General features: G+C 38.7%; 3 protein-coding genes and 1 long non-coding RNA gene across 4 annotated transcripts; all 4 read left to right on the plus strand.

Moving 5' to 3' along the window:
* Positions 1–12,124: 12,124 nt before the first annotated feature.
* Positions 12,125–14,258, plus strand: LOC149402699 (UDP-glycosyltransferase 89A2-like). Its single transcript, XM_089610007.1, has 2 exons — positions 12,125–13,633; positions 14,129–14,258. Exon 1 carries the CDS (start codon positions 12,283–12,285, stop codon positions 13,630–13,632), a length of 1,350 nt encoding a protein of 449 aa, XP_089466133.1. The 5' UTR covers positions 12,125–12,282; the 3' UTR covers position 13,633; positions 14,129–14,258.
* Positions 14,259–46,231: 31,973 nt separating this feature from the next.
* LOC149402700 (uncharacterized) lies at positions 46,232–47,332 on the plus strand. The gene is made up of 2 exons (XM_089608492.1): positions 46,232–46,801; positions 46,928–47,332. Exons 1-2 carry the CDS (start codon positions 46,232–46,234, stop codon positions 47,330–47,332), a joined length of 975 nt encoding a protein of 324 aa, XP_089464618.1.
* An 8,069-nt stretch (positions 47,333–55,401) lies between these two features.
* On the plus strand, positions 55,402–59,313 carry LOC149402701 (DNA glycosylase superfamily protein). Its single transcript, XM_089610154.1, has 5 exons — positions 55,402–55,916; positions 57,539–57,596; positions 57,723–57,806; positions 58,504–58,645; positions 58,723–59,313. The coding sequence occupies exons 1-5, from the start codon at positions 55,499–55,501 to the stop codon at positions 58,999–59,001; spliced, it is 981 nt and encodes a 326-aa protein (XP_089466280.1). The 5' UTR covers positions 55,402–55,498; the 3' UTR covers positions 59,002–59,313.
* Positions 59,314–68,424: 9,111 nt separating this feature from the next.
* Positions 68,425–68,894, plus strand: LOC149402702 (uncharacterized). Its single transcript, XR_016295985.1, has 3 exons — positions 68,425–68,476; positions 68,624–68,740; positions 68,818–68,894. It is a non-coding gene; the product is annotated as an uncharacterized LOC149402702 (long non-coding RNA).
* The last annotated feature ends 3,195 nt before the right edge of the window (positions 68,895–72,089 follow it).

A 72,089-nucleotide genomic window follows, 5' to 3' on the forward strand; every position in this document is an offset into this window, starting at 1 on the left:
GCTATTTCAGATTATGAATCTTATCTTTCTTTATGATTTATTTCATTATTTATGAACACGTGGTTGTGTTAATAAATATTTTCTTCTTTGTTATTGACTGCTTCATGATATTGTGATATGCATGAATGTTTGCCCTAGAAACAAATGATACAAAATATGAAGGAATTGCATGTTCGTTCATAAGTTATCAAAAGCACAATTTATATTTTCTAAGTAACAAGTCTCTGTTAGAAATTTAGTGGGTATTTATTGTTTTCTTTATTTCTTATGTTGAATGTTACTTTATAATTAAAGTTAAGAACTATTTAGAGCAATGATTGCTTCTAAACAAGTTTTATCTTAAACATCGATGATGATTTGTACGAGTGAGAGGTAATAATGAGACACAAATCAAGTTAGTATTGATAGAGCATTGATTGAGTGTGATCATCCTTAACTGGAACCTCGCCACTATTATTCAATAAGTGAGTGGGAGCATCTTTAACTGGAGCCTTGCCACTATTATCAATAACCAAGTGGAAGCATCCTTAACTAGAATCTTGCCATTATTATCAGCAAGATCTTTCTCCGAATGGAAAGACTTGATCGTGAAGCATAAAAAAAGATCAAACTAACTAGTAAAAGTCATAAACCCGATTTTAGTAGATCTATCATTCAAGGCATTGACTTAATGGAAAGATCTATAAAGAGACATACAAATATGTTGGAGCTATAAAAGCTATTTGATAAAGAAGGGATTTAACGTTTGATCAAAGACATCGGCAACGATCTTGTTATTCTATTTTATATCACGAACTAGTTCATTGGGTTCTTCAATTAAGAAGATGAATAGTCCACATTGGATAATATTCCGAAAAACTTATAACATGGATCAACGTTTTTCTACTAAACTTTTTGAAATATGAAATGTAGATCCAAGTGCCGAATAAACCAAGTATAATTATACATGAGGTTTATCAAGAATTGAAATTTGGGAATGTTCAATTTATGTAACTCCCAAATGTGTGTCATGAATAAGGTCGTTACCATTTAATTGTTGACTTAATAATTGACACTAGTAAATTGACTGAGCTAACTGTTTCTACAACCTAAAGTTTAGAAATGACAAGCTCGTTCTATTTTGTTTAAACTATACTTATTGTTATAAGATATAAGCTCGATTGACAAGGTTAGATCTGTCACTAAAAGGATTGATAATCAAACCTTAGACAAGAGTAAATTTCCAAGAAATGATAAGTGTTGAACACTAAGATTTATTGAAATAGTGAGACAATAGGTTATTAAAATATAGTAAATCCTTGTTGCTATGTATATTGAATATGAGCACGACTAATAAGGACAAACTATAAATAACCAAGTAATGGAAATAGGTCCATGCATAGTTGTTACAAATACGTTCAATATATCACATTATGGATAATGGTGAGAGATTAAACATACTATGGTGCAAATGGTTTTGGCGCCAAAAGGGATATACACCAAAAATAGGTAGACTTATTATCTTATAGATATAAAGTCTAGTGTACGATCTAAATGATATATTAAGTGTTAGTATGTTCAATAGTAAATCATTTACTAGGAATAATTTGACTTAAACTTAGGTGGTAAGTCAAAGATCAATTAAAAAGAAGCATGTACTAGAAGACTAGTAAATGATATATATACATTAATTGACATAATTAATAGAAATACAAGTTAAGGTGATAATCCAAAAGTTGGGAATCTCAGTCCTAGTCAGAAATTTGGGCTATATGTTGTACGATAGCTGAGCATTGATGATCTAAGAAAACTGCCTTATCTTCTTTGATCCAAATGGGAGATTGTTAGGAAAATTAATAGAGATACAAGTTAAGGTGATAATCCAAATGTTGGGAATCTTAGTCCTAGTCAGAAATTTGAGCTATATGTTGTACGATAGCTGAGCATTGATGATCTAAGGAAACTGGCTTATCTTCTTTTTTTATTTTTATTTTTTTTTATTTTTTATCAAAGTGGAAGATTGTTAGGAATATTGCCCACTAAAGATAGTTACTAAATATAACAGGAAGTTAACTTTATCAGTATTATTGATTATTTGGTTGTTTTCTAGTTAGAATCAATAACAACTATCATCCATAGCCTCTGTATTAAACTGAATTACATGGTGGGCATCTAAATTCGGGCGGTGACCTAAAACATGGTCGTTGATTGATCCATGCTTGGGGGAGAATTCTACACATTTGGTATGTGTACGACGCGGACATACTTTGGTTGTTGATGTGTCATTTAAGCACCGTTACGACACACTATCCTGAAGTGTTCATGGACTTCTAGGTTGTATTACCGGTTTTCTTTTTACTCATTCATTAATGGCTACTTGAAGATGCCTAAATACTTATGTCTTGGGAATTCGGAATATGATCTGAGCGGAAAGTGATTCACATATATGGAATCCATCCTTCCTGAAAGAAGGTCAATGTTCACTCACCTAAAGGTTGATTCCAGAACTGATTGATTGCGTGCACGTTCATAGCAAGTACGTACGAAAGAATCTTTCGTTGGAAAAACAATGACTTAGAGCTCATATGTATAAAGGAGAGTATAACAAAATGATTGACCTTCCTCGCTACAAGTTGAACTTGGAGGATTGAGTTCATGAATTGACTATATCAATAGATGCTCATAACATAAAGTAAAATATAATTCTAGTAACAAGAAGAGTGCAGTCTCGGCTCATGTTGCGGTGTGACGCCAAGATTGACAAATTGAATAAACAATAGAAAATAGATGTTTGGTCTAATTATTCAGATTTGTGGGAGCTTCAGTTACTAGTTCCATAGTCTCTAAGGTGGCTCTGATAAAGATGAATAGAGATACTTGTAATGATTCAATAATTGATTACACACTCAGTACTGCAACTTGGTTTTAATATCTTCGCATTCGTAATAAAGTATTTACGAATAAGTAATTAATGATTTAAGTAACTTTGGAATATCGCTTAGATTTAAATGGGCTTGTAAAAGAGCAATTTAAATCAGCCTACTAGTCCCAATAGAGCTTGTGTTAGGCGTGTACATCGTGGTACACGAGTTTTGGATTTCTTTGATCAAAGCCCAATAGGATTGGGGCTTTTCTCAAATACTAAAATAAATATTATATATTAAATATGGTCCTATTTAATGAGTATTTATTGTAGTAATTATTTATGAGAGTATTATGGAGGTATTCTCTGCTATTCTTTTTATGGAGTAGTGCATACTATTGTGAGAAACAAATAATATTTTAATTATTTTATTTATTGAGAGTATCATGGAGATATTCTATACTATCTTATTTATAGAATAATATATCTTATTGTGAGAAATAAATAATACATTAATGATGTTATTTATTATGAGTATCACGAAGATATTCTATATTAATCGGTTACATGATTAATATATTTTAAAGTGAGAAGTAAATAAATATTAGATATTGACTCGATGTCAGGAAAGTGCATATTCTATTTTGGGTAAACTAGAGACCTAATAAATAAAGGGCTTGGGGTAGAGGAAAATCGCATAAAAGCCTTATTCAACACTGGAAATTCGGCAACCTGTCTCCCACTTGTCTTGGACATTTTATCACTCTCTCGGAGTTGGAAAATTCGTTCATACCACTTCCGAAAGAAATAAAGAATGATTCCGACACCTTGTCGGAGTAATAACTAAGAAAAGAGTTGGCCCACACCTTGGTCTCTATCACTTCCGGGGATTACATCTTGGAAGGCTCTGTTATTGATCAATCTACGAGCGACCGAGGAGTCTGAGAGCTTGGAGATCCAAAGATCCAAAGAGCTAAGAGCTGCTTAGAAATATGAGAGCTTGGATATCCGAAGATCCGAGGAGCGAGAAGTTGTTGAGGAATCCGAGAAGCAAAGAGATCCAAAGCTAGGAGCGTGGAGGATCAGTGGTTGAACCGAAATGTATGTATAACGAAATCGTTTTATGCTTTGTTTTGATTGTACTTGTCTTTAATATTAGATCTGTTGTCGTTGAATTACTTTGAGTATCTTGGTAATTATTGTTTACATTAAAGATTGGTGATTGTTCGAGTTTTCTTATATTCGCATTTGTAAACATATTGTAAGGTAAAGAGATTGGTAACCCAATAAGAATTATTGGAACGATTGTTCGTGTTCAATACATGAGAACCGTAATTAACCATAGGGAAGTAATTTACCCATCGAATTGGGTATTGGAGTGATCGTTCGTGTTCGATATCCACCATTTTATTTTCCAGCGATTAGTATCAGAGCGATTGTTCGTGTTTGATACCAACTTGTAATTTACCAAAAATTGGTATTAGTGTGATAGTTCGTGTCTGATATCACATTATTTCCCAACATCAACAACATATTTGGCTTCCATTGTGAGTCATCTAAGAATAAAACCAAGTTCGTGAGAGTATGAAGAATTCTATACCTCAAAACTTGTTCCAGCAGCTGTAGAGACATTCTACCCCTACTATGAGCATAAAGAAGAAGAAGTGGATCTGCCATTACTGCAATAAAGCTGATCATATATATATAGGCGTCTTGCTTCAAGTACTTAGAAAATTTGAGACTAAAGAAAGTTAAGAAACAGGTCTCTATCCAACAAAAGTGGAGAGTCAAGTAAAAGATGTGTCTTATGGCATACAACTCAACGAAAAGTATAAATGAAAGAAGCTAGTATATTGAAAGCGGATGATCATGGCATATGATAGGTGACAAGAGCTGCCTCACTAATCTGAAATCATGCGCGACACAGACTGTGACTTTTGGTGATGGTGAAAGGGGTAGAGTCATTAGCAAAAGAACTCTCCAGGCGAAAGGCTTATTAAAACTTGAGAATGTACTTCTCATTGATTATACAATCTATAAAAAGTGAGATTGATAATTTTAATATTAGTTTTTCGTGTCAAACAATGGAATATACAAAAAAAAAAAAATAGAGTCAACTAATGAAAGAAATAATATATATTGTTCACAAACAAAAATGGTACAACAACTGTCTCGCGAAGAGCACTTGGTTATGAGCACGTAGCCCCGAGAACTTCAAGTTTCTAGGCATGATTATATCTAAATATAGACGAATCTAATACAAGAGAGAAAGAAAAAACAACCTTCCAGTTTTTAGTATTTTAGTTAAAAAAAGTAATAAACTATATGGTATAATCCTTGATTCAGTTATACCTCGAACGCTTCTACTAATTTCAATCTTTAGATGTTCCGAGAACACCTTTCTCGATCTTTCTTTTTCCGTTAAGTCCTAATGCGGTGTCGTTTTGTTGTTTTTCTTTTTGAATCAACGCGACCTTTTGTCTCTTTCGGTCGATCTAGAAGCTTCTTGGATGCACTTAATCTTGTTCGTCGATTTTTTAGTATAAATAGATTCCGCTAGATTTTGAGTTCATTTTCCTCTTTTTACAGACTTTCATCGTTTTCTCTGTCTCTTCGACTTCTCGGACGGGTTTTCGACGATTTCTGCATTTCTTGAGCTTTTTCAAACAATTTTTTTTGGTATGATTTCAAAGTTCTCTAATTGTTCATGCTTTTAAATGCACGTTTATTTTGGCTCTGTCTGTTTTAGCTCTGTCTGTTGTCAATTTTGCGTTATTTTTTATCCGCTTGCGTTCCTATGGTTCTCGGAACCCATATTATCCACTTTTCTTAGGATTCTAGTTCTCGAATTTTCCTTTTATCTTTTTGGAGAATGGGTTGTCGCAAATTACCAGATTTAGATTTTGATTACAACATGGTTGAGAGGTGGGATAGGATCAAGAACAACTATCATCCTTAGTCTCCGTATTAAACTGAGTTACATGTTGGGCATCTAAATTCGGGCGATGACATAAAACTTGTTCGATAATTGATACATGACTGGATACCTGTATCTAAAATCATATATGTGGAACGCAACTGAATGTTGATCACTTGGTGGGAGCATTCTACATTTTTGGTTAGTGTACGACCTTGAATGACTTTGGTTGTTGATGTGTCGTTTAAGTACCGTTACGAAACACTAACCAGGGTCACTATGATGGTCACAGTGAGACTTAGTCTAAATCCTGAAGTGTTCATGAACTTATGGGTAGTATTACCGGATTCTTTGACTCATTCGTTAATGGCTACTTGAAGATGCCAGAACATTTATGCCTTGAGAATTCGGGATATGATATGAGTAGAAAGTGATTCACAGATACGGAATCCAACATTCCTGAAAGAAAGTCAATGTTCACTAACCTAAGGGTTGATTCCAGAACCGATTGGTTGTGCACACTTTCGTAGTAAGTACGTACAAAAGAATCTTTCGTTCGGGAAGCAACGATGAAGGCTCATATGTACCTAGAAAGTTATAACATAATAAATGACCTTTTCTCCGTACGAGTTGAACCTGAAGGATTAAACTTATGAACTGACTATATCAATGGACACTCTTACGATGAGTAAAATATAACTCTAGTAATAAAAAGTGTGCAGACTTGGCTCATTTTGCGGAGTGTCACCAAAATCAACAAATCGATTAAATAAGAGAAAGAACTTTTTCGTCTATATTTAATCAGATATGTAGGAGCTTCTATTACTAGGTCCATAGTCCTTGAGTCGGCTCTGATAAAAATGAATAAGAATTCTCAAGTAATAACAAAATTTATTGTTTACAATCTCACATATGTAAATTTTCATAGCAGCATTCATTCGGAAATTTGTCTATTTGCCTAATTAAATATTTATTGTGAAATTAATTATTTATTGTTGGAACAAGTATTTAATTAATTGATTTTTTAAGTTAGACCTCATGGACACTGTAAAATTCAAAAATTCCTAGGCCCAATACACCTATGTTGGCCGCTGTTTTCAATGGTGCCCACAAGAAGAGTTGTAGTCTTTATTTTGTACATTTGATGTAATAAAGTCACACGAAGACTCTTGCTTGTAATTGCTTATTCATTAATAAAAAGTTGAAACGTTCATTCGTTCTTCCTTGTCTGTTTGAAGCTTTATGATAAAACATTAGTCTTTAGTCCATAAACAAACTTAACAACTTACGAAGAGACAAAATGTAGATTTGCATGAACAAACTCTTCATAGTGTGCTTAAAACGATATATTCGCAATCTAAGGGTCAAATGACTATTGACCTCAGTACGATTGTTAGGAGAATCAATGATATCTAGTTATGGGGCATTGAGAGTTGAAGACTCTATAGTTCTTCTAGGTACCTTCCGAAGGTACTGAATTGACCTGTGCACTTCTAGAGACAAAATAAGAACAAACCATTTAACCTCTTATGTCTCGAAGTCACTACGTATGAATTGCATCATGCTTACCTTAATCCTGAAATGAGACATGCCTTTTCACAGCTTACGTATTCTCATTTGAGAAAGTCAGAGTTCGGACTCACTATGTGATTCTTAACATGGCCTATTGGTGAAGTACTAAGTTGTGAAGATGTCATGTGTAACTTTGTGAAGTTCTCATAGATATGGAATTCATGTACAAGATTGCTGAAATGCAATGTATATCACCTTATGCTTTGTTCCATGGAATGTGAATAAATGAACTGGTCAGTGTCCAAATTGAGTCTTGACTCTTTTGGATGAAACAATGTGACTTGTTAGCTCCTCGTCAATACATTGTTTCTAACTTATTCACAAGCGACAAAGGAGTTGAGAAAATAACAGCTAGGAGGGTAAAATGGTAATTTTGTAAATCCCGACTAGCTGATGATATTCATGAAGGGTAAACATAGATAATATTTAATGGATCCACTCATTACAATTAGGTTGAATTCTTGAGTAGAAAAGAAATTCATTTGAACCGAGAGATTTTCAGTGTCAACTGTTTATTGGAGTCAGTTGGCATTAAGCTAAACTTGGAAAAGGTTTGTGAACTTTTGAGTCCAAGTATTTAGCTCAAGTTTTGTTCATTTGGATCCATGAGGTCACTGTCACAAATCACATCGATTAGGAATAGTTAAACTAGAAGCTAAGTCAAAACAAGAACGAGACAAGTTTTACGAAAATTGTCAAAAATGTAATTTTGTCTTTTTGGACATAGGATGAAATGAATGTCAATAAATTTTTTGACAAGGTCATTTGATGGCTTAAAACCACTCGGCCAAGATTTAATTAATTGGGCATTGTGGATTAATTTCATTTCATAAGAATTTTATTGAAAATTCTCGATGGACCTTTCTCATGTTGTCAAGAACAAATGAAGAAGCTTCTAGAAGCTCCTTCTAGAGAGACTTGGCCACCCACTCTATAGAGAAATAGGAGAGATTATTTTGTGCATAAATGTATCAAGATACTTGCCAAAAGAAAAAGTGGAAACAAATTTCCTATGCATGGCAAGGGAATTTTCGGCCAAGGCATAAGGGAAGCAAAAGAGGAAACAAATCCAATGCTCTTCTAGAAGCCTTGTTTGGCCGCCCAAATGAAAGAGGAAAAAAGGAATATTTTGCTCATGAATATGTGATATTCTATGGAAGAGGAAATTACCTTATTGAAGGTAATCCCTCCCCTATAAATAGAGGCATCATTCTTCACATTTCATTCATCCAAAGTTTAAGAGATTGATAGCCTCTCTCTCTAGAACTTGGCCGATCCTCTCTCTCTCTCTCTCTAGTTATTTTTCGATTTTTGTTTTGGCACCTAGGTCCACATTTGACCTAGGGTTTTTAGCTCTTCGACTTTGAGACTTGTTCTCGAGTCGTCGTGTTTAAAAGTGCCCACTCACTAATTCTTTTTCTCTCGAGTGATTCTTGTGATAGAAACTGTCGTGGTTGCTCGTGTTGCCGAGGAAAGAAGAGAGACGTGCTGCGAGGGGAGACGAACGTTGCAAACTTCCAAAATCTTCTCAATGTTCAAGCTTCTAAAAAGGTTAGTAAATTTATTATGCTCATAATAGTTTTTATTTACATGTACTTGCTCTTTGTCTAGGTTAGTAAAATTGTTTTACTTGTCAAAAGAAATTTTTTTAAAATTCGCCGCTTACCGAAGCGTTAAACTTTTTCTTAAACCCTAGATCAATTCCAACAGCCGCCTACTATACGGTTTAAATACCTAATATTCTCTCTTTGATAAGTTGCTAGATTTATGGAAAAGAAATCAGGTAAGTAAATAAATAAGAGAGAGAATAATAATGGTTGATATATTCTCTCTCCATTAACTAAGAAAATAAGATATTGTCTTTTATTCTCTCTCATAATTAATTTACTAATATCTAGGAGAGAATAATGGTTGAGATGTTCTCTCTCCATTAAATAAGAAAATAAGATATTGTCCTTTATAATCTCTCATGGATAATTTTCTAATATTTAGGAGAATAATAATGGTTGAGATATTCTCTCAATTAAATAAGGAAATAAGATATTGTCCTTATTATTCTCAAATATCTAGATTCCTTAAATATATGAGAAAAATAAGAAAAAATAATATCCTAGATTCTGGTACGATGGATGAGAGAAAAAGTAGGATTTGTAGTCAAGATCCAATGGTTCATGCTTAACTACAAATTATGAAAGAATATAGGAGAATAAGGAAACCCTAATGAATTCCTAAAATATCTCCATCCTACAACTATAAATAGGAGTCATGGAGAACACAAAGACATGTGTGATACACGAAAAACAAGAGAAAATTTCGACCACTCGTTCTCTGTGGTGGCCGATTTTTTTTTTCTCTCTCTCTCTCTCGCCCTTGGAATTCATGATTCCAATCCCAAAAATACGACACGACCCTAACTCCTAAATCGGAGTCGTTGTGAGGCAATGAGAGAGTTCGGTTGTCATTCCCAAATATTCAAGACTGGAGACCAAAGCTTGAAGATCGAGTAATGGAGCTCAGAATTTGATCTTGAAGAACTCGATCGGAAGTTTCTGTAGCTGAACCGAAACCCGCAAGTGTTATGATATTCCCTTAATCTCCTATAAATTGGTTTCTTGAATGGCTCCCTATTGTTTACTACACATTTAAACAAATCTAGATCATATAATCAATTAGCTAGATAGCGTAATTATTTATATTTCGCACGGTTATAGAGATATGTATTCCCAATAAGGGTATTTCACTAACAATTTGGTGTTGAAGCGATTGTTCACGACCGATACCAACATGTTTAATCCCTAACACACCTACCATGCATCTTCAGACGTGAAGGTGATGGGCTCCAAGCTAGATCTAACTATCTCGCTCGGCCTCTGTTCCACTGCGAATTGGATCTGACGGTGTCTAGCCTAGGCTTCCCTGACATAGCTCATTTGAGCGCTTCTTGTATTCCCTAGGTTGTGTGGTCCGTCCATGATTAGTGTGATGTCTCCATAGACCATTGTTCTGCTCGACCTGTTCTCCAACATCTCTTCGAACTTCTTCAACGATCCTTTTCGGATCAAAGCTTCTATGGCCTCTTTCAAATTGAAGCAATCAGTGGTCTTGAGGCCAACGTCGTGGCAGAATGTGCAGTATTTTGTTTTGTCTCGTTTTTACATGTCTTTCTTGATCCTATTTGGCTTTGGAATATTTTGTCTTGGGTCAGACTAGAAATTTCATTTATATGAGCATTTAGATGGTGATACTTATCGAAGTTACTCGAAATTGGCTTGACGGGGCATGCCTATGAACGACTCTTCTTTGGTCAAACCTTTGTCCCATTTTCTCCCCATCGCGGTTTAGGTGGTTCGATCTTCCGACTTGCCAATCTTGCTTCTTCAACATTAATATACTTATGAGCTCTTTTTAGAAAGTCATTGTAGACAGGCAGACTTGTCTTCTAGATGAGAATGGACTACCAGAATTCTGATTCAATTTGGACCCCTGAGGTGATTCCGAAGATCTTGAAGTCTCTGTTGAGGTCATCCACTTGGAGCGCTTCTTCTGAGTAGCGATTGATGTAGTCTTTAAGTGACTCCCCATAAGCTTGTTTTATTATTAAGAGCCTTTTCTGGGGAGTTTTCTCAAAACTGGATCTGACAAACTGGTCCATGAATTTTTGAGTCAGTTGCTTCCACGAGCCCACCGAATTCGGTACCACCTTTTAGCGAAGCCTGAAAGGGTAATTGAGAATGCTTTGCACATTACCTCGAGACTAGCTCCCTGTAGAAGTATCCAAGATGTGAATGTATCGAGTTGATTTCTAAGATCTGTCTTTCCATAATAGGTCAGAATGTTGGGCATCCTAAACTGATATGGCGAAGGGTGTTCTAACACCAGAGCAATGAATGGTGAAGAAGTGTCTCTGACTCTTGGAATCAAATCTTTTTGACCCAGAACCACCTCTTCGATCCGACACTCCAGTCATTTAAATCGTTGGTGCTAGCACTATCTCTAGGTTCCGAATCTTCTTCGGGACCTTTACTTTCTTTTCTCGGTCGAAAGTTGAGACCGTTCATAAATATGTTCTTGATTAGCTTGGTAACCTTCAATATCCGAGTCTTCTTCATCCCTCTCATATCGATCTTTGTCATGCCTTTGAGATTTCTTAATCATTGGCTCCTTCTTGGCAGGCTCCTTACCTAGTCGATGAAAAGATTCTTCATCGAGGATTACCACTGGACTTCGCAGCGTTACCCTCTTAGTCTTGAGTTTCTCCTCTAGTTCATTGTTGCTTGCTTCCAGAGCTTAGAGACACTCGGACATCTCTTTGAACTGCTCTGCCAGACTATGATGTGGTAGGTACCCAACAAGTTCAGCTAAAGTGAGTGACAAAGTGCGGTTGTGGTGCTCGATCTGGGGATCGACACTGGTGGAGTTGTTGATGTCTCCGGTCAGAAATTGACGAAATAACTATCGATCTTCAATGCTACTTTTTTTTCCTAGCGCCTAATTGTTGATCAACAAAAATAGTACAACATATATTATTGTTGAAATTCGATGCCGAATCTCGACAACAATGAACAACACTACCACACAACACACGATCTTCATGTCAACTTTTACAATTATGTTTGAACTTGTGAGTAACTTTTAAATTACAAACAAACACTATGCTTTGTAATAACTTTTTGTTTCAAAACGATGTTCTTTATTCAATTACAATGAGCTATGTGATTTCCTTACCAATGAGGTATGTGATATATTTTGTTAAAATGTGGTATGAATAGTACGTCCGTATGATTCTTAGATAAGGTACATTATTGACGTTTATTCCTTGGTGTAGTTGCGGAAGCTTTTTGCTGCACGTTGACCCACACTCGTCAAAAAGTCTTCTCACACTTCATCTAATCGCGTCGTCGTTGTCTCTCTTCTTTCTCACTCTTAATTCAGAGTTACAACTGAGTTAATCATGTACATCGGCGGACCCCACATCCTGGTGTTCCCATACCCAGCCCAAGGTCACATGCCCACACTCCTGGATCTCACTCACCAACTCGCCATCCGAGGCCTCACCGTAACTATCGTGGTCACCCCGAAGAACCTGCCATCTCTGACCCCAATCCTCTCCGCCCACCCCACAGCCGTAACCCCATTAGTCCTCCCATTCCCGGCCCACCCCGCCATCCCCGCCGGAGTCGAGAATCTCCGCCACCTCGGCAACCGCGGCAACATCCCAACCATCAACGCCCTCAAAGCCCTCTCCCAACCCATCGCCCTCTGGTTCCGATCCCACCCCAACCCTCCCTCCGCAATCGTCTTCGACTTCTTCCTCGGCTGGGTCTCCGATCTCTGCGCCGAATTCGGCGTCCGAGCCGTGTCCTTCTCAACCACCAGCGCCTTCCTCGTCGCCGTCTTCTCCGACGGCTGGCTCCGCCTCCGACTCACCTCCCCGGACCCACCACCGCCGCTCCTCCGTTTCCCGAGCCTCCCCGGCTCGCCGGAGCTTCGGCACGACGAACTCCCCAGCCTGATGAGGCTGTGCCGAGAGTCGAACGCCGAGACGGACTTGGTCACGGAGAGCGTCCTGGCGGGGGTGGATTTCTCCGGGGAGACCATCGGCGTTTTCAACACGTACGAGTCTTTGGAACGGAAGTACTTGGCACGCCTCGGGGGCCGGGTGTACGCTGTCGGCCCACTGGGGATGCCCGCGGAGAATCCCGACTCTAAGCTCGAGCCGGGGTTGGCGAGGTGGCTTGACGGGTGCGATGAGGGCTCGGTTCTCTACGTGTGCTTCGGGAGCCAGAAGGTTTTGGAGGAGCGACAGGCTGGCGCGCTGGCGCTGGGCCTGGAGCGCAGCGGGGCCCGGTTCATATGGGCTGCGAGCCCGGGGCTTGTGGTCCCGGACGGGGTCGAGGGTCGGGGCGTGATCCTGAAGGGGTGGGCCCCGCAGAGGGAGATTCTGGCGCATCGAGCGGTTGGGGCGTTCTTGAGCCACTGCGGGTGGAACTCGGCGCTGGAGGCGGTGGTGGCGGGAGTGGCGGTGCTGGCGTGGCCGATGGAGGCGGACCAGCATGTGAATGCTCGGCTTTTGGCCGATGACTTGGGAGTCGCCACGAGGCTGTGTTCGGGCTCTGATGCTGTGCCTGACCCCGATGCCCTCGCGGGAGCCGTGGCTCGGGTGATGAAATTGGGCCGGACCGACCCGAGGGTTGTGGAGATGAGGGACCGGGCTCGGGCAGCGGTTCGGGAGGCCGGGAGAGAGTTGGATGAGCTCGCCAGAGTTTTGAGGGAACTTCCTAAGCCCGTGGTTTCAAAATGATGTGAGTGAGTTGCATAGCATTATGTGTGTTAATATCTTAATTGTATTGGTGTGATGTCAAGATTTAAATAAATCTATCTATGTACCACGCTCAGAAAGTCCCTTCCATGTATCCGCATTTTGAGTTGATCATACAAACGTTTCCAGTTTCAACTCATTTTGGATTCTCAAGCTGCTCCACTATGGTCATTCTAGCTTGTATCGGCCATTATGTGATCCGATGACCTGAGACGAATAGAAATGGCTCTCTTTTATTCTTTTGTGAAACCAATGATTCGTTATTGTAGCAGATAGCAACAGGAATAGTGTATACTCGCTGATGATAATATGTAGAAATGTATAATCCATTAAGTTCCCTTTTCATTAGAGCATCATACTATTTCTTTTCCCAAGTGCCTTGTTAACGAATAAGTAGAAGATGAAGGAGATGGAAAAGAAAGAGGACACGGAAGGAGAAGAAATGAAATTAACTCTCGAATGCCATGTTCACTAATAGGTCCTTCAAAAGGGCGCTACGATCACGCGGCAAAAATTAACTCTCCAAGCTTCCTCATGAATATGGATCTATCAAATTTCCTCTGCGTTGTAAGTCTGAGAAAGTGAAAACTAAAATATTGGAATCAAACAGAGTTATTCAATAAGGGTTTATCAAAATTCGAATAAAAGATACATTGCAATCTTATTGTGTTGCACTACCGTGGACACGTAACTCTCAACTGCCATCACCCTGAGGCACATTTATTTCTTATTCTGATTTTACTTTTCTTTTCTTTTTTCATTGAAATTTGAAACCATTGGTAGATATGTACATTCTTTCAATTTTTTATTTTTATTTTTATTTTTTATTTTTAGAAAAAATGTTACTTTTGCCCCCTGAAGTTTGGTGGTGCTGTAATTTTCCCCCCCAAACTTTTAAAACTTGATGTTTTCCCCTTAATGTGTGAAATAATTTCATTTATGTCCTTCCATCTAATAATCTGTAACGTTGGTAGTTAAAATAGGACATGGGATCTGACGTGCTATTTGAGAGAAGGGTGTTATGGGTAATTCCATTAATAAAAAAATTGAAATAAAGGAATTAAATTAAGAAGTAAAAGAAAAGGAAAAACCTGGGTTAGAAATCAAACAATCGATCTAAAAACCTAAATTCGAATTTGTAAATGGCGACATCGCCTGGGAATGCTGCTCCGACGCGTTCTTCTCCGCGGTTGAAGAACAAAACTTCTGGTTCATCGAAATATCCGGCGAATGGTGTCTCGAAATCTCCGGCGAAGAAAAAATCGCCATGGAAGAAAAAATCGCCACCGAAAAGGAAATCGCCAATGAAGAGAAAATCGCCGACGAAGGCTTCTGCACAGAGACCTCATGACGAAGGTGTGTTTTCCGTATGTGAACTTTTAAACATTGATATTTATATACGATGTTTATTTTGGGGACCACACAAAGACATATGTTTTTTATCATTTTTATTTGTCGCTTCCTTTTTGGTGTTGTTTATTTGTCGGTAAACTTGAAGGGTCGTGGGTCCTGTTGGTTGGTTGTTGGGCAATAAAAGGTAGTCATATTTATTTTGTTTTAACTTTAATTTTGCAGAAGCTTTGCTAAACAACTTTGTACTCAATATGCACTATGGGGGTGCAATGGAGTTTGAGTCCGCTGGCTGGAAGTACCTCGGTGGGCAAGTACTTCGTTTGGAATGTGTGGATATCGATAGAATGTGCATGGTCGTACTGAATAACACACTGAATCGGAGTCTAGGATATCCTGGTGTAGAATTTTATTACTTGAGGGATCCACGGAGTAAGAAGGTGATGGTTGTTGATAACGACGAGGATTTGTTGGAAGCTATTGGAGACACATTGAAGACCAAGTGGGAGGTTGATATTTTTTGTGAGCACCCCGTGGATGTGCGTGTGCATGTAAATGACAGTCAGGTTGTCCTGGCTCCACCGACTATGCAGGATGAAGTTGACGTTGACGATCACCCTCCAAATATGGAAGAGCAAACACAAGACGCTCCTGATCCAGAAGAGCAAACACAAGACGCTCCCGATCCAGAAGAGCTTATTCAACAGGAACAACATGAGTTCATGGCAGAGACGGTGACACAAACACAAGATGAAGTGCAGCAAGATGCGGGAGATAATATGCAGGAGGATCAAATTGAACTTGATCAAGAGGCGGTAGAAGATGTCCAACAAGAATCTGGGTTTGAGTTAAGCGACGATGACATTCATGTCGATGGAGACGCCGTTGATATTGGTCTCTCAGTGTTGCGTGGTAAAGGGAAGGCTGTTTTGAGCGACACAGACACAAGCTTGGACATGGATGCAGAAATTGGCGTGGAATCCGATTCCTCAGAAGAAGAAGTACCGGAGATTCCTAAAAGCTCAGGAGCCAATAAGTTCAGAGACTATAGAAATTTAAAGAAGAAACTCCCATCGTTCACGGAGTTTAAAGAGGCAGATATGCAGAATCCAAGCTTCAAGTTGGGACTGGTGTTCAAAAGCTCAAAACTGTTCAAACAGGCCATCAGAGAGTACTCGATCAAAGCCGGTAAAAATATATACTTCAAGAAAAACGATTCAGACCGTGTAAAAGCAGAATGCAAGGACCCTAACTGCAAGTGGACGTGTTACGCGTCTGTTTTGGGTGACACCGGTACGTTCATAATCAAAACATTGAGGCCTGAACATACTTGTGCTAGGGTTAACATTAACTCGTTCGCCACTGCAACCTGGCTTTCAAAGAAGTATATGCAGCAGATCAAAGACAGTGACTCATTGACGGCCGCAGATATCATGAATCGAGTCCAACAAGACTTCGTGCTTGAATGTTCGAAGGAGAAGGCTTATAGGGTTAAAAAAATTGCTAAGAAGGCTATCGAGGGGTCGTATACAGAACAATATGCTGCTCTTTGGAGCTATGGTGCTGAACTGAGACGCTCAAATCCAGGTTCAACCATTCAATTTGAAACTGAAACTGTTTCAGAAGGTCAGACAGTTTTCAAGAGGATGTATGTCTGTTTTCAGGGCTGCAAATCTGGGTTTAAACATTGTAGACCTGTGATTGGTGTTGATGGTTGCCATATCAAAGACCATCACACCGGTCAACTACTAACTGCAATTGGTATCGATGGAAATAACGGTATTTTTCCGATAGCCTACGTAGTCGTTGAGTCTGAGTGCAAGTCTTCATGGACGTGGTTTCTAAAGTTCTTGAGGGAAGATCTAAGTATTGTCAACGGCCATCACTGGACGTTCATATCTGATAAACAAAAAGGTCTACAAGAGGCATTGACGAATATGTGGGAGGAAGGGTCCGTTCAAGCTGAACATAGGCACTGTGCTAGACATTTTCAAGCCAATTTCATCAAGGTAATTTAGATTATAGTTTAAGTAGTTTAGACACTGATAGATTATAGTGCTGTGATTGATCTCAAAGCTGAAAATTCTTTCTCTTGAACTATGTGTTTGTTTATTATCCCAAAGTTTTTCTCGAGTAAGAAATATGATTATTATACTCTACTAATGTTGCAGGTACAAAATGAGACATTTACTGAATTCAGGATTAAATTAACAGAGTTTTAAGTTCCCATCATTATATCTAAAATTAACATGCTTTCTTCATCAGGTTTTCAGGGGACAATTTATGAAGACCAAGATGATGGCGGCGGCAATGGCTTATTCTACTGGTAGGTTTGAATCAGAGATGGATGACATTAAAAGAGAAGACCAGGCAGCCTACGAGTGGCTTATTAGCAAAGGCCCTCAACAATGGGCGAGATGTAATTTTAGGACTGCTCCTAAATGGGAGATTGTGTTGAACAACCTCTGCGAGAGCTTCAACGGCACACGAGCGATCGTAATGGCAAGACAGAAGCCAATTTTATCAATGCTCGAGTGCATACGACTGTACCTGTTGCAACGCTTCTCAAAACAGCGCAAGGCCTGTGAAAAATGGACCGGTGCACTGGGACCACGCATTCACAACATTCTTGAGCAAAACAAAGTCCACAGTGCTCAAAATATAGCTTACTGGGCAGGTGGTCAACTGTTTCAAGTTACTAACATGTACGGTGCCATGTACAGTGTCGATTTGGCACACCGAACATGTTCATCTCGCCGTTGGGACTTATCAGGTAATGAGTTAGTGCAATTGGTTATGTCTAACTTAATTATGTGTCTTCAATATCTAACGTAGTAACCATGCCAGGAATTCCTTGTTCACATGCCATTAGTTGCATATGGCAGAAGCATGACGAGCCAGTGAATTACGTGTCAGACTGGTATAAAAAGGATTTCCAAATTAAGATTTATGAAAACATGATCCAACCAATCAACCCAATCAAACAATGGCCAAGGACAGGTTTGAATCCTATGTCGATGCCACCGGAAAGAACTAAGCCCGGCAGACCCAAAAAGCTAAGACGAGTTACACACGACGAGGTCGTTCCTCGTACAGGCACAAGGTTGACTCGGCAGTATGTAACCACAAAATGCTCAAGATGTGGTAAACATGGTCACAACAAAACAACATGCGTTAGAAGAGAGCAGGAACAAGAGGTATTTGTGTTGAATAATTTTAATTTTTTAGGGTTATTGTACTAATTTTTATAACATTATTCTTACAGAGAAATGAACGAGCAAGACGTACAACTAGAGGAGCTACACAATCGACGCAGTCAACTCACACAAGTGAAGGACCTCAAACTTCGCAGCCAACACAGGGTGAAACTCAAGAGGACAGGCTTAGGGTAAAGAAATTTCAAAAATTTGAAGTACTTGATATTAGATTGAAATTAACCTAAAATCATGGAATACATGAATCTGATTTATTCATATATGGTATTTACAGCGTAGCCCTCGGTTCCATACTCAAACCGGCTTGCGAGGAGGGCAAATGGAGCCGCGCAGTTTATTCCGAGATTAGAAGCCCGGGTTTATTGCTATGACTATGTTGTTAGTCTTTTTTGGATTATGAATGATGTATATGCGACTTGAATGTGTAAACCAAGTCATTTTGGGAGTCTTTAACTTAAGAAAGTTAATAGTAAAATATGACTTGAATATGTAACCAAAGTCCTTTTGAAACTGATTTACTTTTTTGAATATGTTAACAGATTCCTGAGCATTTGAATGTTTAATGTATTTTGAATGTGTTATGTATTTTGAATCTGTTATGTATTTTGAATATGTTAACAGATTCTTGAGCATTTTAACAGTTACCTATCTCATTCTGTTTCCCTATCTTCATTCAGTGTCAAACGCAAGATGCACAAAAAAAACACCAATTTTCTTCTAATAACAACACACCATATATTATCTTGTATCAGCGTCAACCACTACTGCATTAATTACTTAAACAAAAGCAGACAAAGAAAAAATACAACAACACAGAGCAACAACTTAATTTTCTTGGATTCACTATGCATCACGGCTATAACATCTTCAGTTGAGAGATTCAATCTTGATTCATCACTTGATACATTCAGTCCAGAATATTGTCCATTATCCATCGAATCTTCAAATTCCCATTCTTCACCAACGTTTTCATATTTGTTGATTTTCTTCAGTAAACCTGGAATGATTTTCTTTGCCCTCGGACACATTATTGGCGGGTCCATCCATTGAAAAAAATTGCACCCTCTATCGTCCTTACTCTGATACAATTCATAGACAGAAAGAGATGGAAAAATACTGAAAATCCACAAATTACATAATTAAAATACTGAAAATCCAGATTCAAGTCCAAAAATTCCCGAACAACCACAAATTCACTTACCTTATATTTTGAACATCCAAAGAAGCGTCGTCCTGGATTATCCCCTGTCCATGCGGTCCGGATTTCGCTCATACCACAATTACAATATGGGTGTCGCTGTTCATCAATGGTGCTGCGCTGTTTCTTGCGACTTGAGGAGATGCTTGCACTGCTGTCCATCGCGAACAAGGAATGAAGGCGAAACGATGTTCGATTTACTCGATGAAGAAACAAACACGATTTGGGTTTTTTTTTTGAACCCTAGCTCCTCATTTTGTCTGTCGAACAAGATTTGGGGCTTTCCATTTTGATATCATTTATACCTGATATCATAAAATATCTCATTTATATTTTGAAATGGTTTAAACTAAGGGTATATTCGTAACTTCTGGAATAATGGTAAACTTAACTGACGTTTGCTCGAAATAATACACGGAAGGCCTAATTCTATTCTAACATCTGATATTAAGGACTAAAAACTGAGTTTTTATAGTACAAGAACTGTATTCTCAGCACCACCAAAATTCAGGGAGCAAAAGTAACATTTATTCTTATTTTTATTATCAGACTCTACATTCTTTTAATTGTCAGGCTAATACAATTTTTACAACTTTTGATTCAAATAGACAAATATACTGTAATTATTTTTATTTTTTTAGTAGGGGCACTATCGACCAGGATTACATGATATATTAGCAGTGCAAAGGGCAGGTGACACTATCGGCCAAGATTACATAGTAGGTGACACTATTGGCCAAGATTACATAATTTTTAGAATAAATCTTTGGGGACATGGATTTCTGCATTCCATGGGGGCTTGAACCCATGGCCTCTCCGTCGAGGTGTGTGTGAGATTACCGCTAGACCAAGTTAACTACCACGACAAATATACTGTTATTGGTATTTGGCATTCTTAGTATTTGGCTGCAAACAAACGTGTGTATATATACTCGAACAAAACAAAAAATTGTTCAGTCAATCGTTTTTCTTTTTATTAGTCTAGACTCTAGATTATGTGATTTGATTTTCATTCAAATATCTGGAAAATTCAATTTTTTATTTTTATTTTTATTGTGAAAAATAATATCAACTTTTTATTTTTTATTTTTACCTTCCTATTCTATTGATTACGTTATTTTCAAAAGAATTTGATTCAAATTCCTCTCTTCTAGCATTGTTTGCTAAGTCAAGTAAGTTTTGATTTTGATTGCAATTTTTAGATTTTTAGTTTTTCCGGTGTTTAGTTTTCATGTTCGTATTTTTCGTGTCAACTGTTGTCGGTCGCTTTCGAAAATTATTAAATTCCATGTGACTTACAAAGAATTCCATGTCAAAGCCAAAATGAGGCCTACAAAGAAGTCCGCTCCGGGCCTACGAAGGCTAAAAAGTCCATTCGAGACAAGCCCACGAAGAAAGACAGAAAAAAATTAGAAGACGAGCAAAAAGCTCCATGGCGCGTCGCGCTTGGCATCCGGTGCACCTTGCCATGGCCAGGTACGTCGAGCCTAATATATGGCGCGCCGCGCCTTGTAAAACATCATGCGCACATTTGATTTCACTTGCGCGCGCGCCTTGCCTTCTCCTCAAAGGGAAAAAGGTATACTATTCTCTCTCAACACAATCACTCGATTCCAGAGTCGTGAAACATTCTCGAGGACCCTCCGCACTTGCTTTGACTCTGATCGAGCTCGATTCTCTCAAATATTATCTACGAATAACGGTGCCCCTACCTCATTCACTCAGGTATCCGCGATGAATGAAGAACTTTCTTGAGGTAGGGGAGGGAACTCGTGACTTTCGAGTTTCTAGAAACCCGGCTCGGGCGCAGCCACTTTGTGTCGACCCGACCGAAGTCTTTGACATTGTTCGATTTTTAGCGACAACATTTTGGCGCTAGAAGAAGAAGACTTCCCAACTTTAAAGGCCCGAAATCCCTTCCACCATATTCTTTTCTACTACTGAAATATCCAATTTTTCTCAAACTTGAGAAAACATGAACAATCAAATTCCCAACACGTTTAAGAGAGGCGAAAGCTCTTTCGCAGAAAGTGCCCGATATAATCTGTGCCGACTAATGCAGAGGAACCATGGCTTGCCTCCAAACGAGAAAAGAAAGCGACATAGCCATTCTCGAGAACCTTCTCGGCCCGACTGGGCAGGCTAGATGGTTCACTCACTCGGGGGGCTCCGACGATGAACGTAACCACATCGATGTGAACGAGGACGATGGTGATTGCACCCACTCTTACATGGACGAGAGCAACGATACTCCCGACCCGAACGCTCGAGATATCGATCATGACATCCTCGACACTGGAGAAGGCGACAACATACGCGTCGTTCGGCTTGAATCCCAAAGCCTCACAACTTTATCACAAACACCTCGCTCCCACTTAGGGGCGCAGATGAACTGGCCGCGTACAGCAGCCCGTGGACGCACTGGCACTACAACAACAAAACGACAATCGAGAACAATTCTCTCCCCACACAGGCGACTTGAACTAGCACTTCAACGGCCGTCGGAGAAGCTCGGAAACCAGCTTCTCCTAAAAACGGGGCTGCGCAGACGAGACTCAGATTCGGACAAAATAACGATGCTCCGCCCCGGTAAAAACTCTGTGAACCAAGCCTCCAATGAAAGACGGCAAGGTGCCCTACTTGCCCATGTTGGTGCCCCCACAACACATGTGTACGTGGCTAGCATGCTCTACAATTTTAGAAACGAAGTCCGCAACCTCGTGGCCTTTCAAAACATGGCCCAAGAGGTCTATGGAATAATGGAGCTTACAACTTCCCCATTTACGGCTGATATCCTCATAGAGGAATTCCCAGCTGATTTTTGTATTTCGGATTTCTCGCGCTACGAAGGAAAAACTGACCCATTCACCACATCCAACAATATCACATGTCGATGCTTGTGATGAGGCATTTGCATGCAATCTTGTGCCAGAAATTCAGCCTCACGCTAGGCGGACCTGCCTTCAAATGGTTTGAAAACCTGAGCCTTGGTTCAATTAACTCGTTTGAGGAGCTACAACAATCCTTCATCACTCGCTTCAGCTTCAGCGACTCCCGCAATAAAATGCTAGGAAAAGCTCATTTGCAATCCCTAAAGAAAAGAAAAGAAAAGGAGAATCCCTCCGCGGATACTTGATTAGATTCACAAAAGAGTCTAACAAGGTAGACCAATTCGAGGACGGAGACGCCATTGCGGCTATCCTCGAGTGGCTTCAAATGGGGGACTTCCACATCTCCATCGTCAAGCGAGAGCCGCGAACAATGGCTGAGCTCTTGACTCGCGCAGATAAATACATGTACCTAGAGGACTTCATTCAAAGCCAAAAATTCTATGATGACTGTCGTATGGAGGATAAAGACTCTTAAAATGGTGACTTGCGGAGAAAAAGAGCAAAACCTGAAGACAACTCTTGTCCACTGGCGGGACAAAAGCCTCAGCTACTAGATAAGTCCGGTAACTATGTAAACTTCACACCACTGAACACGTCTTGAAACGTTCATCGCCTTGAGAAGCGAAAAGTGTTGGAATAGATCTAGGATTAAGAATAATTTATCGCTTCTAGCAAGCAGCGAAATATAAAAAATTCTTTAAAACATGTAAAATGATTTTACTACCTAGACAAAGTGCATGAACATATAATTTAAAATTTAAAAACTATTAAGAGTTTTCACTCAGTACCAACCTCGTTTGAAGCTTGAGCGTTGAGAAGCCTTTGAAAAGGTTGTCTCGCTCGTCTCCCCACTTAGCTTGTATCCTGGCATCTTCTTGAATCCGAGTAACCACGATAGTTTCTACCACTAGAGTCTTCGAGTTTAAAAAGGATTTAGTGTGTGGGCACTATTAAACACAATGACTCAAGAGCTAGTCTTAGAGCCAAAGAGCTAATACAAAACGCTAGGTCTAATGAGGACCTAGGTGCCAAAACAAAAGAGCAATAAAGAGAGAGAGAGAGAGAGAGAGAGAGAGAGAGAGAGAGAGAGAGAGAGAGAAAGAGAGAGAGAGAGAGGATCGGCCAAGCTAGGGAGAGAAGCTCTCAATCTCAAAAACTTGTTTCAACATTGTGAATGAGGTGTGGTATTCATAGGAGGATGGATTGCCTTGAAGAGGTAGTTTCCTCTTTTCTATTGAATATCACGTATTCATGAGCACAATCTTTATTTCCCATTCCTATCATAATAATACCAAGGCTAGAAATTTGTTTCCCTTTTCCTTAGCTTGGCCGTCCAACTCAAATAACACATGAGCTATAAATTTGTTTCCTCTTTTTCTTTTGGCAAGTATCTTCATACATCAATGCACAAAATAAATTCCTCTTTTCCTTGATGATGGCCATGGTTTTGAGCCTCTAGAACAAGCTTCTAGATGTTTCTTTATTTTTTCATGACAATACAAGAAAAGCCCATGTAGAATTTTCACATAAAATGAAATTCAATCCTCAAGGCCTAATTCTCATTGTTGGCCGTGTGGATCCATTTACATTTTCATCATATGAAAATGTCCAAAATCGTATTTTGACATTTGTACCATCTTATGTCCTTATGGACAAAATTACCATTTAGACACTTTTCGTAAAATCCGTCTAGTTCAACACTTGAACTTGTTTTGACTTAGCTACTAGTTTAATAAATCATACTCTAATGACTTGTGGTAGTGACCTCATGGATCCAAATGAACAAGTTTGAGCTAGCATGCTTGGACACAAAAGTTCACAAACCTTTTCCAAGTTCTAGCTTAATGTCAACTGACTCCACTAAAGAGTTGACATTGAAAATCTCTAGGTTAAAATGAATATATTTTCTACTCAAAATTCTACTTAATTGTGATGAGTGGATCTATTGAATATTATCTATGTTTACCCTTCATGAATATCATCAACTAGATGGGATTTATAAAATTACCATTTTACCCTTCTAGTTGTTATTTCCTCAACTCCTTTGTCACTTGTGAATAAGTTAGAAATAATGTATTGACGAGGAGCATTGATTCATCCAAAAGAGTCATGACTCAATTTGGACACTGGCCAGTTCATTTATTCACATTCCAAGGAACAAAGCATGATGTGATACACATTACATTTCAGCAATCTGCTTGTACATGAATTCCATATCTATGAGATCTTCACAAAGTTGTTCATGACATCTTCATAACTTAGTACTTCATCAATAGGTCTTGTCTATATCACATAGTTAGTCTAGAACTCTGACTTTCTCAAATGAGAGTATGTAAGCTATGATATGACATGTCTCATTTCATGATTGAGATAAGCATGATGCAATTCATACATAGTGATTTTGAGACAGAAGTGGTTAAATGGTTTGTTCTTACATTGTCTCTAGAAGTGCACTGGTCAATTTAGTATCTTCAGATGGTATCTAGGAAGAACTATAGAGTCTCCAATTCTCTATGTCTCATAACCAGACATCATAGGTTCTCCTAACAATCATACTGAGATCAATAGCCATTTGATCCTTAGATTGTGAATATGCAGTTTTAAGCAAACCATGAAGTGTTTGTTCATGCAAATATATATATATATATATATATATATATATATATATATATATATATTTGACTCTTCATTTGTTGTTAGGTTTGTTAAGGACTAAAGACTAAGGATTATAATAAAGTTTCAAACAAACAAGGAAGAATGAATGAATGTTTCAACTCTTTATTAATTATTCAGCAGTTACAAGCAAGAGTCTTCGTAAGAATTTATTACATCAAATGTATATAAGTTATGACTACTACTCTTTTTGTGGGCACCAATGCCAACAAAAAGTTCCACAATCTCGCTCCATTGAAAGTCGGCGTCTCAAGATATCACAAAGTACTGCACATTTTATAAGGACCACGATTACTCAACATCCAACTACAAACACCTAAGGAGACAAATTGAAGACCTTATTCAAACAGGAGAAGTGAAAGAGTTTGTCCTCGAGATGATCGGCAACACCAACGCACCCGTAGGCCAACAGACCACCACGACTCTCTAAGAAAATAACGGAAACCATGCGCCACCCCTAATATCGTCACCTAAATCTCCATGGCTTTATCATGATCCCCTCATGGAAGTTATCTTGAGATCCGCACGGATAAATCATTCACAACAATCAGACTAATGTTGAGCGTCGGAGGGCGCACCAAAGGCACCTTCCATGCGCCCTTCTACGCTTATTTTATTCTTCTTCTTACTCTCAGGTCTCCGTGAGAAACGAAGAACGTTCTTGAGCTAGAGAAGGGAAGTCATGACTTTCAAGTTTCTACAAACCCGGCACGGGCGCGGCCACATTGTCTAGTAAATTGTACAGTTTTGTATAATATCATTATATCGCGATTTTTAGTCGATATTTTAAAATATCACGATAAATTGAATGATTATATAACGGAAAATATCTCACCTCTTACCAATCTAAACAACGCCCCAAATACTAGAGTTTATATGATATCAGCGATTTTAATAAAAAAAAATCTTCTTCTCCGTGTGAAATCATCAGCCATGGAAGAATTTCTATACACAATTGATGATAACCATTGATATATCGACGTTCAATGTATGGTAAATTCGAAAATTAGGGTTTTGATGGTTTTTAATTTATTTTACTAGTTTTACATTGATTTACCTCGATTTTAGTTGATTTGTTTTTACATATTTGAGATTAGTACTTGGTTATCTTTCATATCCCCAACTTTTTGTCAAATTCCGGCAAGGTTTTAATATTCCGGCGACCCACCAACAGTGGACCCTCGTTTTTCCGGTAGAGTAAAGTTTCAGAATCATCAATTAGTCAGGTTAGTGTAGAAAATTGTGATATGAGGTATAGATTTTGAAATTGTGAATTAGAATATATGATTGTGGATTTGAAATTATGATATTGAAATCGGGATTATTAAATTGTGAATTAGAATATATGATTGTGGATTTGAAATTGTGATTTTGAAATTGGGATTGTTAAATTTTGATTTAGAAATTGCGAATTATAAATTGTGATTGTGATGTTGCGAATTGGAAATTATGATATTATCTACATAAATGACAGACGAATGGGCTAAGAAGTATCGTACCGCTTCGACACTCAACCTACGACTAATTCAGAGTTTGAAAGCGTTTTGCCTTCCTTAATTTGTAAAATTTGAGAACTATTTTATGTTTTGTAGTTCTACTTTAAGTTTATTTCTTGTCATAAACATTGTAGCATTTGATTTTGTATTTTCATAATTTGGATTTGATGACTTATATATATATATATATATATATATATATATATATATATATATATATATATATATATATATATATATATATATATATATATATTGGATTGTTTAAAAATATCTATTTGTTATAGGCTTTTTGTTGATATACCCGTCGATAGTTACTTATTACTTTTGGTTAGTTATCCGATTTCCTTGGAAGAATAATGTCGGATTTGGAGAATCCGATTGATTTGATCACCTAGGGTTTATGTATAGTTCTATGGCTCCTTAATTGTTTGGAAAATTCACGAAGCCATAGTTCTTGTGCCTGTCCCTTTATTTCACAGATCATCATCTACAACAGACTTAGAACAACTCAGAGCTTTTGTATCGTCGTACTGTGTATGAGATAGTGTTTTTCATATTGACGTGATATTTATCTTCGGGAGAATATCAGATAAAACATAGAGAAGTAGTCTCTAGATTTGAGGAGAGCTCGGATTCATATCCATTGGAGATAATCAAAGAGAGAGGTGTTTGCGAAAGAGAGCTTTGTCAAACTTGTTTATACGTTTGTGTTGGCATTATTTTATATGAAAGTTGTTTCGGAAAGATGTCGGTCAACATGCTCCAGGATATGTTGAGACATCTTTCACATTGAGCACCGCCTTTATTTTTGGAAAGTTTTTTGATTTACTAGAAAATTTTGCGGGAGTCTTTACTCGTTGATCTCCATGGGTGTATGGGTAAGAAAACCGTAGATTGTTTTCCTGCCTTGTTTGACTACTATAAATTTTTGCGCTTCTCCCTAGTTGCTCTTGACGCACACATCAAACTTTTAGAGTTCTTCGACGTGCAAGACTGGCTGACTGATAAGCTGATTGTTTGATTCATGTGGTGTAAATCTCTAAACACTTTTCCAGAGATCTGAGTGTTTGAGTTTGTGATTACATGATTGAAGTCCTCACGAGCCTTGACATTGAAGGCGATCAAATATTGTGAGTGTGTTTGGAGAGTGGAATTGAGAGGGATCTCATATTCAAGGGGAGCCTTGTTAGGTATTCACAGGTAGTAATAGTAAATTGGCTTTGAGTTCGGTGTTGTTCATGTAAGTCCTTGGTTGTACTATTGGCTACTTATTGTTTTAGTGAATTCCTTTCCACTGGGCTAAAAGCCCCCTAGAGTAGGTGACGTTGTATCGAACTGGGTTACCACTTGGGTCATTTAGATTAAGTTGTCGAACACATTGGTTCTACATCGTGTGCGACTTCTTTCTTCTGCCTATAAAGAATTTCAATTGGTATCAGAGCAGGCACCCTGATCTTAGGATGATTTTTCCTAGTTTTAATCAATTCTGTTTGAGATGGATACTTCTAGGGAAAGAGGATCCGTCAACCATACTCCGGTGCTTGATGGAACAAACTATGAAAATTGGAAAGCAAGGATGTGCATTTTCATGAAATCCCTGGACAGCAAGACTTGGAAAGCTGTTATAAATGGTTGGTCTCCACTCACGATCAAGGATGATAAAGGTGTTGTTATTGGCATCAAACGTGAGAATGATTGGGATCCTACTGAGGATGAAACTGCGCTGGGTAATTCTTGTGCCCTCAATGCTATTTTCAATGGTGTTGAAAAAATATTTTCAGGATAATAAACACATGTACGAATGCCAAAGAGGCTTGGGAGATTCTTGGTGTTGCTCATGAAGGGACTGCTAAAGATTGTGATCAAAAGCTCCAGCTTATAACTACAAATTTCGAAGCACTATATATGCATGAAGATGAGTCTGTCGCTGAATTCAATCTTCGGATCTGTGATCTTGCAAATGAATCTTTTTCTCTTGGAGTTCCCATGAGAGATGCAAAACTTGTCGAAAAGATTCCGAGGGCGCTTACTCCTAAATTCAAGATGAAGATTACTACTATTGAAGAAGTTTATGATTTGTCTAAGTTGAAGGTAGATGAATTGATGGGATCTCTCATGACCTATGAGTTGTCTCTTGGAGTTTTCGAAAGCTCTGTCTCTGATCAATGAGAGCAGATACTTTCTGAATCTGATGATGATATAGATGAAACCATTGCTATGCTTGCCAAGAGCTACATCAAGGTCATGAAGAGATGACTGGGAAGAATGTCGCACAAGTTGTTAAGGACAAATTTCCTCAATAAAGATATCAGAAAGGTGTTAGTAATCAAAGGAATAGCCGGACGGGAGACCAATTCAATTCCAACAATAATAACCGGGGCATTCAATGTCATGAATGTGAAGCGTTCGGACATATTCAGAAAGAATGTCCTAACTTCTTAAAGAAACAAAAGAGAGGATATCATGACATTCTCCGATGATATGATACAGATGAGGATGACTATGATCAGATAAGTAACTTTGTCGCATTTGCTGCCTCTGTTACTAACTATAATTCTGATATTCATACTGGTGCCTCTAGCTCTTCATTGTCTAAAGCTGATCATCATTCCACTATTGATGATTATGAGCTGCCTGACCATGTTCTTAATGATACCTATAATGTTCTTCATACTAAGTGGGTCAAGCAGAATAATATGATTCTTGCTCTCACTGAAGACAAAGCCAGACTTCCAGAGACTTGTCCAGCTAAAGCACGAAGTGAATCGTCTAAATCGTGAACTTTTGAAGATGACAAAATCTGTTAGAATGCTGAATTTTGGGATCGACAGTCTGGACAAGATTCTCACTATTGGCAAACCTGCCAAGAATATGAAGGGCCTTGGTTATACTCATGGTGGATCCAACTCAAAAATTGTTTTTGTTTCTCAGAAGAAAGATGTCAAGATGAATCAAAAGACGTCTCTGACATCTCGCTCGGAGAATCATCACTCCAATATATTCAGCAAAAGAATGTCAGACCCACAAAGTATCTTGTCAACAGAACTCATTGGATCTGCCATGACTATGGTCGCCGTGGTCATATTCGTCCTTTTTGCTATCGTATCTATGGAAGGGATCTCCGCTAACATCAATCCCATCATCAGTCTCAGTATTATCAAGCTCCTAATCCTCTCAAAGTCTGGAGAGTCAAATCTAATTACAGAGCCAACATGGCATACACTTTTCTTTGTGCTTCTACTACCGAGGATTGGTATATCGATAATTAATGTTCTCATCACATGACAAGTGTAAAGAGATACCTCTCCAACATTAAACCTTACTCAAACTGCCATGTTACTTTTGGTGATGGGGTCAAAGCCAAAATTATCGGTAAAGGTCAGCTAAACTATCCTGGTCTTCCTTGCATGAAAGAAGAGTTATTGGTAGAAGGTCTTACTACTAATATTATAAGCATCAGTCAACTATGTGATCAAAACTTGGTTGTTAACTTTATACTGATGAGTGTACCGTGTCTAATGAGAAACAAGACATGCTTATGAGAGGAACCAAGTCTTCCGGTAACTGCTATATGTAGTCCCCCCCACAAAGACTTATAAGCACAAACCTGTCTCATCTCTCAAGTTCAAGAGACAAAGTTGTTGCACCAAAAGCTTGGGCATGCAGAAGATTACTTCTAAGAAGTCTGTCGTAGGCCTCTCAGAGATTAAGGTGGTTAAAGGAAAAATTTGTGGGGAATGTCAGATCAGCAAACATGTCAAGTCGTCGCACAAGATGGTGCAACATCTTACCACATCTCGTGTTCTGGAACTCCTACACATGGATCTTATGTGCCCCATGAAAGTTGAAAGTCTTGGTGGGAAGAAATATGTCTGTGTAGATGATTTCTCCAGGTACACTTGAGTTGAGTTTATTCATGAAAAATATGACACTTTTGATGTTTTTGAAGCCTTATGTAACAAGGTACAAAGAGAAAAAGGTGATAGCATTGGGAAAGTTATCAGAATAAGAAGTGACCATGGAAAGGAGTTTGAAAACTCTAGTTTCTCATGAATTTTCTGGCTCCCATCACACCCCAACAAAATGGAATTGTCGAAAGGAAGAATTGAACTCTTATGGAAATGGCACGGGTTATGATGCTTGCTAAAAAAATTCCTCTGTATTTTTGGGCTGAAGCGTTAAACAATGTTTGCCATTCATAATCGAGTCATAATTTGACGGGGTACTACTACAAGTCATTATGAAATCTGGAGGGGGAGAAAGCCCAATGTTGAATACTTTCATGTTTTTTGCTCAGTATGCTATATTCTCACTGATCGTGAACAGCACAGAAAAGTTGATCCCAAGATTGATGAAGGTATTTTTCTTGGTAACTCCAGAAATAGTCGGGCTTATTGTGTTTTTAATAAGCGAACTAAATCAATGATGGAGTCTATAAATATCGTGATTAATGATAATCCTGATGTTCTTGAGAGTTATGTTGATGAGGATGACAGTGCTCATAGGACTACAGTTGGCGTGAGAGATGTCTCTGAGAATACTGACGACATCAACACTGAATATGGATCCCCTCCCAATCAACCCAATTCAGACACTACTAATGAGGATATTCCTAAAAGTATATGTTAAGCAACCTAAGGGATTTGTTGATCCAAATTTTCCTAAACACGTCTACAAACTTTGAAATGCTCTATATGGTCTTAAACAAGCCCCACGGGCTCGGTATGAAAGACTTACTCAATTTCTTATTCAGAATGGACATGCTCGCGGGGGCATTGAAAAAACTCTGTTTGTTAAGAAAGAGAAAGGAAGTCTCATGATAGTTCAAATTTATGTTGATTACATTATCTTTGGAGGGATGTCTGCCGAGATGGTGGATCAATTTGTTCAATAAATGCAGGCTGAATTTGAAATGAGCATGGTTGGTAAGCTTAATTTGTTTCTTGGCTTTCAGATTAAACAAATGGATGATGTGAATTTCAACTCTCAAAGTAAGTATGCTAGAAACATAGTGAAGAAGTTTGGTCCCGATAAATCTTCTCACAAACGCACTCTTGCTGCTACCCATGTTAAACTTACTAAAGATGATCATGGTGAATCTGTTGACTAAAGCTTGTACCGGAGTATGATTGGTAGCCTTCTCTATCTTACTGCTAGTCATCCTGACATTGCCTACAGGGTAGAAGTGTGTTCCCGATTACAAGTCAATCCTAAGGTCATCCATCTCACTCAAGTCAAGTGAATCATAAGATATATCTCTAAAACTGCTGATCTTGGTCTATTATATTCTTTTAATACTACCTCTACTCTTGTGGGATACTGTGATGCTGACTGGACAGGAAGTGCAAATGATAGAAAAATAACTTCAAGCGGATGTTTCTTCTTAGTAAACAATTTGGTCTCTTGGTTCAGCAAGAAGCATAACTATATCTCTCTCTCAACTATAGAGACTGAATACATTGCAGCTGGGAGCAGCTGCACTCAACTTATGTGATGAAGCAGATGCTTGCTGAGTATGATATCGGACAAAATTCATGACATTATTCTTGACCAGTATTGCATGTCATGGGCCGTTGTTTCTGGTTGGCCCATTCGACCTTACAGTGTTGTTGATGATTTCATTAAGAGCTTCTCATGGGCCTAATTTTCTGGTTGGCCCATTCGGCATATTGACAGTATTCCTGAGCTAAGTAGTTCTTTAGTGTGGGCCTATTGTCATTCTTAGCCAAACCTCTTCTGCGACGTCATTTTGATCCGTCTTTGTTTTCAGCTCATGCAAGAGACGGTTTATTTCTCGAGGCAGTTTTGTGCAGTTACCTTATTTTTGAATCCTCTCAGCTTCAGATTTCCTAATTTCACGCATCCTCTCTCGGCGCTTTTTCTGGTTAGTGTAGTTAGTTATTGTCTCGTTTTACATTGTGGAAGTTATTTTGAAAGCGTTATAGATATGGTGGGAACTCGAAATGGGATTAGAACGTGTGCTCGTGTTAAGAAGAATTCGAAAAAGAAGGTTGTCGCGCAACAAGACATGAAGATCAAGATGAATCGTCATGGCATCAGGGTTCAGGGATTGATCTTTGGGAGGAGTGCTGATGGTAAGTCTAGAGGTGCTCAGCCGGAAAGGTCTCTCTCTACCATAGAGACAATTTTTACTAAGAAATCAAACTGATAGGTACGTTAATCGCGCATAAAAACTCCTATCTCCCGGATGGAAAACCGACGAGTCTTCGGGTGTTTTAATGGTTTTTAGTATGTTTTCGATGAGTTACAGGTTCAAAGGAGCAAAAGAGTGTTCAGAGTCATTCCATGGAAAAAGGACGCAACTTGGAAGACAAAACGGGTCAAAACGGAGTTCAAAACAATAAGTGCAAAAAATACTCTTCAGCCCGCTGCGAGCCCCACCCCGCGTGCCGCGAAGACGCCTCGACGAGTCTCATAGTTGTAAGCAAGCTCCGCGGGAACATCAAAACTCGACGCCACACGCCGCGAGTCTCGTGTCGTGCGGATTGCAAATCCTGCGTCAAAAAGTCAAAGAATCTTATGCGCGGAACGTGCATAAACCAAAAAGTATACCCTACGCCGTGCGCCTTCGAATATCTGGAATAGGAAATTGATATTTTTTAGAAGATCTTGACCATTAGATCTAAATGGAAGGCTTAGATGAGTCCGAAAAAAGCCCTTTCAGTGAAAAAAAACGCATTTGTAACCTAAATCATACACTTTAGTTTGATTTTTCACTTTTGTTGAGAGCTTTGGAGAGATGGAGATTAGTTTTATTCATCACCGTTTCACAGTTTTATTCTTCTTCATTTAATATCTTGAAATCTAGTTTTTCCTTAATGAAAATTATGTTATTCGTTTATTTTCTCTTGATTATTTCGCCATTGTTTCTTATGTCTGTTCTTCTCATCACCATGCACTAAGTCCCTCAAGGGCTATGGTGTAGCGAGCTCATGAATCGGTGATGGATTCCCTTTGATATATTGTTAAATAGTTATTATTCTGACTCCTTTGCTTAATTCAAATAAGTGCTTTTTTCTTGTGTAAGAATAGCTAACTTATGCATGATCTTTAACATCGAACTGGTACTTCAGAAATATTAGGTTGTTAGTGTGCTTGATTTGAATTACGGTGATGCATTCCTAGGCTACTTATAGCTAGGTTGTAATAGACTTGTGTGAATACTCTTGTGTTTAATTCTTGCCGTGCTTTTTAGGGATTGAGATCGAGAGATAAAATTCTGGCATAGGTTTAGGTTTCTAGGTACTCGAGAGAGATTTAGTGATATAATTAGCGTGAGTATGAGTAGTAAAGTATAAATATTAATAATCGTGTGTGAATTCCCTTGAATCCGAACCAAAGAGTGAACTCGTAAAGCTACAATCCTACATCTCTCTATCCATTAAACACGTTTATTTTATTAATTTATTTATTTAAATTGCTTGTTGAAAAGTTTGTGATACCAGTTCCTCAATTCCTCTGGGTTCTCTTCATACTAGTGAAACTTGAATCTAAATTTAACTAGTCATCGTGGGATCGATTCGTACTTGCGATTTATTACTATTACGACCACGTGCACTTGCGTGTGCGAGTAAATTTTGCAACAAGTTTTTGGCGCCGTTGTCGGGGATCGAACTCGGATTACCCGTATGACAGGCGAGAATACTTACCACTATACTACAATGACCACATGCACTTTCGTGTACGAGGAAATTTCACAACAATTTTTTGGCGCCGTTCCCGGGGACTATTCTTAAATTGAGATTCAATTCATTAGTTTCTATTTGAACTCTCTTTTATTTTTATTTTCTCACTTATTTTTGTGTACACTTTTCTAGGTGTATGGGAAAAGACGGTGATTCGAGCCTTCTTCCGGTTGATCCTGAAATAGTGAAAACTTGCAATCGCAACCGAAAGGAGAAGAAGGAAGAAATTGAGGAATTGATCATGGATGACAAAGAAGAGAAACCGTTGATTGATTACATTTTACCCACCACTAATGGGTACCATTCAGCCATTATCAATCCAACCATCGAAGGGAACAGGGGCTTTGAGATCAAAACAGAGATGATAAATGATTCAACAAAATCAATTCTCAGGAGCCCCAAACGAATACCCGAACGACAACATCGCAATCTTCAACGAATTGTGTGGCACGTTCCAGGTCCACAATGTTTCTGCCGACGTGATCCATATTCATTTTTTTTCTCATTCTCTCTTCGTGACCGAGCAAAGCCATGGCTGAATTCATTGCCCGCCGACTCCATCACCACGTGGGACGAACTTTGCAACACCTTACTTACAAATTTCTTCCCCTTTTAGAGGATTGCCCATCTACGATATGCGATCCACAGTTTCGGATAGTGGGATGGAGAATCGCTGCATGATGCATGGGCGAGATTTGAGGACATGTTGAGGAAGTGCCCCCACCATAGGATCACTCTGTCGGTCCAGCTTCAGACATTCTACTATGGACTCCTCACTTCCACGAAGACTTTAGTTAACACCGCAGTAGCAGGCACAATGTTGACTAAGATGCCCTTTCAATTCACGCCCTTCTCGAGGAGCTGACGTGCTCTAACGATCAATGTCCTGTGGAAAATAGGCTCCTGAAAGTGGATCCCGCAACCGCAAATGCCACTACTTCCGGAGGTGACACAGAAGGAATGAAAGAGATGTTGGCACAGATCGAGAACCTTAAGAAGTAGTTCCAAGAGATGAAAGCGACTGCTCACGTCGCATAAGCCACACCAGAGCAGTGCGTTTGGCCCCACGGCGAACGACGTCCATGCCGAGAATTCCAATTACTTGGGGAACTACAACAATTGGCCTTCGTACCAGAATGCAAATAACTACATCAATGAAGGCTGAAACAACCACTACAACAGGGGTGTAAAGCGCCTCAACAAAACCAACAAGGGTTCATGGAAAATCGACCTCCACCGTCATTCCAGGATCAACAACAAAACCAGGGGGGTTCCAGCCGCATCAATAACAAAGTTAACCCTAACCCGCTCCTAAAGATGAAATGAAGGAGATGTTCACCGCATTCATGTCGCGGACTTAGTCAATCATGCAGAACCAAGAGACGTAGCTCACTCACTAAGAAACCTTGCTTAATCGCCAAGAGAGTCCACTTCAGAACCACATGGTGATGATCAGAAACCTTGAGATGCAGATGGGGCAGATTTCACAGGGTCTAAATACAAAACCACAAGGCACTCTTCCGGCAAACACCAACAATAACCCGAAGGACCAATGCAATGCAATCACTCTCCGGAGTAGGTTGATGGTCAATAACACTAATAAAGAGAAGGCGACAAACAAAGGTGAAGCGTCATCATCAATGACTCTTCAACCTAAGCAGGCTTCACCTCCACCACCACCTGCTCTCGCGAACATCCATGTGCTATTTCCTCAACAGCTCAAGAATGCAAAGCTCGACAAACAGTTCGGGAAGTTTTTGGAGATGCTTAAGAAATTGAATCAACATCCCATTCGCCGACGCCATCAAACTGATGTTGAGCTATACAAAGTTCTTGAATGACATCATCTCCAATAGGTGCAGAATAGATGACTGCAGCGTGATCACTCTCTCCGAGGAGTGTAGTACAATTCACCATGCCATACGCCATCGGAGACTTATACTTCGAGAAGGCACTTTGCAGCTTGGGAGCCAGAATCAACCTCATGGCTTATTCCATCTTCCAAAACTAGACATTGGAGAGGTAAAGCCTACATGAGTGACGCTTCAAATGGCGGACAGGTCCATCAAGCAACCCCGTGGGATAATTGAAGATATTCTTGTCAAGGTGGAAAAATTCATATTCCCCGCCGATTTTGTGGTGCTTGACATGGAGGAAGACGTGAACATTCCCATCATCCTCGGGAAACCATTCCTTGCCACTAGTGGAGCCTTGATCGATGTCCAGAAAGGCGAGCTCAAACTGAGAGTGCCAGACGAAGAAGTCATCTTCACCGTCTTCGACACCATGAAATACTCGAAAGCGAGTGATGACATATTCCGGGTAGATGTATGTGACGCGACCATCAATGATCATTCGTGCCGTTTAGAGGAGCCCCTTGAGGTATGTCTTCTTAACTCACGTGATTTTGCTAATGAGATTATTACATGTGCAGCCACAGAATACGCGAGTTTCATGGATGGATTCGAGCCCAACAAGAGAAAGTACTTCAAGGAATTAGGAAATAGCCCAAAGCCGGTCAAACCATCCATGTAGGAACCCGAAGATATCGAACTAAAGGAGTTACCCGCTCATCTTTGATACACATTACTTGGAGATAAAAGACACTCTCGGTCATCATCTCCACCCATCTCAACGTTGAGCAAGAGGACAAGTTGTTGAGATTGTTGCGATCTCATATGCCGGCAATTGGATGGACTCTTCTGACATCAAATTAATTAGTCCATCCTTTTACACGCATCGCAACCTCATGGAAGACAACATATGTCCCTATGTCGAGCATTAACAAAGACTAAATCCGACGATGTAGGAGGTGGTGCACAAAACAATATTGAAACACCGGAGTAATCTACCCAATCTCCGATAACTCTTGGGTTAGCCCGGTACAGTGTGTCTGGAAGAAAAGAGGCATAACTGTGATATGGAATGAAAATAATGAACTCATTCCAATGCGTATTGTCAACAGTTTTAGAATATGCATGGATTATCGGAAGCTGAATGCCGCCACTCGGAAGGATCACTTCACTCTCACCTTCATTGACCAAATGCTCAACAGGCTCGCTGGCCACGTGTATTACTCCTTCCTCGATGGCTATAATAAGATTTCCATCGCCCCCGAAGACCACGAGAAGACAATGTTCACTTTCCCGTACGGCACGTTTGCCTTTCGACGAATGCCATTCGGCTTGTGCAATGCACCAACGACCTTCCAAAGATGCATGATGGCCATCTTCTCCGACATGGTCGAGCGCACAATTAAGGTATTTATGGACAACTTCTCTATATTTGGCTCTACTTACGACGTGTGTCTCGAGAATCTGTCCAACGTACTAGGTTGATGTGTGGAGGTGAATCTTGTTCTCAACTGGGAGAAATGTCATTTCATGGTGAAGGGGGGATTGTTCTAGGCCACCGAGTGTCATCCCAACGTCTGAAGGTGGACCAAGTGAAGATTGCCACAATCGAGAGATTACCTTTACCAATCTCGATTAAAGGTGTGCAAAGTTTCCTGGGGCACGCGGGGTTCTATCGACGATTCATTAAAGATTTCTCAAAGATTACGAAGCCTCTCTGCAGCCTCCTCGAGAAAGATGTAAAGTTTATCTTCATCAATGAGTGTTTAGAGGCATTTAACACACTCAAGGAGAAGCTGAGCACAGTCCCGGTAATAGTAGGCCCCAAAGATGAGCCATTCGAGATCATGACCGAAGCCAACGACTACGTCGTAGGAGCAGTTCTTGGGCAACGAAAAGGGAAGGCTTTCCACACAATCTATTGCGGAAGCTGAACCCTAAATGATGCCCAAGTCAACTACACCACCACAGAGAAGGAACTCCTTGCAGTGGTCTTTGCCTTTGACAAATTTTGGCCCTATGTCATTGGCAACAAGACCATCGTCAACACCGACCACGCGGCAATTTGGTACTTGATGGCGAAGAAGGACGCAAAACCAAGGCTCATTTGATGGATTCTTCTGTTGGAATTGATCTAGGGTTAAGAAAAGATTTAACGCTTCGAGCAAGCAGCGGAAAATAAAAATTTTCTTTTAAACCAGTAAAACAATTTTACTAACCTAGACAAAGTGCAAGCACATGTTCATATTTAAATTAAAACTATTAAAGAGCATTACTCGTTTACTAACCTTTGTGAAGCTTGAACGTTGAGAAGCCTTAGGAAGGTTGAAACGTTTGTCTCCCCACGCAGCTCGTCTTTCCTCGTTCTTCGGGAACTCGAGTAACCACGAAAGTTACTATCACATGAATCACTCGAGAAAAGAAGGAATTAGTGTGTGGGCACTTTTAAACACGACGACTCAAGAACAAGTCTAAGAGTCGAAGAGCTAAAACACTAGGTCAAATGTGGACCTAGGTGCCAAAACAAAAACAAAACGAACTAGAGAGGGAGAGGGAGAGGAGCGGCCAAGAGGTTCTAGAGAGAGAAGCTCTTAATCTCTAAAACTTTGGAATGAATAAACAATAAGAATGAGGCCTCTATTTATAAGGGAGAGATTATCTTTATAAAGGAAGTTTCCTCTTCTATAGAATATCACATATTCATGAGCAAATATTGCCTCTATCTCCCTTATGTCACACGGCCAAGCAAGCTTCTAGAAGGCCATGGATTTGTTTCCTCTTTTGCTTTCTTTCTTGTCTTGGTCGCCCACTTCATTTCCTCATAGAGGAAATTTGTTTCCTCTTTTTCTTTTGGAAAGTATCTTCATACATCAATGCACAAAATTGGTCTCTCTTTTCTCCTTGGGTTGGACGGCCAAAACACCTTCTAGAAGGTGCTTCTAGATTTTTTTTTCATTTGTTAATGATAACATAAGAAAAACCCATTAATAATTTTCAAGAAAAATTCCATGAAATGAAATTAATCCTCAAGGCCCAAAAATCTTATTATGGCCGAGTGGAATTTGTCATCATATGACAATGTCAAAAAAAATTTTGACATTCATTTCGTCCTATGTCCAAAAAGACAAAATTACACTTTAGACAATTTTCGTAAAACTTGTCTCGTTCTTGTTTTGACTTAGCTTCTAGTTTAACTATTCTTACTCGAAATGATTTGTGACAGTGACCTCATGGATCCAAATGAACAAAGCTTTAGCTAACATACTTGGACTCAAAAGTTCACACACCTTTTCCAAGTTTAGCTTAATGTCAACTGACTCCACAAAAGAGTTGACACCGAGAATCTCTCCGTTCAAATGAATTTAGTTTTTACTCAAGAATTCAACTTAATTGTGATGAGTGGATCCACTGAATATTATTTATGTTTACCCTTCATGAATATCATCAGCTAGTCGGGAATTACAAAATTACGATTTTACCCTTCTAGCTGTTATTTTCTCAACTCCTTTGTCGCTTGTGAATAAGTTAGAAACAATGTATTGACGAGGAGCTAACAAGTCACATTGATTCATCCAAAAAAGACATGAATCAATTTGGACACTGGCCAGTTCATTTATTCACATTCCAAGAAACAAAGCATGTGGTGATATACATTGCATTTCAGCAATCTTGTACATGAACTCCATATCTATGAGATCTTTACAAAGTTACTCATGACATCTTCATAACTTAGTACCTCACCAATAGGTCCTGTTCAGAATCACATAGTGAATCCGAACTCTGACATTCTCAAACGAGAACACGTAAGGTATGAAATGACATGTCTCATTTCAGGATTGATGGCATGATGCAATTCATATGTAGTGACTTCGAGACATAAGAGGTTAAATGGTTTGTTCTTATTCTGTCTCTAGAAGTGCACTGGTCAATTCAGTACCTTCAGAAGGTACCTAGAAGAACTATAGAGTCTTCAACTCTCAATGTCCCAAAACCAAACATCATAGATTCTCCTAACAATCGTACTGAGATCACTAGTCCTTTGATCCTTAGATTGTGAATATGCAGTTTTAAGGAAACCATGAAGAGTTTGTTCATGCAAATCTATATTTATCTCTTCATATGTTGTTAGGTTTGTTTATGGACTAAAAACTAAGGTTTTATTATAAAGTTTCAAACAAGGAAGAATGAACGAACGTTTCAACTTTTATTAATAAATAAGCTGCTAAAAGCAAGAGTCTTCGTAAGACTATATTACATCAAATGTACATAAATAGAGACTACAACTCTTCTTGTGGACACCATTGACAACACTTTGACCAAAAGGCGGCCGAGAAACAGAGACTCCTCTAACTCCATAAACTCGACGAGTTCCGCATAGACACATTCGAGAACGCGAGGATCTATAAAGAAAACACAAAGGTGTTGCATGACAAGAACATTGTACCAAAGGAGATCAATCCAGGCCAACAAGTCCTTCTTTACGATTTCTGATTGAGACTCTTTCCCGGAAAACTCAAGTTAAGATGGTCCGGGCCGTTCAAAGTCACGCAAGCATTCTCATCATGCATTTCGAAATCGAAGGCATCAATGGCGTGAAATTCATGGTGAACGGACAACGAGTAAATCCGTGCACTCGGTCCCAGAGTCTTACGCGCGGAGCGCGCATAAGTTATTTTTTGTCCGTGCGGCGCGCGGACACGCGTAAGTTATGTGTAAATATTGAATTTTGAGGGAAAATTTTTCTTTTTTTTTTCTCTCCAATTTCCTCTAAAAACCTAACCCATTTTCTCTCTAAAACTAAATCTTTCACGAATTAGAACACAATTTTGAAGGTCATACTAGTTGTAACTAATGTTTACATCTACAATTTTGTGTTCTTCTCTTTGGTTTTCATCTCTTCCTTCCTCTCATCCTCTCGGACTTCAAGGTAACTCTTCTAAACTCGATTATTATGATTGATTGATGATGAATGTGTGATTGTATTGTGTTTTTCATGTGTGTTTGGTGTTGAGGGTGCTTCATGTTCATAATCTTTGCTAAATTTGACTTGCACATAAGGTGTTTGATAAATTACCCGAGAGAATGTAGACTCTGAACATTGAAATATTTGTGTACGGGTTTGGGTTTATACATATGAGGAACAGTTTGTATAAGTTTGGGAGAAAGAAAGATGGGTAAATAGCTCACTATACGAATATTTTCAAAATTATTACTTGTGTGCGATGTATCGTGCCTCGACATCGCTTGTCAATCCCAAACGAGTTCGCAGATCGGGGCGGCCCTACCTCGACCATTAATGTTATTTGAAGGAGCCTGAGAAGTGTAGGATGCCATCTTACGGAAATTGTTGACTGTCGAGCACACTCTTATATCCAATATGTTGTGCGGGAATATGCTAGCGCAAATCGAGAGGCTCCATTAAGAGAAATTGTGCAATATTGAGACGCGGGCATCACCAATGTTGGTGAGAGAATTCTACGGGAATCTCTCCGTAACAGAGGGAAATTTCGTCAAAGTCCAAAACTACGTGGTGAACATATCGGCGTCAGCACTCAACGACTATATCGGGATCTCGGAACCCGGGAACGACGACTACGCCAGCCTCCTCTATACCCACAATGGGAGGAATAAATTTGTTTGCTCGCCTACCCCGGAGCCACTTACAAAAAAAAGATCGTGCACGGCTAAGTGGTCCCAAGTCACCTCCCCATCTTATGCCTAAATCATCACGTAAACGCGTGGCAACACTTCATTTGTGCCATGATCCTTCCCAACTTGCGTGAGCACATGGTTGATCTTCAACGCCTAGCGCTTCTAGTGTGCATCGTCACTGGAAAAGGCATTAACATTGGCAAGATTTTGAAGGGGAGGTTCATGTTTTGTGCGAATCGTGACACCGATGTCACACTTGGCAATGAAGGGCTCATCACACAACTCTGCCTCGACAAGGGACTTTAGATTCTAGCCCCTGAGACATGAGAGAAGTTAGGGGGCTTAATTGACGACCGAAAGATCATGAGCTTGAAGCAATGAAGCACGGTAGGGCACACCCACATGGTTGCGGGTTCATCGACATTCCTGAGAAATATCAAGGCAACCCGAATGCTCTTATCCTAGATGCCCCCGAGGATGTCCCACCTCCAGCCGAGGCCGAAGAAGCACTCGCACTCAACTACAACAAAATGTTGGCCATGATGATCAGTTTCGACCAACACCTGGGTCGAATCGACCGGAACATTGAAACGATTGGCCAATGCCATAATGTACTCGGAAGTTTCCTCACTGACCTTGGACAGAGACAATTAGACAGAGATGAGTTTCACCAAAGCGTCTACAATATATGGACGTCGCACCAATAAAGCATCTACCCTCCTTATCCCTATGCGCAAGCCGGAGCCTATCCCGATGCCCCCATCTACCGTGCGTACCTGTAACACCTAATGGCGTCATATCCCGTATACCCTCCATGGGAGCCGAGTCCTTATGTTCTTCATAAACCCGAAGAAGATGATAACCATGGCAGCGACGAATATGGGTGTTCGGCCACCCCCGCAAGGTAAGACTCTCTCTCTCTCTCTCCATGTTTTTGCACAATGACATTAAGGACAATGTACGTTTTTTGTTTGGGAAGATTTTTCTTCTCTTGCAAGGGACTTTTGTATATTATTAGGATGTTTTTAAGTTTGTTTCTGTGTGGTTAAGTAGAACTATATGCTTATTTGCCAATGATTTAAGTTTGTGTTTGCCAATGATTTTGAAAAATCTTAATCCTTGGACATTGGAGCCTAACCCATGAACTACCTTGTGTGAAAGAGGTGTGTTGAGTTCTTTTAATGCCACACTAGGCCCGAACAATGTATGTCTCGAAGCCTAGAGAACCTTGAGGAGTAGTCTAACCAATCACTTGAAAAGAGAGCACCGAACAACTAGACCCTCTCGGAACCCTGGTCGAGGCAAAATTGAGTGCACATTGATCTAGTAAGAATGACGTAGGCGTTAGGATTAGCCAATCCTAGCCAAAGAGCCGACCCAAACAAACTTATCCTTTACAGCCCTTTGCATAAAAAGCCAAACACTTTTCTTTCTTGTTCTTAGCCATGTAATGTAGCCTACCCGATGAAGACATTCCCACAAAGAATCCTTTGATTTAGTAAGGACGTCATCGCGAGTCACTTCCGAGAGTTTTAGACATGTTTTTTTTAGTGAATCTCCAGGTCAATAAAAAAAGAAAGAAATATATAGAATAAATCGTAGAACACCGTAACCATTTTTATTATTGTTTTTATTTATGTTATTATGTTTAGCGAAAAAAAGAATACAAAAAAAGAGGTTTAGGATGATGCTCACTTTTAGCATTTAGTTTTTATTTTTGTTTATTATTTTTGTTTTGTTTAATTACGGTGTTCAAACGAAAAATAAGAATGACTTGCAGATATGTATTGTTGAGTTGAGATTCTTGGAGTGACGGTTTAGATGGTGATTTTATGATAGATCGTGTACTAAAGCAAGTTGAGTGTGAGGTTAGACTGTTTGTGAGAAGTGATTTGCGATCCCTGCTAGGTTGATTTTAATCACTAAAAATTCCATATCCTATTGTGACCCTAGCCTGAACATTACAAGCCAAAAAACAACTATGAACGAGCTAGAAAGGATGTGTGCACATTAGTGGAGATCAAGAGAGATGAGGGGGCACATGTGTGTCAAATCGAAACCAAATTCTGATTCTTATTTCGATTTTTTTTGTCTTCTCTCGATGGTGGTTGGACGGAGTACGAGACTTGGTGCCTAAAAGTTTCCGAGATGGGTAAGCATCGCAAAACGGTCTAATGTAACGTGAGCTTATTTGATCTATATCTTATTTGGTAGTTAACTTGAAGTTTAAAATCGTGGGTTTCCGTGTCTATGTAAGTCTATAGATTCGAGTTTGAGGCAAACATGAATTGGTTGAGGCATCTTGGTTATTATAATTTTAACTGTGTCATTTAGTTAGTTTGTATGGTGTCTTTTTATTCTATTTTGTTACTTGACGACAAGTAATAGTTTAAGTTTGGGGAGATTCGATAGGTACGTTACTCAGCGTAAAAATCCTATCTCCCGAGCGGAAAATCGACGAGTCCTCGGCTTTTTTGATGGTTTTTAGTGTGTTTTCGATGAGTTACAGGTTCAAAAGAGCAAAAGAGTGTTCAGAGTCAATTCATGGAAAAAGACGCAACTTGGAAGACAAAACAGGTCGAAACGGAGTTCAAAACAATAAGTGCAAAAAATTATCTTCCGCGCGCCGCGAGCCCCCTCCCGCGCACAGCAAAGACGCCTTGACGAGTCCCGGAGTTATACGCGCGCTCTGTGGGGACAGCAAAACTCTAGACCGCGCATAACAAGGTCCAAATATCACGCTGTGTGGATTGTAAATCCTGCACAGAAAAGTCACAGATTCTTACGCGTGGAGCGCACATAAGCCGAAAATTCTACTCCGCGCCGTGCGCCTTTGTAAATCTGGAATTGGAAATTGACTTTTTGAGAAGATCTTGATCGGATCTAATTGGAAGGGTCAGATGACTCCGAAAAACAACCCTTTTTGTGATTAAAACACCTTTGTAACCTAAAGAGCTTTGGAGAGAGAGAGAGAGAGAGAGAGAGAGAGAGAGAGAGAGAGAGAGAGAGATTAGAGAACCAACATCATCAATTCCGTTCATCATCGATTCACAGTTTTATTCTTCTTCCTTTAATCTCTTGAACTCCAGTTTTTATTATTGAAAATTATGTTTCTCGTTTATTTGCTCTTGATTATTTCTCCCTCGTTTCTTATGTCTGTTCTTCTCGTCACCATGCACTACGCCCCTCAAGGGCTATGGTGTAGCGAGTTCATGAATCGGTGATGGATTCCCTTTGATATATTGTTGAATTGTTGTTATTCTAACTACTTTGCTTAAATTCAAATCTGTTCTTTATGCTTGTGTAAGACTAACTAACTTATGCATGATCTTTAATTTCGACCTGATGCTTGAGAAACATTAGGTTGTTAGTGTGCTTGATTTGAATTACAGGAATACAACTCCTAGGCTAGATATAGCTAGGTTGTTATCGACTCGTGAGAATACTCTTGTGTTTAATGCTTGCCGTGCTTTTTAGGGATTGAGATCGGGAGATAAAATTATGGCATAGGTTTAGGTTGGTAGATGCTCGAGAAAGATTTAATGATATAGTTAGTGTGAGTATGAGTAGTAAAGTGTGAATAATAATAATCGTACGTGAATTCCCTTGAATTCGAACCGAAGATTGAACTCGTAAAGCCATAGTCCTACCTGTCTCTATCCGTTAAACCCGTGTTTTTATTAATTAATTTATTTAAATTGCTTGTTGAAAAGTTTGTGAGACCCGTTCCTCAATTCCTCTGGGTTCTCTTCGTATTAGTGAAACTCATATATAAATTTAACTAGTCCTCGTGGGATCGACGCGCACTTGCGGTTTATTACTATTGCGACCACGCGTACTTGCGTGTACGACTAATTTCGCAACACAAACAAATAGCTTTCCCCTAGGAATGTTGTCATGTCCATCACTGATGTCACTGGGTCGGTTTCCTCAAGGGACTCTTTTGAAGAAGAAGCCACTGCCTCTCACTCCGACATTTCTGCTCCTGATTCCTCTCCAAAGAATCACAACCCCTCTTCGCCGAGTGAAGCTTCGCATGTTTTAATCCAAGGTATCTCTGTTTCTGATCCTCTCAATACTGTCGCTGAAGAGGAAATATAAAATATGAATAATGACATTGTTGAAGAAGACGCTAATACTAGGGCTAATGATGAGGAAAACGTTATGGATGTTCCTGATAACTTGAGATCCATTGGATACCACTGAGCCCCCTGCTGCTGATGTTATTGGTGGGATTCTTGGTTTGTCCCAGGGTTTGAAGGATAAAACTACTAGTGCTCCCAGAATGCCTAATATTTCTGTTGTCGAGAAAGATGTCCCTACATCTTCCAGACCTCCCATTGATTCTTCTAAAGAGTCTGCAAGGAAAGATGTTGTTAAAAGTGAGAAGTCCTCCCCGGAAGAGGAAGAATGATAGTGATGATGATGTTCTGACTTCCCTTCTGCCTAAGGGGAAGAAGAAGAAAGTTTTTTTTATGGAAAAGGAAAAATCTGCAGACAAGAAGAAGAAAAAAGTTAAATTTGGGTTAAACAAGAAGAAATTCATGAAAAGAGTCTCTCCCAGAAAGAAGATTGTCGAAGAAGACGTTGTTGACATCCCAGGAGACATCTGTGGAGAAGAGGACGAAGATGTCTGTGCTGGTACCTCTGTGATCGCGAAAAGGTGCATTGCTGGTCAAAAGATTCCTAGAAACGTTCCCTATGCTCATCTTGACAATGTCTCTTTTCACACTGAAGACCGGATGGCTAAATGGAGATATGTCTTTCATAGGAAGATCTATCTTGAGAAGAACTTGTCTCGGGAAGCGCTTAAGATTGAAGTAGTTATGGAATTGTTAAGCGATGCTCAATTACTCAAGACTGCTATTGGGATTGGTCCCTACTATCCCAAGTTGGTAAAGGAATGTATTATCAACCTTTCCTCTGGCATCAATCAACCTGACAGTCCTGAGTTTAGGAAAGTGTTCGTGCGAGGTCACTGTTTCAATATCTCTCCCTATGTGATCAATAGTTTTATGGATCGTGGTAGGACCATCACTCTTGGTCGCCTGCCATATGTGGAGACCATTTTTCGAGAACTTTCTAGAGAAGAGAAGGATTCCTGGCCGAAGAAGGTTCTTCTTCCCTTGGCCTTTCTGTCAGCCAAATATTTTGTTCTCTACAGAATTGCCATTGCCAACTAGGCTCCTTCGTCTCATGGCTCTGGTGTTACCCCTGACTTGGAAAATCTCATGTATCAGATAAGTATTCGCTCTTCTTTTGACTTTTGGGAGTTTGTTTATGAGCACTTGTTTAGGCAGGCAAAATCTTTTGATGTGAAGTTGCCGATTGGCTTTCCTTCTTTGGTTGTGGGAATTCTCTTATCCCAAAAGAAGGGTATTATGTGTGCTGACGATGTCATAGGGAAGGTTCCAAGCAAGCTTACTATCAGTCACAAGCTTTTTGAAGGAAAACATGCTTGTGACATTGTCAAGCCATCAGATGGGACATCATTCCCTCCTGGTGACACCCTGAAGTTGCTTCTATTTCTAAGACGGTGCAGAGTAATACTCTCAAAGCCCTTATTTAAGAGGTCTTTGCCCTCAAAGAGATTATTGACACCTCCAATCGCCGGAAAGCTGTGTGTGAATGGCTTATCAAGGTGATGACACATATTCCTAGTGTTGATGTTGCCTCCTCCTCTTGGCATGTTGCCCTTGCTCCTGAAAATGAAGATGAAGATGCTGATGTTGATGTTTCTGGCAATGATGGTGAGAGTGATGAAGATTCTGCTTTTGCTTTATTCAGTATGTATCTCCTTGTTCTGATACTCTTTTGGTTGTGTGTTGGAATCGATCTAGGGTTTAAGAAAATAATTAACGCTTCGGTAAGCAGCGGAATTTTAAAATTTTTCTTTTACAAGTAAAACCAGTTTTTACTAACCTAGACAAAAGAGCAAGTACACGTAAATAAAAACTATAATGAGCATAGAAGTTTACTAACCTTTCTTGAAGCTTGATCTTTGAGAAGCTCTTAGAAAGTTGCAACGCTCGTCTCCCCTCGCAGCACGTCCCTCTTTCTTTCCTCGGCACCTCGAGCAACCACAAAAGTTTCTATCACTAAATCACTCGAGAGAAAAGGAATTAGTGAGTGGGCACTTTTAAACACTACGACTTAAGAACGAGTCTTGAAGTCGCAGAGCTAAACACTAGGTCGAATGAGGACCTAGGTGCCAAAACAAAAAATCGAAAATAAACTAGAGAGAGAGAGGAAGGGGCGGCCAAGTTCTAGAGAGAGAGTCTCTCAAATCTCTTAAACTTGGATGAATGAATTGTGAAGAAAAGGGGCTCTTATTTATAGGAGAGGTCTCACCTTCTATAAGGTAGTTTCCTCTTCTATAGAATATCACATATTCATGAGCCAATTACCTTTTTTCCCACTTGAGATGCTCGGCCAAGGATGCCTTCTAGAAGGCTTGGATTTGTTTCCATTTTTGATTCTTGCCTTGCCTTGTCTCTCTCTTGGCCGATTACCCTAAAGCATCATCATGCAAATTTGTTTCCTATTTTTCTTTTGGGAAGTATCTTGATACATTTATACACAAAATAATCTCTCCTATTTCTCTATAGGGTAGGCGCCCAAACTCATTCTAGAAGGAGCTTCTAGAAGCTTCTTCATTTGTTCATGACAACATGAGAAAGGCTCATTAAGAATTTTCAATAAAATTCTTATGAAATGAAATTAATCCACATGGCCCAATAAGACTAGTATTGGCCGAGTGATGCATGCCATCAAATGACCTTGTAAAAAAAAAATTATTGACATTCATTTCATCATATGTCTCAAAAGACAAATATACCCTTTTGACAATTTTCGTTCTTGTTTTGACTTAGCTTCCAGTTTAACTATTCCTACTCGATGTGATTCGTGACAGTGACCTCATGGACCCAAATGAACAAAGCTTGAGCTAAACACTTGGACTCAAAAGTTCACAAACCTTTTCCAAGTTTAGCTTAATGCCAACTGACTCCACTAAAGAGTTGACACTGAAAATCTCTCGGTTCAAATGAATTTATTTTCTACTCAAGAATTCAACCTAATTATGATGAGCGGATCCACTGAATATTATCTATGTTTACCCTTCATGAATGTCATCAGCTAGTCGGGATTTACTAAATTATCATTTTACCCTTCTAGCTGTTATTTCCTCAACTCCTTTGTCGCTTGTGAATAAGTTAGAAATAATGTATTGACGAGGAGCTAACAAGTCACATTGTTTCATCCAAAAGAGTCAGGACTCAATTTGGACACTGGCCAGTTCATTTATTCACACTCCAAGGAACAAAGCATGAGGTGACATACATTGCATTTCAGCAATCTTGTACATGAATTCCATATCTATGAGAACTTCACAAAGTTACTCATGACATTCTCACAACTTAGTATTTCACCAATAGGCCCTGTTCGGAATCACATAGTGAGTCCGAACTCTAACTTTCTCAAATGAGAATACTAAGGTGTGAAATGACATGTCTCATTTCAGGATTAAGGTAAGCACGATGCAATTCATACGTAGTGACTTCGAGACATAAGAGGTTAAATGGTTTGTTCTTATCTTGTCTCTAGAAGTGCACTGGTCAATTCAGTACCTTCGGAAGATACCTAGAAGAACTATAGAGTCTCCACCTCTCAATGCCTCATAACCAGACATCATAGATTCTTCTAACAATCATACTGAGGTCAATAGTCCTTTGACCCTTAGATTGCGAATATATCGTTTTAAGCAAACTACGAAGAGTTTGTTCATGCAAATCTACATTTGTCTCTTCGTAAGTTGTTAAGTTTGTTTATGGACTAAAAGACTAAGGTTTTATCATAAAGCTTCAAACAAAGAAAGAATGAATGAACGTTTCAACTTTATTAATGAATAAGCAATTACAAGCAAGAGTCTTCATGAGAGTTTATTACATCAAATGTACAAAATAAAGACTACAACTCTTCTTGTGGGCACCATTGACAACATTGTGCTCCTCTGACTTCCTTGTGTGTTCTGGATTTTGGTTCTTTCCTTGTTTTCTTGACACTGTTTATTTTGCTGTGTACTTCAGTATTTTTGTGTGTATCAGATATTTGAATTCTCTTGGGTTGCCTTTGCTCTTTTTGTGGCAATCAGGGGGAGAGCTAGTCACTTGTCATTTATTTTCACGTGTTTGCTTTTGTCTCTTGTGGATGTGTTGCTGGTTCTGTTGATGAGACATTATCTGATGAGTAATGCTCAGGTTGTGCTTGCCTAAAAAAATAGTCAAATGGGGAGTTTGTTGATACGTTTGTTTCGTGTTATTTTTTATGTAAGTTGTTTCGGAAAGATGTCGGCTCCAGGATATGTTCAGACAACTTGCACACTGAGCGCAGCCTTTATTTTTGGAAAGTTTCTTGATTTACCATAATATTTTGCGGGAGTCTTTACTCGTTGGATCTTCACGCGTGTATGGGTAAGGAAACCTAGATCGTTCTCTTGCCTTGTTTGACTATCATAAAAGCCGTGCGCTTCTCAGCTCTTGACGCACACATCAAACTTTTAGGGTTCTTAGACGTGCATGACTGGCGGACTGAGAAGTTGATTGTTTGATTTGTGTGGCACAAATCTCTAAACACTTTTCCAAAGATCTGAGTGTTGGAGAGAGTTTGGGTTTGTGATTACGTGATTGAAGTCCTCACGAGCATTGACATTGAAGGCGACCAAACATTGTGAGTGTGTTTGAAGAGTGGAATTGAGAGAGGTCTCATATCCAGGGGGAGCCCTATTTAGGTATTCACAAGTAGTAATAGTAAATTGGCTTTGAGTCCGGTGTTGTTCACGTAAGTCATTGGTTTTACTATTGACTAATTGTTTTAGTGAATTCCTTTCCATTGGGCTGAGAGTCCCCCAGAGTATGTGATGTAGCACAAAATTGGGTTATCATTTCTTGTGTCATTTCTTTATCGCACTATTATTTATTATCCATTGATTGCGTCAGATCAAGTTGTCGACACATTGGTACATTGTGTGCGACTTCTTTCTTCTGCCTAAATAGAATTTCAAAACTTAATATTTTTATAATTTTGAATTGATTGATTATAGTGGATTGTTTTCACCCGAACGTATCAGTCCTCCTACGTAGGTTATTTATACCGAACTGGGTTATCAATTGTCCTGTGTTATTTACTGCTTACTGTTTGATTATTTGCTATTTATCATCTTAATTAATCAGCAATAATAAGTTATTCAATAAGTTATTCAACCTACCTACAACCTGAACAACCGTCTTAATTTCATTCTCGTCTGTGTTTCTCAGCCCAGAACTAACAAGGAACTCTCTCAACACTTCGTACAGCACCCCACTCACACCTGAACAGCCTCACGAACAAGGAAACGAAAAGAGAACCCTTGCACTTTTCCAACGAAAAGCGAACCAAATCCCAGGGCTAAACTCTACGGAGAGAAAAAGTTTTTACTAAACGACAAAAGACTAGGAATTCTGGAGTAGTTTGTTCTCAAATCTGGGTGTAGTCTAGAACGGAACTATCGGACACTTGATGTTCTACCTTAGGCGTACACTAGTAGTGTTGCTATTAAATTAAATATTCAAATGTAGGGCATAAATCTATAATGTTGAGCATATATATACATATTTCTATAATTTAATATTAATCTTGTTGAAGTAAACGACAAATACCGATTATTTGAAACAATATTTAAAAACAAACCCATAAATGTTGTTATTAAGGAATCCTTCATAAAAGATTTTTGGATAAAATGTGAAACAAAAAGAAGAAATAACCAGGATTTCTCAAAGAAAGCTGGGATATCTTTTTCCATATTGGCAAAAAGTATGGCTCAGAACTTAGAAGTAGGAGTCAAGAATGCCATGGACCCATTGCACTTGTGTTGAGACAAACACCACAACTAAACTAGTTCCATAGACACTGTACACTTTCACATACCCAACAGCTTAAATATAATCATGTGCTATATCTAGAACACCACTTCAAGCAACCATGAGTAGTTGCAACTTCTCAATCTTGATGCCAGAATTTAAAATCTTACTTGCAATTTATTATATATCACTGAAAAATTACTTAAAAAACCACCTATATATATATATATATATATATATATATATATATATATATATATATATATATATATATATATATGTGTGTGTGTGTGTGTGTGTGTGTGTGTGTGAACGCAGAACGCTGATGTGTTGATGTCTTGTTTTATGTGTGTCTAAGTTTATTTGTATGAGCCAAAAACAAGACCTACTAACAACAGTCAACCCGATTGCATATTGTAGCATTATTACTTAATCATTTATTTGTGTGTATATGATTATAACATGTACAATTATCTTATGTCATGACTCAAATAGGTAATATCAATGCATTACATAGAAAAGTGTATTTAAAATTATTTTTTATTTTTATAACATCTAGAAATTTACAATATTTTTTATTTACATCTATGATCTCTAAACTTTGCGTGGCTAAACAGATTGATGCATAATTTGTTTTATTGGCACAAGCTATTATCCTTTAACTTTGAAACAGCACTCCTGGCTATTTTGCTTATTTCCCCCGTGTTTTTGACGATATTATTGTAATTCCGTCCATGTTTAAAAATCGTAAGCAAATCAATTCTTTTTGCAAATTCTTAAGTGTAATCAACAAATCTTATTTTTTAAGCTGGAATATAGTTACTTTGATGATTATTATCATATGAAATTGTTATTTTACGTTGAAACCTAGGGTTACCTAGATCGCACATTTGAGAATCTATAAAATAAATAAATAAATAAAAACTCACGGATTAAGCTAGTTGAAATATTAGATTTGCAATCTACTCAATGTTTTAACCATATTTAAAATTTGGTGACATAACTTAATTAATCGGATAGCGGTTTGCATGATTGTCTCTAGCATTTTTATACGTTAATTAATTTTGGTAAATGATTAATTTATCAAAATAAATGAAACATTGGCTAATTTCTTAATATTAAATTTGAAATTGGTTAGATAGTTAAGGCATCCATAACATAAATGAAAAGGATTTAAAAATTACAAAAGTTAGGAAAAACGACCAGAGTTTCAAGCTTTGAGCTTTAATGGGCTACTTATGACACAAAGAAATGAGAAATTGACGGTAATAATATCAATTGCTTGTTACTTACCAAAAATCAACTAAAATCCCAATATTGACACATCTCGTAATCAAATGTGTCACGGAATCAACCATTCTATGACCGATTTAGTATTAGATGTGTTAATATTTGGGTTTTGGTTGATTTTTGTTACTTGTCAGGCAAATGGTATTATTACTGTCGATTTCCCGACAGAAATATATCCGCAAAATTCAAAGACTATTGATAAACCTATGTGAAAGCTTGATTTGAATCATTAATCTCAGCTAATTCTTTTTAATAACATCAACATATTTTTATAGAGATTTGATAAATAATTTAAGTAAACAACAATGCTTAGCCAAATTATATTACAAGGAAAATTTAAAGTTTGACATATAAAAACAACTCATTTTTAAGTTGTTTATATAACCTACTAATTAAAATATTGGATAATTATACACATATTTCTATTTTGGGAAAAAAAATATATATCACTTAACCATCAATCTTAAGAAAAACATTCGACTAGTGTTAGAACATCAAATTTTTATAAATTTTATAACAGACTATAATATGATTAAATTGTATCGCCGGGCACTGCAAAATTATTATGATTGAATTTAATGCAATTTTTTAAATATTTAAGGTCTTCAAACTGAGGAAATATAGCCTTTGTAAAGTAAAATGGCGTTTTGGAAAGGAGAAAAAAAAAGGTTTTTTTTTTTATAATTTTATTGTTTGTTCACTAAAGACAAAAATAGTGTGTTTAAGAGTTGTGTAAGTGAGAAAGAGTATGCATGAGTAATAGTAGTGTGTTTGAGAGCTGTGTAAGTGAGAAAGAGTATGACATGAATAACATACTAATACTAAGGAGATGTGCTTGTTATATATGGTAAAAGAAATAACTATTATTAAATATGGATGCAAGTGAGTTTCATTTGTCACTAGCTAGCTTGTAGAATATAGTGATTGAGGCATCATGGCTTTTGAAGGTGCACTTGAGCATGACATCATGTGGGCATATTGTGGCAAATCTCGAATACGATGTGGTTCGTGTGGGCTCTCTTGCGATGATTCTCGCCATGGTGTTTGTCATTTTAATTACTGGTTATTTTTTAGTTTGCATTTGAACAAAGAGTAATGATGTTTGGTGCAAAATGCAAATGATTGTTTGGTCCATGGTCGGGTTGTTTGGTTGCAAACGAAGAGAAGCTACTGTTTTTTGTTTATATTCAATTTTCTGTGACAAATGTCATTGAACATTTGAATCTCTCTCTCAATAAATTTATTTTTGCCTACGTTCGGACTTATGCAATATGAATACAACTTTGTTGTATCTTGCGATATTTTGTCTTTTACCTTCAAAATATTTTTTAGGGGTAAAAAATACTATAAAAAATACATCTCATGCGTAACCCATGGACGTCTTGAACTTGAATCACAAACCAGGGATAAACTTTAACACAAGAAACTATTTCCACTAACGTAGAACTACTTTTATCAGAAATGCGATATTTATCCTTGTGTATATATACGTACATTTAAAATACCACGTTTTTTTAAATTTTAAATTTGTGTAATCCTCTTTTTTTTTTCTTAGTTGATAATTTTGATGGTTTTATAAAAATTGGACCGTACTGAAAAAATCAATTACTTTAAATACAAAAAAGTGTTGCTCTTTGAACGTTTTGATTTTTATTCCTATGAAAAAAATGTTTTTTTTTTGTCAAAATCTAACGATTTGGTGAAAATTTTGATGTTTTTACAAATAGTTGATAACTTTTTAGAAAATGGTGATTTTGGAGCATTCTTGTTCGCTTAGGTAGAGCTTAGGGGCAGAGCCGCCTTAGATTCAAGAGGGGCAAATACTCCATCTGAACTTTTATAAATTGTAATTTTTACTCTAAAAATAGTAATATTTTTTATACTACTGGCTCAAATTTGATCCGCGAATTTTTTTTTTCCTTCAAATTTGATCTCTTGACTTGAATTTCTTGGTCCGCCATCGGTAGAGATGTGTATAATTTTCAAATTTTTCCATTAGACTATGTTAGACAAATATGACACTTTGTGTATACAAATTTCCATTTGTCCTTCTCTATTACAGTAATAAAGGATTGAATTGTAGCCAAATTCCCGTTGCGTATATTACTTATAAATTGGAAAAATGATGTTTCCTTTTGAATTCTATCGAGGATTAAAAGTCATGACTTGTGAAAATGGGTTATATGTCAAGTCCACAAGAATTATGACCAGTTATTATATGATATAAAAAACTAAATTTATACATGCATCTTGGAAATTTATAATTAATCAAATATATAATCTTGTCATTCTATTAATTGATAACTATCCATTTCTCTATTTCATTTAGAATTTTTCGTTTTTTTTCCTAAGCTAGTATGATCATACGTAGAAAATGTTATTTAACCAATATTTTGCTTGAAAATGAAGGAGTGTATAATTTTAAACAATACATAATTGAGAAACTAACACCTCACCAACCAACTTTTAAATCACACCTCTCTCTCCTCATGGCCTAAAATCGTGTGCACAATATTATAATCCCACGTAATAAAACAACTCCATATATATAGAAAGCCTTGTAGGCTCAGTTTTGCATGCCTCTTTCTCAAACTAATTCTTCACCATATCATAACAAAAAGCAAAATGTCAAAGGCAAACGTAAGAAGACCAACAATCCTTGAACGAAACAATAGTACTCTCAAAGAACACAAAGACAAAAAGGAAAACAAGTCAATCCAAAACTCTTTGTTCTCCAAACGCCTCAAGAGAATCTACCCCGTTGGATTTCAGAGGAGCGATTCGTCTTTTTCGCTCTCATCCTCTTCGTCCTCGTCATTCTCGTTGTCCTTTTCTGAAAACTCGAACGACTCTTCTCTTGCGGATTTTGGTTCTCCTATTGATCAACGGCTCTCGTTGGCTCTTCGTCTCATTGCAACCCCAACGAGGCGAGCATCTCCGCCCCCCAAATCCGGTGCGTTTCAGCTCCACGAGCCACAGGGACAAGATGGTAATAAAAGCCCCGGGGAATTGAGGAGGTGCAATTGGATAACAAAGAATAGTGGTATGTAAATTTTTATGACAATATTATTACTACAGTGTATGGTTAGCTAGAAGATATGGGGTTGGATGACAATTTGTGACTGTTTAGGCCCAACACTAAAACGTTACTTCATAGTCACGTACGTATTTATGACCAAAACATATTTAGTTATAATTTAAGTCATAAGAAAATAATAATTGTGAATAGATGTTACGAAAATTATGGGTAGTGCGACTAAAAGTCAAATGTCCTTGGTTTTTTTATTGGCTTTTGTTTTATTTTATTAGCTACTAGTTGATGGGCTCGAATAATCGAAACTCAGTACGGTTGCTAGATAAGCGCGAAAATATTTTTCAATATTATACTAAAAATAATGTGATACCCTTAGAATGTGTGAGTTGATATTTTGTAAATTATATATATTGTTTTTCTCATATTGTCATGAATTTATACTTCTAGCTTATTCTACATAGTCTGAATTCTTTTGGTGTCTCATGTTCTATATCCCTCTCGTATTAAAATAGACATTTTATCCAATTTAATAATCAGCGAAAAATATGATGATGTAACGTATTTTGATAGGAAGGGCGAAAAAAAAACATACACACACACACAAAAGAGGGAAGAAGGATCTGAATTCTATTATCGGTAGTCGTTGCATTTTTAGTGTTGCGGGGCTTAACTTTCAGTACTCAAAATGAAAAGAAATAGTAATATGACTTAAGGTCAAGAACTGATTTTTAACAGAAATACTCTTTTTACAGAAATAGTAATCAAAGAACTTTCAAAACTCATTTTGTGTTTTAGCTAACTGATGATGTCTTAAATCGATTATGCCAAGTTTCTTTTCTCATCACGTTTTAATTTCGATTCTCGTGTAGTTGGATTTTTTTCTGCAAACTCTTTATACATTAGGTCTTCATATATAAAGTAGAAAACAAACATAAACATTAATATACAAAATACACCTTCAAGAGAAAAATTAAAAATAAAAATAAAAAAAGTCATTATGTCATTTTCTGTTCAAGAACTCTAGAAAGATTAAAAATCAAAGAGTCTTACTAGACCAATTACAAATTTTATGATCTACGTTATGCCTCCTAACTTTATATGTTTTTTTCAAAACTATAATAATTACTACAGATTCAAAAAACAGTAGCGGTACAGGAAAAAAAAATATTATTGAATATAATTTGGTGCTGTCTATTATATGAATTTCGCTACTATACTATATACCAGTACATAAATTGAAAGTAAGTAGTATCGTAAATATTCAGCGAAACGATATTCACTACAGTTTTTTTTTTCTCCTAATGGCGGTTAAGAGAGATCGATCAGATGAAATTAAGAAAACCAAGTGTCATCAAACGATGTCCACTCGTTGTTGTGAAGTTGTTAGAAATGTATAGTAGTCTCCAAAAAAATATTTGACTAATGGAACATGTTAAGAAAGTCCATATATAATAATATATATATAGTAACGAAAGCCGAACATATTCATTTTACTAGATAACTATAAATGTTATTTTGTTAGTTTAAAGCAGCTCTTCATTAGCAGTATTAAAAAATTTAGAGACATGATGGTTTATTAAAGAAATGTGGTATGTGTTTGATGAGTGCTTTTAAAACGGTTTGTCGCACAGATAAGGTTTACGTGGCATTTCATGATGACTGCTGGGGAGTTCCTGTTTATGATGATAAGTAAAGTCATTTACATTATTTTAGTAATTTCAATATAATTAACTTGAGTGATTAGTTCATCTTTCAATTTTTTTTATTTATAAAATTATTATGCTATAATTTAAAATCGTCAACTCTGAATGACAGCCAACTGTTCGAGCTTCTAGCATTGTCTGGCATGTTAATGGACTACAATTGGACTGAAATTCTTAAAAGGAGGGAACTATTTAGGTAATATTTTGCTTATTATATTTACTGTGGTTGAGGAGAGGTATTTTTTCTAGTTTTTCTTTTATAGTATAGTATAATATGAAAAAGTCTAGTTATGTTTACAACATTATATTTTATCGAATTTAAATGTCATATTGTTAAAATTTAAACTTGACATACGGCCAGCTTATCTTTAAAAGACATAAGTATTATTTAAATGTGACACGTATACATATAAAACGTAGAGTTTTAGTATTAAATTGTAGAGGAAAAAGAAACACGGCATTACGCTAAGTACTCATGAGTGTTTGAATTAAGTTAAGCAAATAATAAAAATCCATTTACCTAATCAACTTACCGAATGATTTTTACGCCTGGTTAATAATGACTAACAACTTACTAAATTACTTGCTTTAAAGTTAGTGAAGTTTTTTCATTATTTATACAAATAACTAGTATATTTGTTTAATCTTAACTACATAAGTAAATAATGAGCTATTTGTACTTGAATAAAATTTATATGCTTATAAACTATATAACTCTGGTTTATGAATACATTGACCTGTTGCACGGTACAACGCATGATATGAAAATGACTTCATAACAGAACACACACACACTGCGCGCGCGCGCGCGTGTGTATATGTATATATATGTGTATATATGTATGTATATATATATATATGACGCGCGTGGGGGTGTTGCTGTGCAAATATAGGGAAGCTTTTAGTGGATTTGACCCAGAAGCCGTTGCTAAAATGGGAGAAAAAGAGATAACAGAAATAGCTTCGGACAAAGCAATCATGTTGGCTGAGAGTAGAGTGAGATGCATAATTGATAACGCCAAATGCATTCTAAAGGCAAGCAATTAAATGTCATCAATTAAATTACTTTTTTTTAGTGGTAAACAACAAGTATTAATTGAGTGATTGATTAGATTGTAAGGGAATTTGGGACGCTGAGCAACTACATGTGGAGGTACGTGAACCACAAACCGGTGATGAACCGTTACAAATACCCCAAGAACGTGCCTCTGAGAAGCCCTAAAGCTGAGGCCATAAGCAAAGACCTGTTGAAGCGTGGCTTTCGCTTTGTGGGTCCAGTCATCGTCCACTCATTCATGCAAGCCGCGGGGTTGACCATTGACCACCTCGTTGACTGTTACCGACACTTTGACTGCGTCACCCTCGCCGACAGGCCTTGGAGGCACATCTGAATTCTACTTTTATCTCCTTACGATACTAGTTTCTTTTACGAATGCATGAATATTAATAACTTGATTCTTACGTAGTTCTTGGATTTTTTGTGCTGTCGTTTTTAATGAGGGATTTGTTGTATTATTTGGTGGCGTGTGTATGTTTGTACGTACTTTTCACTCTGATCTTTTTTCTTTTTCTTTTTCTGGTAGCGTGTGACGTGTATGATTACATAACTACAGTTACGAAGAACAATGAAAGTATGTTATGTAATTTTTCCAAATATTATTTGTTTTGCATGCAATATAATTTTGCAAGAGGTTTACAAGATCATTATGTGTACAACAAGAGCTATTTTGTACAAAAGTATTACTAACAAACGTAACAAACTAGAGAGAGAAAGAAGAGAGAGCGAGATGGGATTGTATTGACTTGACTAATGAATATATTGTACACTTAAGTATAAATACAAGCTTGAGCTTTAATCTCAGCTGCTCATTCTCTAATTGATTCTCAACTGACTAATCTAGTGGTGTACACTTAATACACCCCCTCAAACTAAACATGATGTGAAATCATGTTTAGTTTGAAAGACAAGAATACAAACCGAGGGATATTGAGCGGTTTAGTGAAGATCTTTGCTACTTGCTCTGTTGTGAGCACGTATCGAACCTCAACTGCTTTGGCTGCCACTTTTTTCCCGGATAAAGTGTCCGTCAACTTCTATGTGTTTAGTCCTGGCGTGGAATACGGGGTTGAATGCTAAGGAGCCTACTCCCATATTGTCGTACCAGACCATTGCAGGTGCTCGATCCAGTTGAATTCTCATCTCTATAAACAATTATTATAGTCAAACTATATCAGCTGTTACTGTTGATAGCGCTCGATACTCTGACTCCGTGGAAATTCTAGCCCCAACCTCTTGCTTTTTGGAGGACCAGGCAATGAGGATGGACTGAGAAACACACACATTCCTGTGGTTGAGCGTCGATCATCAAGATTGGCTGCTCAGTCAGCATCGCATCTGCAGACATTGTAAGCTTGAGACTTGGAGCAATGGTGAATCAGAGTCCGTTGTTGGGTGTTATCAAAGGAGTCTTTTGCACGTTGTCCAGTGCTTAATTGTGGGAGCTATCAATATTGGCTCAGTTTGTTCACGGCACACGAAATACCTGGCCTTGTCATGGTCAGATATTGCAAGGAGCCAATCGTGCTTCTATACAGCGAGACATGCTCAAATGGATCTCCATCGCCTATGGAGAGTTTTTAAGTAGAATACATTGGTGTAGGGCTTGACCTTTTGAGCTTGAATGATTTTGAGCTTGGTGAACACATTTGTAGCCTCAAAACCAAGAAAGGCAGTGATGGAACCTAAGCTTTAGAGCTTGAATGATTTGTCCAGCTCAGTTATGGCCTTGTTTATGAGTGTTGGATTGTTTCATGTGACTAGGATGTCATCCACACTACCACAAAACTATTTATCAAAAACTACATTTTAATCCAAAAATGAAGTCTGTAAAAGTAGACTACGCTCATAAATTTTAGCGGGTTTAAGACTCCATTCGAATATAAAATTGTAGTTATTTGCCACAAATTTACTATAGTCAATGTAAAAATGTAGTGTATATTTTTTATAGAAAAAAAATTAGTAAAATTTTCACTGTTTGGAAAACGAGGGAAATTTCCCACTAAGAATATCACTTAAATTTGGAAAAAAATTTATATCACTACTTCTTCCTAATCCCTCATTGGATCTCAGCGCCGAACAAAAGATTGAAAACAAAACTCGGTGCGAGAGATAGAGAGAGAGAGAGAGAGAGAGAGAGAGAGAGAGATAGAGAGAGACAAGGGCATCAGATCTAGCGGCTTCGATTCTCGGAAACCGGAGTCGCACTGGACGGAGGCGAAGCCAGAAATCATGAAGAAGATATTGTTGTAGAGAGACTTCATTTCCCCGAGCTCCTTCATCATTGGAGATTCTCTCTTCGAATCTTCTCGTTCTCGTCAACGTAGCTCCGCATGTCCACGCACCGGCGACGATGTCGTCAACCCTAAACCCTATTATTTTCCTTCTCTTCTTCTTCTTTTAATTCTCCCAAGACATCAATTAGGGTTTGAATCCTCCTCAGGTACGAATGTTTGGGTCTCTTTTTCTTCATGTACGAATGTTTAAATCTTTCATCTTCTCAAGTAACGATCCATCTCTCTTTCTCTCTTTTGCTCGCTCGCTCACATCGTTCACTCTCTTCGTCTATCACTCCATGGCTCACTTGTTCCTCGCCATCATTGTCGCTGAAAGAGAATGAGAAATGAAGAGAATGGCCTAAAAAGGAGAACATTAAAAAAATATCGGCCACCTTCGTCTTTCTCACCCATGGTAAGAGTTTGAACCTTGATACTAGAGCTTTGATTCGTTATATTTCTTTGCATTTCATGTATTATTGTTCAATTTTCTCGGGAATTCTAAGTTTTGTCCGAAATTTATAAGGTTGGGCTGAGATTTCGTATGGTTTGGTTTGTGTTGGATTTGTTGGATATCGATGATTCTCTGGAATTTTTTTTGAGATCCCGTTCTTGAATTCGAAAATGTATCTTGGTGTTGATTTCGGATTTTTAATAATCTTGGTTGAACATTTGAAGGTTAAGACTTGGATTGATTTGCTGATTGGGATTGAGCTGATAATAAGGATGCGAATAAGGTAGTAAAATCGAGATGGGAATTAGTTTGCTGAATGTAGCCTCTAGTGAGCAACGAACATTTGAGCTCTGACGAGATTATTGTTGGAAGGATTGTTAAATAAAGAGTATTTATTAACAAGTGTATGGGTGATTTGTGGCTAATATTTGAGTGGGGTTCACTCATCTAAATGTGTTAATTCTTGCGTATTCTTATTCCTCATTGCGACGAGCATAAGATTGATTATTTATTTGCCAAAATCATTACTATAATGAATGAAAAATTGATGTTTAAAGTATGCTTAAAGTACACATTTGTTATGTGTAAATGAAGTGAATCTCAAGAGTCCCACATGGGTTGGGTAAGTGTGTTGTATAGTGTTTATATACTATCATTTTTCTTTAGTGGATAAGCAAGTGCAAGAGAGGAAAGTGTGGGTGGGGTAACTGTTGCGATTTTTACGCGCGCAAGTGCATGTGTCGCTCAAGTAATATAGTGAATTAAGTACGAGTGTCGATCCCACGAGGAACAAGCTTAATTAACAAACAAATCAACTAGCACGAATTGACCTAAAGATGAGATGGAAAGATGTCACAATTTATTGACAAGTTCTAACGCAAATAATTAACAAAATACTCAAATAAAAGTTGTAAGAAGAAAGAGAGGCTAAGGACCAAGGCTTCACGGGTTTATTCAACGGTTTGGATACACGAATTTGACGCACAATCAATAATCAACTCACTACTCTTTGCTAACCATACTCACAGAATAATATTTCTAAACCTCTCTCGAGCATCTAACAACCTATGTCAAAATTAGGAAAATCTTCTCTCGATCTCAATCCCTAACATCAACATGCATTCATATCAAGAGCATTCACACGATTCTATGGCAACCTCACTATCTCTAGCCTAGGCATGCATCATAGTAATTCAAACCAAAACGCTAACAACCTAATCTTTCTCAAGCATCAAGTTGAAGTATAAAATCATGAACAAGGTAGCTAATCTCGATCAAGCATTAAAAACGGATTTGAATTAAGCAAAGTAGTAGAGAATGAAAATTGAACTTCATTATATTAAATCATATCCATAACCGAATCCTAAACCCGCTACGCCATAGTCCTTAATGGAATTAGTTCATAGCGTAGCGAGAAAACAAAAAAAGAATAAAAGAATAGGAAGAAGAAGAAACCATAATTAAAAACTCAATTGTAAATTAAAATACGGGAGTTCAAGAGTAAAGGAGAAGAATAAAACTGTGATTGGTGCGAATTGATGAAGAACGGCTCTCCTTTTTTACTCTATCTCTCCCAAATACTAAGTGAAAACAATATAAAAAAGTGCTAAGAACATTAAACAAGAGGTTGAGAAGTGTATTTATAGGCTTAGGTCGAAATTCTTGTGTTTCCTCTAATTTTCGGAGTAGACTGGGTAATAAGACTTGATCCGACGGCTCAGATTGACCCAGAAAAAGCGTTTCCTCTTTTGGTTTCGCGTACTTCGTGACGCGCGGTAGCTGGGTCGCGGCGCGAGGTAGATCTTCTCGGGAGGTCGCATTCCGCGCTTGACGCTCGGGGATTTTCGGCGCTAAAGTTCTTCGACCTCGCGGCGCGAGGTCTGGGGGTCGCGACGCGAGGTCAACACTTCCATACCCTCGCGGAATGCGCAAACTGCTCAGAGATGGCCCGGGATGATTTCCAGACCTCGCGGCGCGCGCTATGAGGGTCGCGGAGCGAGGTTTGTATGTGTTCTTGACTCATTCTTCGTTTTTGACTCGTTTTTTATCCTGAAGGCCTCGATTTGTATAGATTTACCCATAATATCATAGAAATCCCACTTTTCACCTAAAAACCTTCAAAACACACGAAAAACCTCAAAACTACACAAGCACATGCTCGGATTAGTTGGGGATGATATGTGTTTTCTACGTACGACACGAACCTATCACTAACTCTCGCGCACACACACATACACGCACGCCACCACCGAGCCGAGTCGGGCCGGGCCGGGCTCGGGCTCAGGTAATGTCTCGGTCTCGGGTTCGGGCTTGGGCAAATCCTTATCTTTTTATTGCAAAATTCACGTACGAATTGTTTGAATTCCATAAATAACTTTTGTGTTATGTTGGGAATTGATTTAATTGGTAGTAAAGGGTACGATTTTGCATGGGTTAAGTGCATGAAACCGGTGCCGTTAATGAAGACGTTATGCATGGTTTGAGCGAGCTTCCAAGGCTGCTCATGTTCATAACCGACGAGCATTAAGTGCATTCAAGTGCCTTTATTCTGGAACCTTTTCTTGTTCAAAACCGCTCAGGATTGTGCCTATAAAAGCAAGGCCTGCTCTCTCATTTGAAACATAGCTCAAACGCATCCTCTCTCCCTCTCTACGAAATTGTTTTTTTTTTCAGTCCGGTGGTAAATCTGACACTTGTCTTCTAATTCGCTGAAGTCAAGCCGAGTGGTGCTAAGCTTCTCTTGTGGTCGTTGTATCCTAGGAGGCTTTCGCTTAACTTTTCCCGCAGCTGTGGAGGACAATAAAAAGCTTCAAGAAAACCATCTAACGGTCCTCGACGTGCCACATGCGGATGAACCTTGTCCCCAGGTTCCCGCGGAGGCTGCCCAATCGACAAAATCTCCCCCGGACGGAGAGGCCACCGATGGGTCGGGCGTCCTCCCGCTCGAGATCGATGAGGAGCAGGTCGACTTTGGTTCCGAGTAGCTGGTTTTGTTTCAATTTCACGCGCACTTGTTTAGCGCTTATTTTCTTTGATGCTTTGCTTTCGGATATTTGTCGTATTTTTTCCTCTTTTGTTAGGTTGTTTCCATAATGTTGACCATTTTTATTAAAGCTTTTCTGGTTTGCCATGCGTCTTATTTTCTCACGAACCTCGGTTTACAATGTTTAGCGTAACCAGTTTGCACGGCTTAGCGCCATACTTAGTGGCAAGTTTGAAACCCATTGGTGATTCGCTACCTCTCGGTGCACGAGCTGGGCGGATAGCGGGCCCTTTTCCTGGAGTGTACGCTACCTGTTGACGTGTGTGTCGTGGATCAGGACGGGCTTGAATTAAGCGCAGTTCACAACGAGCATGGTACCTGTCGGTACGCGTGTCGCGTTTTTGGGTTTTGACTGTTGTCTTAGGGTCAGCAGTCCGGTGCGCGGATGCAACCCGTTGACGATTCACTACCTTTCGGCGTGCGAGACATGGAGTCGTGCGAGGGCGTCGCACGAAGGGTGTATACCTGTTAGCCCCCCGAGTTTCTTCTGTACTCGTAGAGGAGACTAGAAATTATAACAATGCGTAACAAAGCTTAAGATGAAATGTAATCCCATTATCGTGTCAAAGAAATTAAAATTACATCCCTTGGTCATCGGCCTTGTTCAAACTTGAAATTGTCACTTAACGAAATTGGAAATAAAACGGGAAAAGCAGAAAGAGCCGAGGGCGAACTTTATTGGTACTACTGCCTCAGATGCTCGGCGTTCCACGAGTGAGTGAACACGAGCCCTTCTAGGTTCTCGAGCTCGTATGTGCCACCGTGTATGGCTCGGTGCACACGATACGGGCCTTCCGAGGTAGGTCCCAAGACTCCCGCCCCTTACACCTTGGTTTTTTGGAACACCCTTCAGAGGACGAGGCTCCCGTCGGTGAACTTCCGAAGCTTGACCTTGGAGTTGTAGTACTTCTCGACCTTCTTCTTTTGCGCGGTGAGGTGGGTTAGTGCGTATGCCCTCTTCTCATCTATGAGGTCCAGTTCGAGCCTCATTGCTTCGTCGTTGGCGGTTTCTTCGAATTCTTCGATGCGGAAAGTCGGGAGTTTGGTCTCAACTAGAACCATGGCCTCGAAGCCGAATGCGAGTGTGAACGGGGTTTCTCCGGTTGCGTTCCGCACGGTCATCCGGTATGCCCACAAGACCGTAGGAAGCTCTTCGGCCCATGTCCCCTTTCTTTCTTCTAACTTCTTCTTCAGGTTCTCCTTGATCGTTTTGTTGACCGCCTCGACTTGGCCATTGGCCTGAGGATGATGGCGGAAGGAGAAGGTCTTGATGATGCCCAATTGCTCGCATATGTCGCGGACGCGCACATTGTCGAATTGCCTCCCATTGTCGGTCACGATCGATGCGGGGATCCCGAAGCGGCAGACGATGTTCTTCCAGATGAAACTAGTTGTGTTCGCCTCTGTGATTTTTGCTAACGGTTCTGCCTCCACCCATTTTGTGAAGTAATTGATAGCCACGATTGCGTGCTTGTATTGCTGCGGGATCGTAGGCAGCTCGCCGATGAGGTCGACCACTTCACGAAGGGCCGAGGTACAACGATCGGGCATAGCGGCGCTGGTGCCTGGCGCGGGACACACTACAACAAATACAGTTTTTCGGTGCGGATGACTTTTGGGTGCGACTTTTCGCACCTAAAAGTCGCACCAAAATTACTTTCGGGTGCGACTTTTCGCACCAAAATTTCACTAAAGTCGCACAAAAAATTTCGCTGATTTTTTTTAATTTAGGTGCGAAAAGTCGCACCCAAAAGTTTATCATACCTTTGGGTGCGACTATAAAGTCCAAAAGTCCAAAACATTTGGTCTAAAAATTAAGCGGGATTTTGTTCCCTCTTATTTGTTTGTTTTTTTTAGGGATTCCCTCTTATTTGTTTTCACCAAAGAATCGGGAAAGGAAAAAAGAAAGAAGAAAAGAAAAGAAGAGAGAAAGGGAAAGAGAGAGACCGAGAGAATGAGAGAGAGAGAGAGAGAGTTCTAAGAGTATCGGCCGATGGAGACCGAGAGACCGAGAGAGAGGAAGAGAGCGAGGGAGTGAGCCCGCGGAGGAAGAGCGAGGCCGACAGCCACCGAGACCGGGCCACTGGACGCGCTCGCGGGCTGAGAAGAAGCGAGCGCCGCCGCGAGCCGCTGAGCGCGCCGCCCACGAGGAGACGCCGGAGAGCGAGAGAAGTAACGTCCGGGAGTTGATTTTGCGAGCAAGGTAAGGAGATTTCATTCTCAGCCAAGAATTTCGAAAGTTAGGGTTGAGAGTTTGATTTGGGGGTTTTGATTTCGGAGTGAAATCTGAGGTTTTGGCTTGGTTGTGATGTTCATTGAGCTCGATTTTGATGTAGAAATGTAGAAACCGAGGAATCTCGAAATTCACTGAGCACTTGAGTGATTGGTCTGGTTCTCAAGGATATTGCTTGTATGCTCTTCTTCTTTATTTATTTATTTTTTTTCAATGATTATATTGCTGTCATCTTTATTGCTACTATATCCAGGATTAAATATTTTTTGGGCTGATTGTAGGGAAATTGGAAACGGGTCGTGGGATTCGTGGACAATGCCTTTGTTGGAACAGGTGATTTTTTTGTTCCTCACACACAACGTGTTTGTTTGTTTGTTTTTTTTTTCTCCTGTGCTAGGGGTGAAACTGGATCGGTTCGGTTCGGTTTTTGACATTTTTAGTATCCGAATCCGAATTTTCGGTTTTTAAAAACTCGGTCCAGTATCCGGTCCAATTTAGTCTAAAATCGAAATTCGGTTATCCGAATATTCGGTTATCCGGTTTCTTAAATCCAGTATCCAGTCCAGTATCCAATTTTTAAAATTCGGTTATCTAGTTTGTAAAATTTCAGATCCAGTTTAATATCCAGTTTTATAAAATGGATATCCAGTTTCTAAAATCCAAATCCGGTTTGTAAAAATTCAAAAAACGAGTACAAACGACTCTTATAAAGCTCCAAAATGACAATACATAATCTGAAATTGAGTAAAAAAATAAAATTCAAAATGACACTCGTCTCCAACTACCTGCACATGCAAATATCATAATGTAAAATTAAAATTACTACCCTAATGATCATAATAAACCATACAACAATTGAATTTGTATGTTACCTTTATAGATCACATAATCAAGTTATAGTAGCAGTATGAGTTGATATATGAGAAGTTTGTTCTTCTATGACAACTTGATCATCATGTGTTAATAATAGTGACATAAATTTGTTTTAATATATATTTATTTTTAATTAAAAAAATCGGTTAAATATCCGATATCCAGATTTTCCCAAAATCAAATCCGATATCCGGTCCAGTTTTGTAAACCGGATCGGTTATCCGAATCCGAATTTCGGTTAGATGACGTGGCTCCAAATTTCGGTTTCGGTTCGGTTTGGATATCGGTTTTATCCGATTTTCGGTTCGGTTTTGTACAGCCCTATCCTGTGCAAGCTAAAATGTCGACACTTCTGTTTCTTTTTGCAGACGGCCATTGTGTGTCACAAGGTGGACAGATTTGGCTATATATATATTATATATATATATATATATATATATATATATATATATATATATATTGTTATTCAATCACGGCATTTGAAAGGGATTTTTCGGTTGACTAGCTTTTGGTTTCGACAATTCAGGTGAAGAAAATGAGTGAGCTCAGCGGGGGTTACAACATTGTTGGACTTTCTCAGGTGACTCTTTTTTAATCCATTCGTTCTCGTTTGGTGGTTTAAAGATCTCGTATGGTAACTAACCTCGCAGTCAAATATCGTGTATATACACACGACTGATTAGTTTCGAAAGTTCATCGGATTTCATATGTTTCTTTTTGGCAGGGAAACGTGATCGGTCGTGGCGTCATTGAATTTTGTGATGGTGGACCTCCTGTAAGAACCGATCAATAGTCCGAACTTGAAACGTCTTTATCGTTTTCTCTTTTGTGCACCTCGATCAATGATTCATGTTCTGCGTGACTCGTTGGTCGTCCACAGGTAAAGAAGACGCTGAAGAAGAGGCTCAGAAAGGAAGGTGGAAAAACGAGGTGTGCTATTTGTATTTGGTGACATTTGATTTCTTGGTTTCTGTTTTTTTTTTTAACTGTCAATTGCCTAGTATGAATGTTAGTCTGTTTTTTAGTCTTGTCTATTAAGGGTTTATTTTTTTCTTTTTGTTTTTCCCTGATGTGAAGGAACGAGACAGTTACTGGAAGATGATGCAGCAATACATCGGTGCAGATGTCACATCACTTGTGAAGCTTCCGGTCCTTATCTTTGAGCCAATGACTATGCTTCAGAAAATGGCCGAGGTTTGTGTTGTACTTCTTCTATGCTTGTTTACATGCTTTGTCACGTACACGATGTTTCACGAGCTGTTTTGTATCAGTTAATGGAATATTCTTACTTATTGGATCGCGCCGATGAATGCGAGGATCCGCACATGCGATTAGTTTACACCAACCTCGACAAGCGAGAGCCGCGAACAATGACTGAGCTCTCGACTCGTTTGAGCGATAGAATGATTTTATATTTCAAGTAGTCATGCTCATGGAATCAACCAGAAACAGATGTGGTTATTAAAAAAACAGCCAAGTATTTTTTTTCCTTCTTTTATTAATCATGAGAATTCATGTTATTTTATAAATTATTTTTGTAGGCAACAATGTACTCATATACGTATTTAATAACGTGCATATGAGGTGCTGATTTCCCTGTATACATGTTAATGTTACGGCCTCTTTCAAATAACATATATGATACTTAGTATTATAACAAGCTTTTTTTTTAACATGCTCTTATATTTTCAGTCTGGGTGGATTTGCATTCTTATCGACACCTTACTCAAGCTAGAGATCTACAGCAACTATATCCAGGTTCAACATTTTTCATCTTCAATAAATAGGTAATCAGTTTATGCTGTTACTACGTAGATTTAGTTATTAGGATATGTCAATTGGAGTTTATTTATGAAAATTTGTTTCTATATCGTACGATTTGATAATCCAATGTGCTTGATAATTTATAGAATGCATGATGGTGGAGAAGTTGATTATTGTTTCGGATTTATCTCTAAAGCAAGCTGGCAGCATCATAATTATTGTTTCGGATTTTCTAAGATCGTTTTGATTTTTCATGGCCAATATATATTATGTTCAAGCAATCGCCTTGTGAATGATTCTTATCAACGAGACCAATCGCTTAGATTTGAACATTTTGTTTCAGGTACACATTCTGTGGCTTGGCTGCAATGATTCTTATTAACGAGACCAATCGCTTGAACTTGTGAATTGCTATAACAATTTTTTTATTATGTGTATTATGGACCATTTATGTATAATTTTTATTTTTCAATTAAGCAATTCAATATAACAAGTTTCATTCAGCCTTTTATTTTTAATTGCTTAATTGCTTATAACAGGTTTCATTAAATTAAATCAAGTAATGTCATTTAATTGCATTTTATTTTATAAATAAATTAAGAATCAAAGTCACTTTCAAATTAGATGACAACTAAATCACAGTTAACAATTACATTTTTCAAAGATTTAAAGTCACTTTATAATAGAGCGACGTCTAAAGTACTATTTTTTCCCCAAAACTGACTATTGGGTGCGACTTTGTCGCACCCAATGCTCTTTTACCCGCCTTTTCCACGGATTTTGGTGACATTTTAGGTGCGACTTTAGGCGGAAAGTCGCACCGAAATGTCGCACCCGAAAGTCACGACTTTTGGGTGCGACTTTTCGCACCCAAGACTTTTAGGTGCGAACTTTCGGGTGCGGAAATGTCGCACCTAAAGATATCTTTGGGTGCGAAAATTGACTTTTGGGTGCGAAAAAAGTCTCACCCAAAGGTCTGTTTTGTACTAGTGACATGGGCGAACCTTTGGCACTTGTCGCACCTCTTGGCCAACTCATGGGAGTCCTTTTTTAAGGTTGGCCAAAAGTATCCAAGCCTTAGGAGTTTCAGAGTCAAAGACTGTCCGGCGGCATGGTTCCCGCACAGTCCCTCGTGTACCTCACGGAGCGCGTTTTTCGCTTTGACCTCGTTTAAGTATCGGAGGAGAGGCATTGTGTACCCTCTCTTGAATAGGGTGTCCCCCCTCATCGTGTATTTGGGTGCCAAGCTTCTCAGCTTTCTCTCTTCCTCCTTGCTTTCGGAGACGACTCCTCGCTTGAGGTACTCTACAAGTGGCGTCATCCATGACGGGGATGGCACTTTGTCAATCACCCATACGTCGCTTCTCGAGATGTAGGGTCGGGTCAACACTTCTATCGGGACATTGCCTTATCCTACTTCATCTATCCCTGATGCAAGGCGCGCCAGGGCATCGGCGTCGATGTTCGCCTCACGGGGAACTTGGACTATCTCGAACCATGACATGGATTCTAGGTTCTTCTGGGTCTTGGACAGATATGCGATCATACTCGGCTTTTTGGCAGTGTAGTCGCCCTTCACCTGGTTCACAATTAGTTGTGAGTCACAATGGATGTGCAGGTTCCGGATTTCTAGCTTGTTCGCCAATTCCAAGCCAACGATCAGAGCTTCGTACTCCGCCTCGTTGTTGGAAGCCTTGAACTCGAATCGCAAAGCGTACCTCAACTTTTTCCTATCGGGGTTTGTGAGTACGACGCCGGCGCCAGCCCCCCGGGCGTTTGATGCGCCGTCCACGTGCAAGTCCTAGACCGGCCCTATAAGGTCGTTTGTTCTTTTCTTCGACGACCCGTCGCGGTCGTTCTCCTTGTCTTCCTTGTCTACATCTGTTGAGGGCGTGCCGGTGAATTCCGCCACAAAGTTAGCGAGGGCCTGACCTTTGATAGCGGTTCTCGATTGAAACTCGACCCCGTACTCTCCCAGCTTTTGAGACCATATGGCCATTCGTGACGAGGTCCCTTTTTGCATAGTCTTTTCGATGGGATGCCCTGTGCGCATCATGATTGGATATGTTTGAAAGTAAGGGCGCAATTTTCTCGCACTCGTGACGAGGGCGAGGGACAATCTTTCTGTTAGGAATTCTTGCCCACGAGAAGATACTTATGTAAATTCTCGTTGAAATTATTAATAAAATAAAGTTTGACATTTATTATCTATTTGAATTGAAAGCGTTATTTCTTATTTAATGAGATTTATTAAACATTCATTATTCCATAGCATCCGTATCTAACTGAGTCACGTGCTGGGCACCTGAGTTCGGGCGGTGTTCTAAAACATGGTCGATGACTGATATACGCCTGGAAAGCTATATCTAAAGTCATATATGTGGAACACATGGGTAAAGGCTGATCACTATGTGGGAGCATTCTACACTTGTGGTAAGTGTACGACCCGGACAGGTCTTGGTGTAGATGTGTCGTTTAAGGACCGTTATAACACACTAACCGAGGCCACTATGATGGTCACAGTGAGACTTGATCTAAATCCTGAAGTGATCATGGACACTGGGTTATGTTACTGAGCTCTTTGACTCATTCGCTAAAAGGCTATTCATGCTAATCACAACTTATGTCTTGGGAGTTTTCTCAGAGCATAATTCGAGTGGGAAATGATTTACAGATACGGAATCCAGCCTTCCTGAAAGAAGGTTAATGTTCTCTCACCTAAGGGTTGATTCCAGAACCGATAGATTGCGCGCACTTTTGAAGTAAGTAACGTTCGAAA

The sequence above is a fragment of the Urtica dioica genome, chromosome 3, assembly GCF_054948205.1.
Source record: "Urtica dioica subsp. dioica isolate 48M chromosome 3, U.dioica_male_clone48M_v1_H2, whole genome shotgun sequence".
Lineage (NCBI taxonomy): Eukaryota > Viridiplantae > Streptophyta > Magnoliopsida > Rosales > Urticaceae > Urtica > Urtica dioica.

Excerpts from the sequence above, each read along its gene's own strand:
- LOC149402701 (XM_089610154.1), top strand. The coding sequence starts at position 55,499 with ATGTCAAAGGCAAACGTAAGAAGACCAACAATCCTTGAACGAAACAAT. Across the intron at positions 57,597-57,722 it reads GTTCCTGTTTATGATGATAA|CCAACTGTTCGAGCTTCTAG; the intron begins GTAAAGTCATTT and ends TCTGAATGACAG. Across the intron at positions 57,807-58,503 it reads AAAAGGAGGGAACTATTTAG|GGAAGCTTTTAGTGGATTTG; the intron begins GTAATATTTTGC and ends GTGCAAATATAG.
- LOC149402700 (XM_089608492.1), top strand. The coding sequence starts at position 46,232 with ATGAAAAGAGTCTCTCCCAGAAAGAAGATTGTCGAAGAAGACGTTGTT. Across the intron at positions 46,802-46,927 it reads AGGATTCCTGGCCGAAGAAG|ATAAGTATTCGCTCTTCTTT; the intron begins GTTCTTCTTCCC and ends CTCATGTATCAG.
- LOC149402699 (XM_089610007.1), top strand. The coding sequence starts at position 12,283 with ATGTACATCGGCGGACCCCACATCCTGGTGTTCCCATACCCAGCCCAA.